The 60,948-nt window shown below is 40.9% G+C and overlaps 2 protein-coding genes and 3 non-coding genes across 8 annotated transcripts; all 5 read right to left on the bottom strand.

Moving 5' to 3' along the window:
• Positions 1 to 1,830: 1,830 nt before the first annotated feature.
• Positions 1,831 to 7,863, bottom strand: RABGGTB (Rab geranylgeranyltransferase subunit beta). 4 transcript variants are annotated; one of them, XM_070405397.1, is made up of 7 exons: positions 7,736 to 7,863; positions 6,834 to 7,031; positions 6,180 to 6,285; positions 5,320 to 5,372; positions 5,125 to 5,235; positions 4,239 to 4,364; positions 1,831 to 2,112 (listed from the first exon to the last, which is right to left on the bottom strand). In XM_070405397.1, the coding sequence occupies exons 2-7, from the start codon at positions 7,020 to 7,022 to the stop codon at positions 1,846 to 1,848; spliced, it is 852 nt and encodes a 283-aa protein (XP_070261498.1). In that variant the 5' UTR covers positions 7,023 to 7,031; positions 7,736 to 7,863; the 3' UTR covers positions 1,831 to 1,845. The 4 variants fall into 4 exon arrangements, 3 of the variants coding, with proteins under 3 accessions (XP_070261498.1, XP_070261499.1, XP_070261500.1); XR_011470249.1 differs by having other exon boundaries at positions 2,022 to 2,112; positions 4,239 to 4,348; XM_070405399.1 differs by having other exon boundaries at positions 2,028 to 2,112; positions 4,192 to 4,364.
• On the bottom strand, positions 6,633 to 6,704 carry LOC139004661 (small nucleolar RNA SNORD45). Its single transcript, XR_011470511.1, has one exon. It is a non-coding gene; the product is annotated as a small nucleolar RNA SNORD45 (small nucleolar RNA).
• On the bottom strand, positions 7,513 to 7,594 carry LOC139004660 (small nucleolar RNA SNORD45). Its single transcript, XR_011470510.1, has one exon. It is a non-coding gene; the product is annotated as a small nucleolar RNA SNORD45 (small nucleolar RNA).
• A 93-nt stretch (positions 7,864 to 7,956) lies between the features above and the next one.
• LOC139004662 (small nucleolar RNA SNORD45) lies at positions 7,957 to 8,035 on the bottom strand. The gene has a single exon (XR_011470512.1). It is a non-coding gene; the product is annotated as a small nucleolar RNA SNORD45 (small nucleolar RNA).
• Positions 8,036 to 21,014: 12,979 nt separating this feature from the next.
• Positions 21,015 to 59,287, bottom strand: ACADM (acyl-CoA dehydrogenase medium chain). The gene is made up of 12 exons (XM_070405396.1): positions 59,179 to 59,287; positions 54,627 to 54,714; positions 53,680 to 53,777; positions 52,057 to 52,126; positions 51,276 to 51,376; positions 50,591 to 50,671; positions 37,944 to 38,074; positions 33,382 to 33,490; positions 29,824 to 29,964; positions 29,195 to 29,290; positions 22,219 to 22,467; positions 21,015 to 21,736 (listed from the first exon to the last, which is right to left on the bottom strand). Exons 1-12 carry the CDS (start codon positions 59,206 to 59,208, stop codon positions 21,665 to 21,667), a joined length of 1,266 nt encoding a protein of 421 aa, XP_070261497.1. The 5' UTR covers positions 59,209 to 59,287; the 3' UTR covers positions 21,015 to 21,664.
• Positions 59,288 to 60,948: the final 1,661 nt, after the last annotated feature.

Here is a 60,948-nt window from a genome sequence, read left to right as displayed (position 1 = left end):
ACTAGTGAATTATCAAATGCTATTGGACACTCAAAAAAATCTAATGTAAGCACCTATATGCAAGATGTTAAAATTGACACTGATCAATGTGTTAAGTGAACCATCATTACTTGTGCCAAGCCAGCTCAGCCAAAGGTTCAAAAGGCTGAGTGAGGGCGGTGAAGGATGAAGAAATGACAGAGAAAAAAGCTGAGTCTAGGTGGATCTTCCTGTGCCTGGCTGAGGCCACAGAGAGATCCAGAGGCAAGCCAGAGATAAACAAGGTAGTGGTCACCATAGTTACAATGTTCTTGTTTCACTTGTTTTGGCAGCACTTGCTACATCTCCCTCAGCCCATTAACTTCCCAGATAAGATCTAGGGAGCTTCATAAGGTCAAGCCTAATTATGCTGAGGATTGTACCCTCTAAGCTGGGACTTGTTTGTGGCTTTGCCAACAGGTCTGTCGAGGCTTAACCCTATAGCTGCGCCCTACAATTGCTCATGTGGAAAACTACTCTTAAAATGACTAGTACACAAGATAATGCAACATGTTTAAAACAGATTTCAACTTCCAAGAAAAACGTTCATAGCATGCTCTCCCTCCTGGGAGCAGGCCTGCCTTTCACCTCCCATCCCTGGCACATCACTTTGACCTTCCTCACTTTTAAGCTCCAGGGACCCTTCCTTTGCATCTATAACTTGTTTCCGAAGTCCATTTCTTCCATAAATTACTTCTACTTCTGTGATCTTACAAATGTTCTTAAAAATACCTTATTTTCACCAAGAATGCAAGACAGGAAATATAGTCTATCTGAAAACACATATACAAAAATATTGTAGTAACTATCTCCTGTTTCCTTACTGGGAGGGGGTGGCGGGGAAGCAAACCCTTTGGTAGTCAGTAGCTGGCATTCTGACATAAAATGTTAAAAATCAGCATAAAGTGTAGCCAAGATATCAATCACATTCTAAGATAGTGAACTGTCATTTACCAAAATTACTCTGTGACCAACTCAGAATAACCATAAACCTATGAAATAACTCCCAAATTTCAAGTTTATTTCACTTTGTGCATCTTTTAATTCATGTGGGGCATATCAATATTTAATCAGTTAACAATTTCATTGACATAGACCAATTTACATGAACTATCATTACATAACATGGAGGGAGCACATGGGAAAATCAAGTCAAATACAAGACTTCATTAACTAGCGTTATTACTCTTAGCGAAATTTAAATACATTGAAGTATAAACAAAATATTGTATTCAGAATGACAGCATTCTATAAGAAAAGCAAAAGCTGAAGATAGGCCTTTATTTTACAATATGTATACTTATATAATTTATTAAAATTATCACAATCACAACTCATATATAAAATATTAACAGTCATTTTTAAGTATGACAAGCACTTCAAAAACAAATTTTAGGATGACAAAATTATACTAAGCAACTTTGCATCAATGAATCTAGCTCACTAGTTCAGGCTGAATATTCATTCTCCTAAGTACTTCTTCAGGCATGCAAAAAACAGGATTAACAGGTTTAATTTGTTCTTCTCCCAAAAGTGACAATCCAGCAATTCCAAATAAAGTATGAAAAGGATCTACCTATAAAAAAATGAGAATTCAGATTATTAGAAAACAAAAACTTCTAAAACCCTGCTTCTGAACGATGGCTATATTGGAGCCCACTGTATTTTCTCTACTTGAACATATGCTTCAAGTTCTCGTAATAAAAATGGCTTCAAATTGTGATGTTAACCATGCACTATTTTGGAAATGTCATGAGAAATTTCTGCAAACTTGTTTTACTATTCTTTGCAGTCTCAAAAATTACAAAAAAAAAAAGCATACTGCTTTCAAAGCAACACTAGGAAATACCATCTATTTCTAAGTCTGGAATAGCTTAGAACCACAAAAGTAATGGAAAACACTGAGATGTAATTGTTACATGAATATGTCAGAAATGTACTTGCCATATCTCCTGGTCTGTCTGCAAATCCTCCAGTTTCTTCATCTTGACAAGCTAAGATGAAACTGCGCAGTTTCTCTCGATCAATCCAATGAAGCCTTCCTATTATCTTTAGGGAAGCCAACACCCACCATGAATAGCATACATCTGGTAACTAAGAGAGAAAAAAGCCACAAAGTTGCCACAATTTTTATTTTCTAGTCCACTTGGGTTGGGATGGGGAGGAATCAAGGACTATACTGACATGCAGTATTTGAAATGCTGAAATTCATTAACATAACTGCTTAGAATTAAAGAAAATCACTGGAAAAGACCAAATACTCCAATTCATCGAAAGGCATGCTATGTGTTTCAGTACTTTGAGGTGGAAAAAAGAGAAAAAAAACCATCTACTTTTATTTCTTCTGCAATGAATGCCTAACTCAGTCCCTTACTCAAATAGCTGGTAGTAAGATGAAATCTATGATGATGGATATTGCATATCCCCTAGAGCATTTTCAACAAGTACTCCCCAGGTAGTGGATAGATCTGCTTAAAAATCACCTGAAGCCTGGCCCCTCAAAATACAATTTAAGAAATTCAAGAGCCCAGCTGGCGTGGTTCAGTGTTTGAGCATATGAACCAGGAGGTCATGGTTTGATTCCAGGTCAGGGCACATGCCCGGGCTATGGGCTCGATACCCAATGGGTCACGTGCAGGATACGGCCAGTCAATGATTCTCTCTCATCATTGATGTTTCTATCTCTATTTTCCTTCCTCTCTGAAATCAATAAAAATATATATATATATATATTTTTTTTAAAGGCGCAGAAGACACCACCTGAGGCTGAATACAATCTTCAATAAGATCCTTGGGTAAATCATTCACATGATGGCCAGAGGAGAAAGGAGGCAAAAGGAGAAAAAAATGGGGGCACCTATAATAGCCAACAATAAAGAAAAACATTGTCCTACATTGTTAAAATGCTGGATCCTGTTAACTGCCACTCCGAATTGTTTAAAGTTGCCCAGGTTTTCCATAGGACCTTAACTAGAAACCACCTGTGGTTATTTCCCTACCCCACTCACCCCCAACTTATTAGAAATATCAAGCAAACAAAAGTGATAAAAGAAGCACTATGCACCTATAATATATTTTTAGGGTTAGGACTCAGCAAACTATAGCTTAAGTCAAATCTAGACTACCACCAAATAGTTTACATGTGTAGTTTTAAAAATGTTTGACAGAAAAATCATATGAAGCACAAAATGTACCCATAATTTTATTGCAACAGAGCCATGTCCATAATCTTACTGTCTATGGAAGCATTTGCTCTTTGGGCAGCAACAAGACCATAAACTACAAAGCTGAAAATATTTACCATCTGGCCCTTAAAGACCCAATTTAGAGCTTAATGTGTGTGATCTAAACAAAACTGAACTTAAGAAAAATTAATTCCCTTCTTCCAAATCCAAGTGTCAAAAATTAAAGGTTTTTCTTTTTTGGGGGGGTGGGGTAGGGGGAGAGATAATAAAAATATTGAATAAAAAGTTTTAGCAATTAAAAAAATATCTCTTTGGCTTGGCAAATCCATTGTCCCTTCACACCGATAAATCAACGTAGAAGAAGTTTCTAGAGTAGATGAGTCTGGCTCCCAGACATACACCATTTAATGCATGAATTATTCCCTGGTATATACCCAGAAATTAAAAGGTTTGAAGAATTAGCTTCATTTCAATGCCTGAGAAATGCAAGGCCTTGAGAAGGATGAGGGAGGAAAGATCCACTCAGAATTCAGATTATGTGTGAACATAAACATATTTTAAAGCTAAAAATATTTGCCATTTTTGTATTCTCCTTTAGACAATTCAAGAATTTACTTCAGGATAGGGAAAACCAAAAGACATAAATTTATAAAACAAGCATCAGAAGGCACCATGCACATCTTTTCTTCAAAAGTGTATTTTAGATACAGAGGAACTTATGCATATTGCTAAGTGAAAGAAGCAATTCTGAAAATACTACATCTATATAATGCCAACTATATGCATTCTGGAAAAAGCAAAACTAAAGTTAGTAAAAAGACCAGTGTTTCCCAGGGATCTGGGGGAGGACAGAGGGGTGAATAGGCAAAGTACAGGGCCTTTTTTTTTTTCATGGTACAACAGAAAAATTATAATGAAAGGAAGATAAAAAGCTAACTATCAATTTACAAGAGCAATATCAAAAAAGTTAAAATAAGACAGCACTCACTAAAGTTATAAAGCTGTTAGAACACAATGTATCTTCTGAAACAATACCTTCTCTGGCCTTCCATTCAGTCCACCTGAAGGTAACTGCCGTTCACAAAGCCACCACCCAAGTAAATCAGAGTTTACTTGGTGCAACTGATTAGTAATAGCCAGGAATCCTGTGCAACAATAGATCTAAAATTACAGACATAAAGTACAGGTGTATAATAATCTGCAATAAGTGATAAAAACTACTCAATTAAAACTCCATTTTATGTCTAAAAATTTCCTGACAATTGAAACATGGAAATATCACATAATTATTTGGAAAAAAAAAACGGAAAAAAAACACCTAAGCGTACTATTACTGGGATCAAATTTTGCAAAGAAATACTATTGTCAAAAGTTCTCTATGACTAAGATACTATTTTATTTCACAACTATTTATATGTATACAATGTTCTCTGGCATAGCAAATATAGGAACAAGCTGCTTTCAGTTATTTAGTTAAAAACTAATGGAGCCCAGGCCAGGTAGCTCAGTTGGTTAGAGCACTGTAATCTGGATACACCCAGGTTTGAGGTTCAATCCCTGGACAGGGCACATAGAAGAATCAACCAATGAATGCAAATCGGTTTCTCTCTCTCCCTTCCTCTTCCATATATATATATATATATATAAATATTTATAAATAAACACTAATGGAAAATCAAAATGTATTTTTGGTGATTATAAACCTACTTATGTTTGACTGGGTCGAAGTGTTTCACCAGCAGGTGAATGTACATAAAGCAAACTATTGTAAAAAAAAATAAAAAGGCCTTCCTTAATCAGCAATTAATCAACTATAATGTAACATCCCACATTATATTACCTTTGGTCAAATTAACTTCACTCATACTTAACAAACACTAAAATTGCTATTAACATATTTTAATCTGCATTAGTGAATTACCTGCCCAGCATGGGACTCAGAACCTGGCCTACAACCAAATCCACCATCAAAGTTCATACACGATAAAACAAATTCAATTGCCTTTTCCACATTAATAGCATCCAGCTTCCCCTATAAACAAACAAAAAACAATGCCTATAAATTCCAGAGTAACCATGTGCACTAATTAATTCCAATACAATAGTCATAACTTACCAATAGAGCCAAAGTTGCCACAGCACAAAAAGAGAATCTTGTATCAATTTCTCCTAAAAATAAACGGAATCAAACCAAAACTTAAGTGTTACTAAACGCTTCAGATCATAACATACACAAGTTATTCTGTACAATTACTATGGTTAAAACTTAAAATTTACTTGTAGGTCTCCAGAAGGAAAGCTAAATCTAAAGTGAAATCATTTTACTTCTATTAAAACTAAGATCTAGAAAAATGCTTTGACAAAATACAGCAAATTATCTAGAGTTGTTTACACAATACCCAGAGAGGGAAGGTAATAATTAACAGAGCCAAAAGGACTAGTTAGTTCCTAATAATAATGAACTTACCCTATTACATATAAGTAGATTTTCACATCCCATGAAGCAGCTGGTCTCTCCGGGCTGCACTGTATTCAGCCCTGAAGTAGAGATTATCTAATTTATCAAGTAAAATACTATTCCCTCCCTCCACTCAAATACTCAGTAAGTTTGTAAAGTTTTTATCATCTTTCCCTTGCCAGTAAGCAGTTTTTTAAGAACTTTACAAACCCACCAAATATTGGGGGGGCAAAATTTCACCTACCTTATCTTTTAGACTGACCCCCTCTGTTCCAGTGCTCCTGTAGGCTGACATAACTAGCTCAGTGCATGCTGGAACTTCCAGCAGACTATTAACTCCAGTTAGACCAGCTGCTTAGTGGGACCTGAAAAGATGAAAAACTTTTTAAAAAACTTCTTTTAAATTAGCAAAGTCTCCAATTAACTGTACTTAAAAATATGCAGCAAAGCTTATTACAATAAACACCATAACATTTTAAGATTGGTATATTTGGTAGAATGAATTAAAATGACATTACCCCAAATATCTCCAGCAAAAGAACCATCTTCTTTCTGTAGACTCTGAACATATTCCACAACTTTATTTACGTCAATAACATTAATACTATCATACAGAGTAAGAATCTGTAACAAAAAAAAGTTAAATAAATACATCTTCAACCCTAATTGATTCTAATGTTCTTCTTCAACTGTCTTTTAAGTCAAGCAAGCATGTCCTTTTGTCTAGGAATATTATAAACTTTTCCCAACATGCAAAGTATCTTCTATGCAATGAAATTATAGGTATTAAAATCCAAACTTCTAAAAGCATTTTTCTACATATAAATTGTAACTTAAAATTTTAACTCTTAAATAGTCTAACTTATGTAGACTTTAAACCCTTATTTGTGGGATCTTCAATATCAAAATTAAAACATTTACCACCACCTTGTGATTTCCAAATATTTACATAACTAAACCTTTTACCATCCAAGGTCTCAGTGTAATTTTAGAATTTGCATCAACTTTGAATTCAGCTAATACATGCCATCACATCATTGACCTTGTTAAATAGACTTCAAAACTTAGGGTAACTTTTTGACATACTCATTTTATTACTTTCCTGGTTTCAAATTTCCCCTCAGGTTAAGAGCATACGCTACCAAGATTGCCAAATTTTAATCAGTACTTACCTGGACAGCACTCAGAGTGTACAAAAGATGAGGATCATGTCCAATACTAGCACTTATTCCACCACACTCGTGTTGACATGACTTAATAAATGCCAGAATTTCTTCTTTATTCATGCGATTTAGTTGTCCCATGAGATCCATTACAGTCAGACCCCAATAGACGCCACTCATTCTCAAGTACTCAGACATACAGTACTCCTAAAATACACAATTACTTTAATGTGTCAGTTTGAATTCATGCTGGGTCAGAAACCAAACATATAAACATTTAATCCTATCAATGATGTTTAAATTTGTGGCTCTCAAATTTGGGGGACAGAAGTTCTACTATCTGAGAAGCGTATGAAAAACTCACTTGTGACTGACCAAATAGGGCTTTAACTCTTCCAGGAGCCAACCAGAAGAGTAAATGAGAAGACCTACTTTTTTTAAGTTCGGGGAGAACATTTCTTTCAGAGTACCTACATCGTATTTAATGACTCCATAATGACATGGTTATGGGAACGTATTACTTAAGTCAAGAATTTATCAATACTAGGTATTTTCCATGGTAATCCAGCTGTTGAGACACTAAAGGGAAAAATATTTACTTTCAGGTGAGCTGCTCACTACTTTATTCAAAGATCGTCCCAGAGAAAAATTATTCTATAATGTTTAAAACTCAAGGTAAAAGTTTTTCAAGGTCTCAGAGTAATTCTAGAGCTAGTGTTATTACACATCAGCTGTAAATTCAGATAATACATGCCAACACATCATTGACCTTGAAAGTATTGTCTCAACTACAAAAAAGTAGAAATTTATTCTGTACTTCAAACCTCTTAGAATGGGCCATAAATACTGACCCACTGACTGCTTATGAAGAATAGTCTTCTTTGAAACTTTCAACATAAAACTATACATACATAATCATCTTTCTTTGAGCCATAGGATGCAATATAATCTGCATGCTTCTCCAGTAAGAGGGTGTCAGGCGCATCTGACTTGATGGTAACATCCTTCTGTGGTGTGCCCTTTCAAAATAAAAGTAGTGATTTCATAAACGTTTACCTTTCAATGTCTGACCCCAGGACACATTCAATACACCTCGTAACTTGAAGCCCTTGTAATGATTCAGGTTATTTTTCAGGTCTCAGAGTAATTCTAGAGCTAAAGTAGTCGTAATCAACTTTAGATTCAGAATACATGCCGGCTCATCATAGACCCAAAAAATGACCTTTATCGATTGCTTATCTTTCCCTTAAAGAGTAAAATAAACACCACGGAGTATCAACGCTCACAAATTCAGGGCAAGTTATGGTTTACATGTGGCAATAAGCAAGCAGATGCGTTAACATACCTAACTAGACAATAACTTGCAATTGTTATTTAATGCAATTTTATTAATCTAGAAACTCGGTTTCAAAGCACTTTCTACGCACCCAAGTTATTCCATTGCTTAAGCAGTCCCTTTAGCCCCAGGCTCTCCAGCTTTCGTCAGTTTCTGAATTTCCAACAAGCCCCCAGGTGATGAGAATGCTGGTCTAATTCTCCCCATTATCTAGAACTTCGTGACTGACATTGAATTGTGTTCATTTTTAAGTAGGTCATGACGATTACTAAAAAGAAGTTAGTGCCCTGACCGGTTTGGCTCCGTGGATAGAGCGTCGGCCTGCGGACTCAAGGGTCCCAGGTTCGATTCCGGTCAAGGGCATGTACCTTGGTTGCGGGCACATCCCCAGTGGGGAGTGTGCAGGAGGCGGCTGATCGATGTTTCTCTCTCATCGATGTTTCTAACTCTCTATCCCTCTCCCTTCCTCTCTGTAAAAAATCAATGATATATTTTTTAAAAGTTAGTAAATTTCTTCCAAATTCCATTTAAAATTTACCACCTTACCAGTCACGATTCTGAAGATTGAGCCACTAAATACATATGTATAGAGAAGGAAAAAAGCAGCGCCTACGTGGTCTGGTTTTGTGGGATTAAAAAATCGGGCCTTTGAATCCCGAGGCCCGCCCGACTGGAGGAAGCCTGCAGAAAATGACAGGCGGCACCGCGCCCGCGAGGTCTGCAGGAAACGCTGAGGAATATTTCAGCCTTTCTGAGCACTCAAGAAACCTCCCAAGGCCATGGCTTAACCTAACCATCCTCCAACACCTGCTAAGCCACACTACAATCACTGAGCGGCTAAATACTACGCTGCGCGGCCTCCTCCCCGACCCAGCGGGACTGCAGCGAAAAGCGCAGCCACACTCACCATGTCTGAGAGCGAAAAGAGAACTGAGCCCGTTGGAGGGTGTAGTTAGTAGGCTCGCGCATGCGCAGAAGCACCCCTCAGGGCCCCTCCGCCGCCCGACATAGTTGACTAAGCTCCTGCCTGTCCCATTGGCTACACTAGGACCCCACCGACTGCTTATAGCTGTCTTTGCTGCCTGTGCTCAAAGGCTTTGCCTCCCCCGCGCCACCACCCCAATACCACCCCCGTTTAATAATCTCATAATCCTATCGTTTGGTCTAAAATAGTTTTAAGTAATACTCTCTCAATTACTTTTTTAAAAAAATAGATTTTATTAATTTTCTTACAGAGAGAAAGGGAGAGGGATAGAGTTAGAAACATTGATCACCTGCCTCCTGCACACTCCCTACTGGGGATATGCCCGCAACCAAGGTACACGCCCTTGACGTGAATCGAACCTGGGACCCTTAGAGTCCGCAGGCTGATGCCCTATCCACTGAACCAAACCGGTCATGGCTCAATTACTTTTTAAAAAAACTCTTTTCCCCCAATTGACCTCTCTCCCACCCACCCACCACCCACCCCCGCTTACCCCCCCTTTAAGAAATCATTTGCTCCTAAGGCTCTTTGAACTCTGAAGATCTGAAATGGCTAGTGCTTAGTAGAGTTCTTGCATGCAGTGAGTGTCCATTGTTTGCGGTGACTATTAATGAAATGTTCCTGTCCCCCTCCAATTTGCCTTGTCCATTCAGAGTCCAGCCCCTCACTTCTTCAGGAAGTGCTAATAGCAGAAGTATTTGTAAATTACTTTAGAAAAAGGAAACATCCCTGCGCCTTTTCAGAACTTTCCACAGAATTCATATTTGTTGTGCTTTCTTAGGTCTACTACTTAAGCATTTTTGAGCACTCATTCAAAAAAATTGGCACGCCCTCCCATGAAAATGCATTGCATTTGTTAGGGGCAGAAATATAATATTGTGGACTAGCTATTAGTTATAAGAAATAAAATGAGAACTATTAATCATGCTCTGTTAACCATGATGGTTTTGTTCTGATTAAAGAAAGCACATTCCAACCTGACTGGGAATTGTATGCCCTGGGACATGGGAGCTAACATTGGCATGCAGTCCATCCTCCTGTCTTGAAAACTGCCTGTCATGGAAAGATTTACAACCTCCTGGCTGAAACAATCTAGTCCTGGAGGAACCTGTTCTTTGAAAACCCCAGCCCCTATTATATGTAATCTAGTCCGAAGGCATCCAGAGGTACCTGCCTTCTATGACCACCTACCTCCCCACACCCCAGTCCACATGACTTGTAACCTGTAATGATCATCCTGTGCCTACTTTCCCATACCTGTAATTTCCACTTTCCCACATAATCTTTGTCCTTCTACTCAATATAAGCAGCTGGCTTATAGTGGGGTGCAGAGCATATTTTTGTGGATGACCTGCAGCTCTCCCATACTGCTGGCATTATTGGAATAAACGCTCATATATGATTCAACCATGTCTCTGCTTAGTCGGCTCAAGTAGTGACAGGCAGCCCGGAGCCCTTGCTTGTCAGATTGCACATTCAGTAGCGATTTGGAGTAGGGTTCTGCACAGTGACATCCATAATTGAGAATGTTGGATCAACGATGATAGCTTTCATTGTTTCTCCCTTTAATTTTGTTGATATTTCCATTTATAGTTTGAGGTTCCATTATTAAATGCATGCAAGTTTATAGTTCTCTATTTCTGGTGATTTCAGCCTTTTGTCATTAAATCAGATGTGGGAGGAATGACCAAGGGAGAGGGGGCAGTGATCAGATCTCTTTGGTAAAGCAATGTTTAAAATAAGAATAATAAAATAAGCATCAGATCCAAAGAGTAAGGTTAAGATTGAGTCAATAATTGCTGAAGGAATGAAAAATAAGCCTAAATTCCTATTTTATAAATTTATTCAAAAATATGTATTGGATGCCAAATATTAATCTAGGTTCTAGGAAACAATGGTGAACAAAATGGAAATATTTTTAGTGTACCAGACTGAAGGGGGCTGTTTGCCTGTGCTCCTCAAAGCCTAAAAAGACCTGTAGAAGAGTTTGCAGCCAAGAAAGTAAAGATGGATTCAGGTGCCATACCTGAAGTCCCAGGTAGCTCATTCTCAAATACCTGGCTTCCTAATGGCTTCTAGAGGATAGGCTATAAAGGGGAACAATTAGTAATAATGGTGACTAAGGGAGTTAGGGTCCTGGTCAGGGTCCTGGTCTCTACTGATTGGTCAGCCCTAGGGTGGTGGTGGGCGGGGGGGGGGGGGGGGGGGGGGGGCGGGTAGTTGATCACTGCATCGGGTCCTGATGTCAACCATGGCATTACTGAGTCTGGTTTCACAAGCATGTGGTCAGTCAGTGGGGTTGTTCTGGAGCTGAAACTCAACTGAGGCCTAGATATTTTCTCTAGTTTGGCCAGTTTCTCTGTGGTCAACAAACCTGAGGCTTTGTTCCTAAGACTACTGGTTGCTGACCAGAACCTCTTTGGCTTAATAATTAAGCAAGGGAAATGGAGGGAGGTGAGTTAGGGTTTTAGGTGAGGCCATTTCAAGTCAAAGGAAAAAAAGGGGGGAGGCAGATTAAAGAAAACAAGGTTTCTGTGTGTGATTACATAGAGAGCATCTGTTCTAGCAATTCTTATAATACATTCAACAATTCTATTTCTAAGTACTTCTCCTACAAATATACTCGCCTGGGTATGAACTTGTGGCAGAATAGTAAGAACCTAGGGAAATTCCTGGGCAAGTGAAATAGAGAAACTGAGACAAGAAAATTAAACAAAGCCAAATAGTTTGGGCAGCTTGCAGCCAACTTGTGAATTTGAAAGACCTTATCTTCTCCTACCAAAAACACTTGAGAGGAAGTGGTTAATATCTCTCCTCCTTAGCTGAAAAATACATAGCTTAAATCACCCTGGAACTGCTAAGGCAGGAGGAGAAAAGGGGGAAGGGAAAAAAAAGGGAATTTATCTCACACTAAACAAAGAAGTCAGCTGCCTTAGAATTTGCCATACAAGAAATCTGGTGTTTGTACAAGCATCCTAAAATAAGCCACAACAATGTAGCCCAGGACTTTGAAACCTAATCTGCTCCCCAAGATATCTGGCAGAGGAACCTTGAAACCTATAGGGAAAAAGGGAATAAAACACCTTGAACCCCCACTGGGCATGTGCTCAGATTAGCTGGGTGGTCCACTTTTGCTATATGCTAAATATCCTATCTAATAAAGAGGTAATATGCAAATTGACCATCACTCCAACACATAAGATGGCCACCCCCATGTGGACACAAGATGGCCAGCAGGGGAGGGCAGTTGTGGGTGATCAGGCCAGCAGGGGAGGGCAGTTGGGAGGAACCAGGCCTGCAGGGGAGGGCAGTTGGGAGGAATCAGGCCTGCAGGGGAGAGCAGTTAGGGGCAACCAGGCTGGCAAGGAAGGGATATTAGGGGTGACTGGGCCAGCAGGGAAGGGCAGTTGGGGGCGACCAGGCTGGCAGGGGAGGACAGTTGGGTGTGACTAGGCCAGCAGGGGAGGACAGTGGGGGTGACCAGACTTACAGAGGAGGGCAGTTGAGGGTGAACAGGTCTGCAGGGGAGGGCAGTTAGGGGCAATTGGGCTGGCAGGGGTGGGCAGTTAGGGGCAACCAGGCTGGCAAGGGAGGGAAGTTAGGGGTGACAGGGCCAGCAGGGATGGGCAGTTGGGGGCAACCAGGCCTGCAGGGGAGGGCTGTTGGGGGTGACCATGCCTGCAGGGAAGGGCAGTTAGGGGCGATCAGGCCTGCAGGTGAGGGCAGTTGGGGGCGACCAGGCCTGCAGGGGAGGGCAATTAGGGGTGACCAGGCCAGCAGGGGAGGGCATTTAGGGGCAATTGGGCTGGCAGGGGAGCAGTTAGGCATTGATCAGGCTGGCAGGGGAAGGGTTAGGGGTGGTCAGGCTGGCAGGCAGAAGCAGTTAGGGGCAATCAGAAAGGCAGGCAGGCGAGTGGTTGGGAGCCAGCAGTCCCAGATTGTGAGAGGGATGTCTGACTGCCCATTTAGGCCTGATCCCACTGGGATTGGGTTTAAACCAGCAGTTGGATATTCCTCAAGGGGTCCCAGATTGGAGAGGGTGCAGGCTGGGCTGAGGGACATGCCCACCCCATGCGTGAATTTTGTGCACCAGGCCTCTATTATTTTTAATAAATTTGCTTGCTTTGCTTCAACACTGCTGTCACTTGTCTGAAAACTTTCTTAGGAAACTGACAAGAACTGAGGAGGGGACAGCTCTCCCTCTCCAACTAAGGGAGCTGTACTATAACAAAGTAACTTATGTGCAAGAATTTTAAGCTGCAGTTTTTGCAATAGCAAAAGATTACAAATATTTTAATTAATCATCAAGGGTTATATAAACTATGGTATATTCATTATGCAGCCATTAAAAAGAATGAGGAAGCTCTGCATACATTGCTTTGGGAAGATCTCCAAAATAAATTAATTGAAAACAAAACCAGAAAGTGCTAAACTACATATAGTTTGCTACTATTTGTGTGGGAAACAAAGGAAAATTTATGTGGATATACTTGCACATGCACAGAATTACTAAAAGTAGTTGCCTACAGAAGGAGAAATGGCTGACTGGGAATAGGATTTAAAGAAGGCTGACCTTTCACTGAATATTCTGGTACTTTTGAAATTTGGTATGTTTTTGCCCCTTCAAAAAGTAAAAATGTACCTCCTGCCAAAGAAAGGTAACTACAAAAAACACACACAATATTGATTAAAAACAAATTCATCTCCACCTTAAGACCTTCATTGACCAATATAACCACATGGGGCTCTTGAAATGTGGCCAATCTGAATTGAGATATGTTTTAAGCATAAAATATACACCCCTATTTCAAAGACTTAGTAGTAAAAATAGTACAAAATATCTCATTAACAATTTAAAAGTATTGATTGTTTAAGTGATATTTTGGATATATTAGGATAAATAAAATATATTCTTAAAATTAACTTCACCCTTTGTTATTTACTTTTTTAATATGTCTGTATGTGAAGAGCTCTAATCTGTTAAGAATTTAATGCCCACTGAGAAGGAGAACAGTTCTTTGAGTTCTGGACCCATAAGTTTACTTTTGGCCAGTGGATGAAGTTGTAGAAATGATAAGTCCTCAATGTGTCTGTATAGCTATAATCTACACTAATAAAAGAGAAACATGCAAATTGGTGTCACTCGGCTATGCCCACCAGCCAATCAGAGCGACTATGCAAATTAACCCAACAAAGATGGCAGTTAATTTGCATACACAGGCACGGAGTGAAGACTGAAGACTGAAGACTGAAGACTGAAGAGGCTTGGCTTCTCTACTGCAGTTGCAGTAGAGAAGCCAAGCCTTGCTGTGGCCACAGCGGAGAAACCTAGCCTCGAGGCTTGGCTTCTCTGCTGTGGCTGGACCAAAGGCCTGGATCCCAGATGCCAGAGGAAAACCGGAGCCGGCAGCCAGGGGAAGGAAGGCCTATTGCGCAAATCTTCGTTCAACGGGCTTCTAGTCTGTCTATAATTACACATCTATAATTACATATCTACTTCTGAACAGTATAAATTAATAAATTTAAGTTTATATACATTGCTTCTTATTTTTATATGCTACTAGAGCCTGGTACACAAAATTCATGTACTCGGGTTGCAGCAGGGAGGGGGGCAGAGTCCCTCAGCCTGGCCTGCACCCTCTTGCAGTCCGGAGCCCTCAGTGGATGTCCGACTGATGGGTTAGGCCCGTTCCACTCAGGGAGTGGGCCTAAGTGTGCAGTCAGACATCCTTAGTGCTGCAGCGGAGGCAGGAGAGGCTCCCGCCACCACCCTGCACTTGCCAGCTATGAGCCCGGCTTCTGGTTGAGCAGTGCTCCTCCTGTGGGAGTGTACTGACCACCAGCGAGCAGCTCCTGCGTTGAATAAGATCAGGCCAAAACTGGCTCTCCGACATGCTCTGAGGGGTCCTGGATTGCGAGAGGGCGCAGGCCAGGTTGATGGACCCCACCAGTGCACGATTGGGGTTGGGGAGGGATGCAGGAGGTTGGCCACCTGGGGAGGGTTTCAGGGTGTGTCTGACCTGTCTCACTCAATCCCGATTGGCTGGACCCCAACAGCAAACTAACCTACCTGTCGAAGTGTCTGCCCCCTGATGGTCAGTGCACATCATAGCGACTGGTCAACCGGTCGACTGTCTGCTCCCTGGCTGATTTGAAAAAACAATTAGGTATAATTTTGATTCATTCACACTGGACAGCTATTGCTGTGTAGGCTGTTGTCATTTTATTATTTGACAAACTAAGGAAAAGAGTTCAGTGCCCCTGACTAAATAGTCAGATATTGCACTTTTTAAAAATTCTTGAGGTGCACCACTGTACTATGGCAGACCAGTTGAAAATTGTTGGTTTACTGATTAACCCCTTCACCAACAATGTAAAAACTTAATTTTTACCTTTGACTAGATAGCAGAGATTTTGTCTTACCAGAATAATTTTTCTGAGCTCTCAACATTGACTTTTTCATATCCTTAATTATTTTTTTAAAAGGAACAAAGTTTCCTCATTTGCTAAATATCTAAAGTCCCTTATAATCATATTACATTCTTCTGTGTTTATTTATTGTCCATTTCATTAAATAGGTAACCAAGTGTTCTTTCTCAGGCACCTTTAATCCTATCTTACTCAAGATATCAGGTCATCTTTGCCATCTCTTTTGATTTTTCCTTCCCATGGTCAAATTTTGAATTTAGACAAATTAAATTTCAGGATATACTTTACACCTAAATGTATCCTTGAAATCTTCTGTGGTCCCCTGTAAAATCACAAAAACTATTCTTTCACTTTATTTTTTTAAAAAAGATAATAAAAACAATTACATGTTTCCCATCTTGGAGATTTGTCAATGTCCTATTTCCCTCAGGGTAAATAATGCTTTAAATTCTTATGAGATAGTTATACACTATGCTGCAACAGATATTTTAATTCACTTCCATTCTGACATTTTTGGATATAGTAATTAACTACAACATTCAGTCTTGATCATTGCAATGAATTGAATGTTTGTGTTCCCCCAAAATTTGTATGTTGAAATCCTAATCTGCAATGTGATATTAGGAAGAGGGGCCTTTGAGATGTAATTAACACATGAGGGTGAAGTCCTTATGAATGGGAGTAGTGCCCTTATAACAGGGATCCCAGTGAGCTCACTCACCTTATTTCTGCACTGTGAGGATACAAGAAGTTAGCAGTATGCAACGCCGGAGAGGGCCGGCACCTTGATCTTGCACTTCCTAGTCTCTAAAACTGTGAGAAATAAATGTTTGTTGTTTGAGCCACTGGTCTGTGGTATGGTTACAGCAGCCTGAACTAGGGCAATCATCTACAGATAGTCTCTGTTTTATGCTGATGCTAGCTAGAAGGCTAGAAGGCTATGCTATAAGCTACAGCCCAAAGTTTATGCATTCAGGGCCAGTCTCAGAGACACATGGAAAGGATCAGGTGTTTTGAACTATTGATAGATAACTTTAACAAAACCTCTTGGGTACAGACTTCCAAGCCGACATAGCTTAGACAAATATCATACTATATCAGTGACTGAGTCAGGGTTTCTAGGACTCTTTGGTCTGAAAGCGGATGGCTTCTTGAAAGCAGTTCACTGACTCAATTGTTCAAGAAGAACAATTACAGAGAACTGAATGAACCAATGAGTGAAATTTAATCATGGCTACTTGTTTGGAATATTCTTCTGCAGTTGTAATGTTCTATTTTTATGGATATGTGAGGAAGCCCTTTTTCATTCTTAGCCTATCTCTAGACTTCTGTTTGATGGGCTCTGCTTTTGTAAACTGGAATTTTAAGATGGTATCTGATTGTCACTGAGTCTCCAGAATTCAGAAGCATCTACTGGGTCTCCTTACATTTCATGGCAATATTCGAAAGGAGTTGGCACTCCTGTTTCCCAGGATATAATTGAAGAGATTGATTGTGTAACCAAGGCCATACCTAATATGTCATATTTGAAAATAAATCTTAATCAGCTATGACTAGCCCACTAATAAATAAGCTGACTTTATATGTAGAATCAATGCCTACAAATTATCCCAGTAAAACAGAAATGGTACCTGGCTTACAGGGTTCCAGTTTTATAGGGAGGGTCCTTCTTGGCAAGCCAGGAACCTCAGTACATTTTGGAGAAGCTGAGGAGAGAAATTCTCCCAAATTCTGAGTCACTACTGGAGAAATCTGGTGGGAGGTTTCTTGGACTTGGTTTCCTAGCCTTTAGATACCAAATTATAGAGGCTTTAAAAGTCCAATTTGAGTACTTTATTAAAACTTTTATTGTTTTTTTTTATGAAAACTTTTAGAAGTTAATCCTGTCTCTGGATTTCCAAAGTTAATACAAGGCCTACATGGTTAATTTACACTCTTACAGTATCTAGGTCAATAGTCAGGCCAAACCGGCCTTGTAGTTATCAAGGGTAATCTTGGCATAGTGTTTATAATCATAGGAAGACACTATCAAGAAACATTGTCAAAGACTTGGAAATGGATAAAAGAAATTACTGAATATACTTTTATTGAAGTGCTAGGTATTGTCTAATGGATCCTCTGGGTATTTTCTGAAGGGGTGTGTAGCTGTGACTGTCTTTCTATTGGCAGGCTGTTTTACAACTCTGTAAAGTTAGAAGTTATATTGTAGAAAATGAAGAATAATGCAAATAAACTATGAACTACTACTGATTTCTGCTCTGTAGAAAAGATGACTCCTTTAGATTTTATTGCCCTATAGGTTATTAGCCAGTCTTATATCTATTAGCAACTTCTTTTAAGCATTTCTAACTGCTTTTATGTCTGTTCTTAGATTCTCCCTTTTACCAGTTCTAACATCTTATTAGTTTCTTCATTGAGTTTAATGAAATGTTTAACGTGTTAAAACAACAAAAGCACTGTTGCCTATAAACTTTAATTGTTAATCTTCAAAGATCTTTTGTACTATTTTTTTGTACTATTTGATAATGGGTAATATACTAAAATTAATGAATGTGATTCTGGGAGCTGTATAAACTGCTATTTTTATTTTATTTTTAATTCAGTGTAGTCTTGGAATAATCTCTTCTCCCTTTATGCAAATTGATGACTCTGGTAGATCCTTAAACATTCATTCAAGTAATTTGGTAAGTATATGGCAATTTTTTATAAAATGATTCCTCTTCCAGGAACCATCAACTCACAGATATATGCAATTAACAATCATGTTTATAGTTTATAATTCTACCTACCCTTCTGGCTTTTATAGCTCTAGACAGCTGATAAGTGGTGGGAAGTCTAATATGTGAATATTAGATCTTATACTATTACTAGAAGCCCGATGCATGAAATTTATACAAGGGGTTCGGCCCTCGCAGCCGCCCACTGGTCGTTACGGAAGGTTGTTCTGGAAGGTCGTTCCACTGTCAGGTCTAATTAGCATATTAGCTCTTTATTATATAGGATGGGATCAAAGAAGCAGAGAAAGCTAGGCTACAGAACAAGACAAAAAAAACACACAACACCACATGACAGCGAGAAGTAGAGTTGTGAGGTAGAAAAATAGTATTTCATGGATTGCTAAAGACTGTTTGGGTTCTAGTGCCTTACTAAAACTGACTCCATCCCTGCCCTTTAGATCCACGAGGCACTTTAATATACAGTTGACCCTTGAACAACTTGGATTAAACAGCACCAGTCTCCTTGTATGTGGATTTTTCCCACCAATAAGTACATAGAGTACTATAAATGTATTTTCTCTTTATTTTTATGATTTTCTTAATAACAGTTTATTTTCTCTAGCATACTCTAAGAATACACATATAATATACAAAATATGTGTTAGTGGACTATGTTCTCAGTTCCCAGTAAGGCATCTGGTAGAAGTAGGCTATTAGTAATTAAGTTTTTTGGGAGTCAAAAGTCATTAGTGATTTTCCACTGCATAGGGCTGGAGGTTGTGGGGGTAATTTCACAGCCCTTGACCCTTGAGTTGTTCGAAGTTCAATTGACTTAAATATAATTGTTCACTTTTTAACTTAAAGTAGCTTAAGTTCATTTGTGTTACTTGTGACTAAAGTCTTAATTGATAGTTATATAATTGCTTAATACTTATTAGCAAGGGTAGTTCAATAAATATTCTCATCATATGGCTCTGAAACATATTTTTATTTAGAAGCCTTTATGCTAGTATTTAGAATTGGTAAATTTTTGGACCTGTGTATTATAAATCCAAATCTGCATTTGGAATATATATATATATTCTATTTAACTTGTAATTTCTATGTAATATCCAATTTGGGGTATTAGGAAGTCTTCAAAACTCTTCAAACTCTAGCTGTGCCATTAAAATACAATTTCAGCCGAAACCGGTTTGGCTCGGTGGATAGAGCATCGGCCTGCGGACTGAAGGGTCCCGGGTTCGATTCCGGTCAAGGGCATGTACCTGGGTTGCGGACACATCCCCAGGAGGGGGTGTGCAGGAGGCAGCTGATCGATGTTCCTCTTTCATCGATGTTTCTAACTCTCTATCCCTCTCCCTTCCTCTCTGTAAAAAAATCAATAAAATATATTTAAAAAAAATACAATTTCATAATTGAGCACAAAAAATTGTCATTTAAATATCTTTTGTAAAAGATTTGATTTTTATAATTTAGTGTGGAATCGGATATGTATTTGGCTTTTCTTCCCACTCCCTGGCTCTGAGTTCCTAAAACCCTTGGAATTTTTTTGATAGGAGTTTGTTATTCATAATGAGGTTCTTTCAAAAGATCACTTGAGTTTATGCAAATAAGGTGACTTAGGGTGTGGGGCCTAGGAAGAACAGGTTACCAGAAAGACTGAGTAATTTGAGGGTAGTGTAATGGACTGCATTGTGGCCCCCGAACCTTCTCCCTTTATGCAAATTGAATCCCTAACCTTTCCCCTTGTGACTGCATTTGGAAATAGACAGGGGGTGATGGGGATGGAGGTGCAGAGAGAATGCAGGTGTCCACTGAGCTCGCTCTCACTATGCCTGCTACCCTCCCCTGGGACGCCAGGGCTTGTGCACCAGGGAAGCCCCTACGCTCAAGTGCTGGGTGTCCACAAGGAGCACACCTCGCACTTGCACAGCTTCTTCCGGGTGAGCCGGGCCACAGCCCCTGGGACCGCAGTGGCCAGTCGGGCTCCCTGTGGGTTCGCACAGGAGCTGGTCTGCGAGGCTGGCTGGGAGAGAGCGTGCTGCCTGCCTGGCTTCTGTGCGGTGCCTCTGGGCGGCCCAAAGGCCCATGTTGTGCCCTGGCTTGCAGCATCTGGCCTCACTCACCGCATCTCTGTGTGGGGATTCGGGTGCCGTGACTCAGGCAGAGGGGGGCGTCTGGGGCCTAGAGGCCCAGGTGCTGCTCAGGGCCCAGAGGTCGCTGGGACCTGCCCTTCCATGCCAGACACCTGTGCATGAACTTCGTGCACCAGGCCTCTAGTAATAATATAATCTCATGAAAAATGGGCAAGTAACTTTATGCAGTTCAAAATCCAAATAAGATTTTTATTCCATCATAGTAAATCAGGTATCCACTATTACATGAAGTAATAAATTTTCTGGAAAGAATAGAGGTACACTGCCCTGGCTGCTGTGGCTCAGTTGGTTGAATTGTTGTCCCATACACTGAAAGGTGGCAGGTTCGATTCCTGGTTAGGGCACATACCCAGGTTGTGAGCATTTGGGAGGCAACTAATGGATGTTTCCCTTTCTCGTTCTCTCTCTCTCTCTTCCCCTCCCCCCTTCCTCCCTCTAAAACCAATGAAAAACATTTTCTCTGGTGAGGTTTAAAAAAAAAATAGACACAGTAATAAGTATTGAACACTTTTATTTAAAAGTTTCTTTTCAGTATGCACATGAATTGAGATTGGAGTCATATAAAAATAATTTAAGGCAAACTTTATTGATTTATTTTAAATAAGGCAAGTGAAAATGTGGGCCCAGAATTAAACAAAATTTTTAAGTAACTTCTGGTTGTTGTATAATGGGAGAATATAAGCATCAAATTTTTTACTATCACTGTATAAAATTGAAAACAAATATTTTCCAAATTCTAGCAAAATGAACTCCTCTAATACAATATCATTAAGTCTACAAAGTCACTGGCAAGTTATTTGGTTGCATCCAAATCCTATAAAACTTTCTCATTGTAAATTTTAGAATACCCTACTTTTATAAACCCACTATTCTGTCATTGGAAAAATATTGAAATTCCAAGGAATTTCTGTTACTCTAATTTAAAAGAAGTCAAAATAACAAAAATAATGCATTTTTCAAGGTTAATATAATTCAAGTACCGTGGTACTGAAGACAACACATAATTTAATGAAACCAAATCTATTTGAGGAAAGGCAAGTCATAAAGTTAAACAAAGGAAAAATTACTATTAGAATCAGTTGCATATGATTAGTGAAGAGTACTTATTTGAAGATTTTCACTGGGAAAAATCTTGAAGCCCTTTCTTTTTCTGTAGCTTAAATACTGGATTATGTTCTATTTATTCAACAATTAGTCATGTTTCTACAGAGACCTTGTTAATTTTTATACCTGCCAATATGTTCACGGGCTATAATAAGCCTTTGAATTTGTGCTGTACCTTCATAAATCTGCAAGAAAAAAAGATATACATGTAGGTGAAATATCTTCGTTACACAAATACTTCAATTTACTTAATATTTTAAAAAGTAGTTTAAGTTCTATTTTAGTACCCAACTACATAAAATCATATATAGGGTCTATAGTGATTCCAAAACCTGATTTTGTGAAAACCATGAAAATATATAATTTTGTAACAATTAGTTAAAATTACTATAAAAAGTGATTTACCAAAACTTTGGAGTTGTCTTAAAAAATCAAATATTAACATTTCAAAAAGTTTGGGAAATCTAACATTTGATGTTGCAACGTATTCTCTCTTAAGGCATGTACTTAAAGGTAATATACTTATTTGTGTTAACTAGTTCAGATTACAAACATCTATGATGTCATTTGTTATTACTAATGGCATAAAATTCCTAAATGATCAAATCTAATGCCATCTACAAACATTATTTTCCTAAAAAATAACAAAAATTATTTATAATCTTACCTGATAGATCTTGGCATCCCTCATTAGTTTTTCTACTGGGTATTCTGTGTTAAATCCATTCCCTCCAAAAATCTGCACAGCATCAGTAGCTAACTGATTTGCGATATCTCCAGCAAATGCCTTTGCAATAGACGCATAATAGGTATTTCGTCGACCAGAATCAACCTCCCACGCGGCTCTCTGGTAACCTAATCTGGCTAGTTCAACTTTCATTGCCATTTCAGCCAGCAAAAATGATACTCCTTGGTGCTAGAATTAAAAAGAAAACGTTTAAGAATATATATTAATTTTTGTTTTCCTCCTGGAATTAAAAAAATTTTTTTTAAACTAAGCTTACTCTTAAAAAGTTACATTCTGCTTCCTCCAATGTTAACATATTATAAAACCATAGTATACTTATCAAGAAGTTAATTTGATAATTTAAACTTCATTGAAATTTGGCCAACTTTCCCACTAATGTCCTGTTATAAAACCACACAATCTATGATTGTGTGGATTAATAGAAACCAAACATTACAAAAAAATAAAAAAAGTCACTGAGCTGTTTAATTTCAATTTACTATATTTAGAGCATATATCTAGTCACACTACAATGTGACAACTTACTTGATATTGGCATGGTAATTAAGTCTTAGAGGAGGCATTGTTAACCAATCTGAATAATTCCTATGTGGAAGAAGTAAAGTCATATCCTCCCTTACTTCTACATGTCTGAATTTTGCCCATTCTTCTAAGCCAGTGATTCTTTAAAGTTTTTATTTTTAATTTTTTGGTTTAGTTTTCACTGTTGTTTTTTTTAATAGTGAAGGAGTGTTTATTAGTGAAACAGTGAGATAAAATCGGCTACTCCACAGACAGAGCAGCAGTTTTCACTCTGGTTTTTTCTTTTAATTTTTAATAGGTTATATATCCACCAGATCAAAATTCAAGTTTTCCTCTCACTTCTATCATCCTTCCCCTTCCCCATTTAATTCCCCTTCCTGGAGGTAACCAGTTAAACAGTTTTGTTTTTTAATCTTTCCAGAGATATTACATATACATATGAAAGCAAATACTTCAATAGTCTCCGTTTTTTACACGTTAATCTACCATGTTGATGGTTCTTCATTTTGCTTTTATTATCAATAAACCTGAGTGCTTTCTATATCAATAAATAAAGAATTTCTTACTCTTTTTTTATAGCTGCAAAGTATTCCACTGTATGGATGATCAACATTTTGGTTGTTTCTATGTTTGGTTATTTCTACACAATGCTGTAATGAATAACCTATACTTATGTCACATTGCACATATGGGAATATCATATGAAATATAGCTGTAGAATAACCATTGCAATATGGGCCCAAAGGCAGGTACTTTTGATATATATTTTACCAAAATGTGGCTCATAAAAGTAATACCAATTTATATTCCCATTGGCAATATATATTAGACCTTATTGTACTATAGCTTTGGCAACCTGGTATAAGATACCCATGCTTCTCTTGAGAGATTTTTTCTTTTCTTTTTTGGTTAATCCTCACCCAAGGATATTTTTCCATTAATTTTTAGAGAGAACAGAAGGGAGAGTGAGAGACAGTGAGAAACATTGATGTGAGAGGGACACATCGATTGGTTGCCTCCTACTACACCTCAACCAAGGCCAGGGAACCTGCAACCAAGGTACATGCCCTTTACCAGAATTAAACCCAGGACCCTTCAGTCCATAGGTTGACGTTGTATCCACCGAGCCAAACCGCCTAGGGCCTCTTGAGAGATTTTGATGAAAAAATCTGGGGTGGTGCCTAGTTTATGTGTTTTAATCAACACTCCCAATGAGTCACATTCAGTTGCTTTTCAGCCCATGTTCTGATAAACTGTTTAAACCCAGCTCAGGTTCCCTGTAATGTGTCTAACCAGTTCACAGTACTCTCTCTCCTTTTGGTTTCTGTAACCCTGTCTGTAGTTCTCGTTTTTGGGAGTTAATCCTATATTTCTCTATATTATTTTTTAATATTTGTTTTATGATATGTATCTTATCTCTAAAGTCAATAAACAAACACACACATGATAGATAATGCTGGGTAGTGATAAGAGCTATGAAAAAAAGCAGAATTAGTATGTACAGAGTGTCTGAGGTGTTATTTTTTACATAGGGTGCTCAGGGTAGTTTCTTTAGTAAAATGAATGACAAAGTAGATATTTGAGGGATAGAATAAAAGTAAGACAACAACAGCAAAAGGCCAGTGTAGCTAATAAAGAACCATTGTAAGGATTTTGGATTTTAATCTGAGTGTGATACGAAGATACTAGAAGAATTTTGAACATAAAATCTATACTAATAAAAGGGTAATATGCTAATTATACTGGGAGACCTTCCAGGAGACCTTCCAGGTGTTCTTCTGGACAAAGCCATGGTGGTGGGGCCGAGGTAGAGGCGGTTAGAGGCCAAGACGGGAGGGCAGTTGTGGGTGATCAGGCTGGTGGGGGGCGGGGCCGTTGGGGGTAAGCAGACCAGCAGAGGGGCCAGTTGGGGGCAAGCAGGCCATCAGTGGGGGTCAGTTGGAGGTGATCAGGACAGCAAGGGGGGCAGTTTGGAGTGAGCAGGCCAGCAGGGGGGCAGTTGGGGGCAAGCAGGCCAGTGGGGAGGGAAGGAGGGGATGAGGCCAGCAGACAGGGCAGTTGGGGGTGATCAGGCTGGCGGCAGGGGGGGGGGGGGGCATTTGGGGGCAAGCAGGCCAGCTACAGGGGGCAGTTGGGGGCGAGCAGGCCGGCAGGCAGAGAGGTTAGGGGAATCAGGCAGGCAGGCAGGCAGGTGAGTGGGTAGGAGCCAGCAGCCCCGGATTGGGAGAGGGATGTCCAACTGCCGGTTTAGGCCCAATCCCTGTAAACCGGCAGTAGGACATCCTTTGAGGGGTCCCAGATTGGAGAGGGTGCAGGCCAGGCTGAGGAACACACCCTCCCCCGTGCATGAATTTCGTGTACCGGGCCACTAGTAGTTAATAAAGAGGGAGGTGTATTTCATTCTCAAATAACCCTTTTCCACCTCTGATATTTTCCTACCAAGAAAGGGAAGTCATTGGGAAAAATTACTGGTAATTAACAATAATAATTAATTCAAGTGAGAGTTATTCTTAACAGACTCTTTCATACTATCCTAGATCACTCAAATTCACCAAAACATAGGGTTCTGACTAGACAAAGGAGCAGGCAATTACTGCCATCCAGTAATCTGTTATCAATTTTCCTAGTTTTACTCATTGGCAAGAAAAAGTACCATCCTCTGTTTGGGGCAGCTTTAGTTACATCAAGTTAAGCAATATAAGAATAAGTAGCAGACATAGCATTCACTTAAGAGAAGTGATAATAACAATAATAATAAACACAGTAGTGAATAGGATTTAAAAAAACCCCACCCATTTTTATTTCTTCTTTTTTGAGATAATAAACCAAAGATATACATAAATGGGCCCCTTAGTATTTATTTTGTTTAGCCTAGAAAAGAGGAGAAGACTAATGGTGGGGAATCCTAGAATTGCAAACATGCTCATCACATTACTAAGAAAAAATAGAGGACATGATAATTTTATTTTATCATTTTGGACTGTGTGGAAGAAATATTCTGGTTGGATGCTTTATAAAGTCAGGTCATAAAATGATGAGCCTTTGTGTTGCATTGAGTCAAAAGGTAGTGGGGTGTCATATACTCCAGCATAAAATACAGCCAATATACCCAGAAAGTAAGAATAAGAACCATTATGGTAGAAATAGAATAACAAATAACTAAGAACTATACAAAAGCTGATTATTTTAGAAGTGAGGGGAAAAAAGGCAGACACATTGTAACACAGTTGTCTTTTAGAAAGTAAGTCCTAATATATTAAATTAATATTTTAATTTTAAATGGAAGAAAATAAAGTAGATTACATGGAATGTTATAGATGAGTCTGGAATATCTACTGGTATAGACAGAAAAACAATGTAGATGGAGCTAAAGTAGGCTGTATCATAGATAAATGAAAAAAAATAAGACTGCAAACTACATAACCTTTTATCTCCCCTCTTTCCCCTATTTATACCACATCAACACCTAATACAAAATTAACATATTTACATTTTTTGGCTTCAGATTTCCATATGAAAACATAGGTATATGGCAATATATCCTTGAATATTTCCCAATATCAGACATGAAATGGCTAATCAATTATTCAAGTGTGGATTCCAAATATGAGGTAACTCTTCTTATTCATAATGCTATAGTCCAAGAACATAGATGCCAGCAGATTGGAGTTGTAAAGAACACATAGATTGGGGGGTAGGGGTGCTTGGCAAATGGGTGACAGGGAATTATGGCATCATACCACTATACATATTGAGATTATAGGCAGCCAGCATTTTGCAGAGTAATTAAGAGGTGATGCAAATCTTCAGGAGAAATCAAATGGTCAAAGACTGTACTTTGAGTAAGTAGTAAGTAAAGACTAAGACTTTTTCTATACTAAATAATGAAGGGCCATGAGGCAAAATATACTGGGGCAGGTAGTAAGAATTTAGAAAACAATCTCCAGAGCCCACAAGAAAGGGAACATACAAGAACATTCCATATTGAATTGAAAAGTTACCAGTAGATACTTGGTGAGGAAGACCCGTAAATGATGACAGATCTCCACTGAATAACATTGTAGTTGTTATCTGTTCAAGAGTAAGATTAACTAATATTCAATAATATTCATTTTATTAAGCTGTATATATGCAGTCTGGCAAGATGAATGAGCTAATGTAAACTCTTTTTATGGCCACAAACATAAAGAAATGGTTGATTTAGGGGGGAAAAAAGAGCTCAAAGGAAAGAAACAAATCTACAGGTACTTCTCAGAAGGAATTTAAATCTTGATTGAGAATAAATGACACAGGGAAGGAAAAAAAATCAGACAGATTTGGGTTCAATGTGAAAATAGCTGGAGTTTTAGTGAACACACAAGAACAGGTGACTTGGATGTAAAATGAAGATGATGAGGGGTGAACATTGAGATTCCTTACACACACAGAAAAAGCACTTAGGAACAGAGCTTCTTTTGACAGGGGGAACTAAAAGTCTCTGCTCATGAGCGCAGGAAGGCCACAAAGCTTATCTCTTGTCTAGGACTCTGACTGGAAGGTTCAAAAACAGTGGAATCAATGTGTACAGCCTCTGTGGATCAGGATTCTCCCAAGTGGAGAAATTATTAATGTAAAAAACTACAACAGCAGCAGCTTTTGAAATGGTGAAATCTCTGAGGTACCTGATAAAAGTACAAAAAAGTACAAAAGTCAATGTCTAGAGGCTATGTCAATGCACTGAAGAAAAAGAATACCTGCAACAGATAAACTTACAAGCAAAAATTAAGAGAGAAAATAATTGGCTGTAACAGAGATAGAAGATGCAACAGACCTAAAGATTACTACCCTAAGAACTTGAGACAACAGAAAAAAAATCTGAAAGTGACTATAAAAAAGTACTTTTATTGAATTAAGGAGATAGAGAAACCAGGACACCATAAAAGAAGGAGTGGAACCCCTAGTTTATTCAAAAAAGAACTGAAGCCCTAACGGGTTGGCTCAGTGGATAGAGTGTCGGCCTGAGGACTAAAGGGTTCCAGGTTCGATTCCAGTCAAGGGCATGTACCTGGGTTGCGGGCATATCCCCAGTAGGGGGTGTGCAGGAGGCAGCTGATCAATGTTTCTCCTATTGATGTTTCTAACTCTCTATTCCTCTCCCTTCCTCTCTGTAAAAAATCAATAAGATATATTAAAAAAAAAAGAACTGAATATATATTCTGTGAATTTAAAGAGTCATTAAAATTCAAGATAGGATTAAGTAGCAGATTAGGGACAGGATCAAAGGACTGGAAAACTGAGAAAATTATCTAGAATACAGCACAGAAAGATAAATGATGAAATTAAGGTTAATGGACATAGAGCAAATCTAATCCAAATTTAATCTGTGGGCCAGTTCACAAACTGTTACTGGTTCATGGCCTAGAAAGTGAGAGTAAACATTTAGAAACTTTTATAACAATATGATGTTGCTACATTCTTATATTTATAAAAATAACGGTCCACAATTGCTTAGAAATGAAAAATAAAAACAAAAACCTAATCTTTCACCACAGATGGTTTGAGAGCCATTGACACATGAGGACTGAAAGAGGGGGTGTTCATTGTACAACCTCAGGAGAGTTACAGAAGGAGAAAATACAGATAATATATCTCTCCAGGACTTGAAGAGATTAAGAGTTAAAAAGTTCCCTGGAAATTCATGGGAGACATGACTCTTTAGTATGGAAATTATTTGATACTAAGAAGACGTGGAATATAACATGGATTAAGAACATGAAATGGAGTCCTGGATCTGTGATACATAAATTGTGATCTTGGACAAATTACTGAATCTCTCTCAGTCTCTGTTTCCCAATCTTAAATGGAGATTTTAAGGGTAGTACTGGGAGAATTAGACAATTTATTTAAAATGTGTAGCACAGTGTCATGTATACAATAGGCACTCAGTAAATACTGGCTATTCTTTTTCTTTTTCTTAATTAGCACAATCTCCTTGCCCTGACCGGTTTGGCTCAGTGGATAGGGCGTCAGCCTGTGGACTCAAGGGTCCCAGGTTCGATTCCGGTCAAGGGCATGTACCTTGGTTGCAGGCACATCCCCAGTGGGGAGTGTGCAGGAGGCACCTGATCAATGTTTCTCTCTCATCGATGTTTCTAACTCTCTATCCCTCTCCCTTTCTCTCTGTAAAAAAAAATCAATAAAATATATTTTTTTAAAAAAATCTGTTCTTGAAACTCATCCTGACAGACCACATTATCTTCTTGCTACAATAGCAGAAATAGTTTGTACTTAAAAGATAATTATCAATAGTTTGTACTTAAAAGACAATTATCAAATATTTAGATGAAAATGACTGTATTTACGTTTGAACAAAGCAAGTTCAATGTTAAATTACCTCGACAAGCAACTTTCCAAAAGTTTTCCTCTCCAGGGCGTACTTGGTAGCTTCATCCAAAGCTCTCTGTGCTAGTCCCACAGCACCAGCAGCTACCTAGGTTTTACAAAGCAGAGATCATGTAGTCTTTAAAACACACAGTATAATGGCTACTTGCCTAAGATTCTACAGTAAGGACTACACAGAGATAAACTAGCTTAAGGCAGTGTGTTGGGGGTGCACTAGGATTTAAATTTATATTATTTGAATTTAAGCTTAACGGAAGGCATTTGTGAGGCAAAGGATCATAGCTAGAGATAAATCATTCCTTCAGTTTAAGAAAGAAAAGCTTCTTAGGGAAATATTCCTAATGAGTAGAGCAAGAGGAAATGAGTACCTATCAACAGGAATGACTGTCTGCACTGCCTCTGTAAAATCTAGCAGCAACTATAGTAATTTTGTAATTGCTAAAATAATTTCTGTAACAGGCAGCAAGAGAGTTGAAGAATTCTAAAAAGAAAACTATCTCTTCACCCTTAATAAGAGAAGCAGATACTAGAAAAGAAATATACATGAAGCATACAATGTTAAACTAAAACTGCTCAGTGTAATAAAAGATCCTATGAAGATGATCAAGTCACATTACTTACTGGAGGTCTGGTTTTATCAAAAGCTCCCATTGCAATTTTGAAACCAGCTCCCTCACCAATTAAAACATTTTCTTTAGGCACTTTTACATCTTCAAAGACAATTCCTCTTGTATCTGAACATCGCTGGCCCATATTTAATTCCTAGTAGGAAAAACAATAAATATTAAAGGAACATTTTTTGAGCTAGCATGAATTTTTGCTTTAATCACTATTTTATGATTTCTGCAACTGTCTTAAACAAGGGTCAACAATCTATGGCCTGCAATGCCTACTCTGTAAAGAAAGCTTTATTGGAATATAAACATACCCATTCATTTACATATTACCTATGGCTACTTTCTTGCTACAATGACAGAATTGAGTAGCTGTAACAGAGACCATATAGCCCTTAAAATCTAAAGTATTTACAATCTGGACCATTACAAAAATAAGTGTCAACCCCTACCTAGTTCAAAACAACGTTTCACAAATTTTGAAACAAACACTAGTCTAGAGTTCTCCATGTATATATCACCTACAAAGACAAATTTCATTATATGTTTGAAAGCTACCTTTTTTTTTTTTTTTTTTTACTGTGAATGTCAGGAAAAGCATTTATCAAACAATCTGATTTGGCACGTTTAATTTTAGCTTAACAGAGTTAGCAAAGTAATATACTGGATAAAAGGTGAATTTCTTTTTTCTCTTAACTGTTTCTTAAAATTAGGTTAATTGAGATAGATTTTACATATAGAAAAATTCACCATGTTTGCATATACATTTCTAGTAGTTCTGACAAATGTCTGTGTAATTACCACCACAGTCAAGATACAGAATATTTCAGCACCCCCAAAAGTTCTCTTGAACAATTTCAAAAAATATATTTTTATTGATTTCAGAGAGGAAAGGATAGATAGAAACATCAATGATGAGTGAGAATCATCGATTGAACTGTGACCTCTTGGTTCATAGGCTTGAAAGGGCGAGGGCTATGCCCTCCATCTTGCCTGTATCCTCCATGTTGGGGCCACGTGCGGCCTTCTTCCCGGAAGCCCAGGCCTCTGCTGGCCACGCCCGGGATTTTAAACTAACCAATGACAATCAAGGGAAGTGCACGCCATAGAACAAGACCCGGCTTGCGCCTGGCCAATCGGCAAAGCACAGTCCTTTCTCCTCCCCTTACTCCAACCCCCCCTATATAACCGGACTCCAGGCGGGGTTCGCTCTCTCAGCCACTTGGTTTGCCGTTGTGTCGGTGAGTCTGGTGGACGGGAGCCGAGCTAGCTTGAAATACAGATTCTTATGCTTTTGCATCGATTGGCTGGCTCCCTGATGTGGTTTCTTGGGAATCTTGAAATCTGGGCATAACAGGCTGATGCTCAATCACTGAGCCACACTGGCTGAGCTTTAGTACCCCCCTTTTTAATCCATTACCTTACTCTATCCAGCTCCAAGCAACCACTGATCTGATTTCTGTCCATACAGTTTTTCCTTTTGTAGAATGTAAGTGGAATAGCAAGGTCAGCCTTCTGTGTCTGACTTTTCACTTTTTATAGTGCTTTTGAGGTTCATTCATGTTGCTGCTGGTCAATAATTCATTTCTTTTACTGCTGAATAATATTCCACTGTATGGATGTACCACATATCCATTATCCATTCATTAGTTGATGGACACCCCCCTCTCTCCACACTTTTTATCAATTATAAATTAAGCTGCTATGAGCATTCACGTTTTCATTTCTCTTAGATAAATAACTAGGAGTGCTGGGCATACAGTAAGTGCATATTTAACTTTATAAGGAACTGCCAAAGTAGCTACATTTCCTCAATTTTTTATCTTGAAAATATTCACATCAACAGAAGAGCTGGAGTAGTATAATGAATACTTATATACTCTTTACCTAGATTCATCAGTTGTCAACATTTTGCCATATTTGCTTTACTTCTGTGTTGAGTGTTTGTACAACTATCAGCACTATTTCAATTATTTGAGAAATTGCAGACATCATAACCCTTCTCCTTACGGGGAAAAAAAAATCTTGTTTTTAATGAGAAGTATGAGCTATGGGAACATAGAGCTGTAAACAAATTCTTTAATTTGCTTGCTTTAATATTAATAGTCTGCTTCCAGGCTTGAAGAAATGGTGACAACAATATATAGTCTGACAGAAAAATAAACCAACATCTCTTTATTTTGTCTTTTTAAGTCAATAAACTCTAGTACCTCAGACCTTCACTCAGCTATAACGAGAAAACTGTTTATGAAAAGTACTTACTCTATCCTGTTTCCAAGAATCAACCCAAATACCAGAATATTTAAAACAAAAAGCTTCCTGGACTCATCTCAAGCCATATAACTTCTAAAACACAAAACATTTTGAAAATCATCAAATTTCACAAATCTGTAAAATGCCCAATATTTCAAAAAAATATTTAAGGAGGTTGAATTATATACAGTATAATCATGTCTCTCTCACTAAAAAGAAAGCTCCCCAAGAGCAGAGAGATATGTCTTTTTTTTTTTTTTTTAAAGCCTCACATGAGGATATGTTTTTATTGCTTTTTAGGGAGAGAGGAAGAGAAGGAAAGAGGGAGAGAGAGAAAAAACAGTCGTTAGTAGCTTCCAGTATGTGTCACAGCCCCACAACCGGGGACTGAACCTGCAACTTAGGTATGTGCTCTGACCAGGAATCGAACCCGCCACCTTTTGGTGTATAGGACGACACTCAAACTAACTGAGCCACACCAGCTAGGGCACCTTTTCTTATCTAAATACATTTCTTCTTGCCTTCCCACATTTAAGGCTCTTTGCTATTTCCACACTTTTCTCAAGGCACAGATTTTTAAAAAATTTATCTTTATTTTTGAAAGTATTACAGATGTCCCCTTTCTCCCTCCTTTTTGACCCCCTTCACCCTGCTCGCTTCCCCTCCCCAGACCTTTCCTGCATATTGTTTGTGTTCATGGGTTATGCATATATGCATGAAAATTCATTGGTTAATCTCTTCCTGCCCTACCCCTTCCCTCTGAAATAAGTCAGTCTGTTACATGTTTCAATGTCTCTGGGTCTTTTTTGTTCATCAGTTTATTTTGTTCACTAGATTCCACATATAAGTGATATCACATACAGAGTTTTATATTAGTGTTGTATGGCATTGGGTAATCAATCTATGTCACATTGTTTTAATCCATAAAATGGGCATAATGCCACTTACCCTACCTGAAAGTTTGCTGTGTGTAAGAAAAAGAGTGGGAAAGACTTTTGAAATATCTAAAACTCCATTATTGGATAGGTCCTATAAATAACATTATTCCTGCTTCATTATCCCTCACAACTGTTATTAGCATTCTCTGCAGACTGGCACCATGAAATACTACTCCTTCAAAGAATTATTCTCACCTTAAAAAATCTCTAGCAATTTATAGGCTATTTCACCTGATAACATCAAAGCACAGATTTATTTTTATTCCAACTTAATAAAAATAAAATGTTTTCATAAAGGGAACTGAAGTGGTAATTTTGAAATTTACGGTTAAAAAAATTTTGAGGCTTTAACCACTGATAAATATACATTTTACCTTTCTTCCAATCTGTATTCCTGGGGTGTCTGCTTCCACAATAAATCCAGTAAAGGCTTTACCAGCAGAAGCCTTAGGATCCGGATCAGAACGAGCCAATAAAAAATACCTAATATAATATACATACATGATAATAAAGAGAATATTAGCAGATAATACATGGTAACTGCTATCTCAGTTAATCTTCCCAACAATCCCAATACTATTAGCCCCCTTGTCCAGATGACGAAATGAAGAATCAGAGAGGTTTAAAAGCTTGTCCAAGTCATACTTATGGTATGGCAAAGGTATTATTTCAAGTCAAGTCAACTTCTCAATTAATATGTTTAACTTCTTTTAGTAGTGTGACTTCAAAGTAAAAACTCCTTGTATCAAGATAATGTAAAAAGTAAGTATGTGCATGTTGGAACTGGCACTTTTTCTTTCCCCAAACTGGTTCAATTCTTTAAGGGACTAGCTATCTGACAAAGGAGGGCAAATAGGACTGCCAATGAAAAGAAATAATATGAAATAGAGACCTCAATGTTCTGACTATTGTCCTCTTTATGCAGCAGTCAAGTTTTTTTTTTAAAGCTGAATTATTATGAATATTTGCTGGGTTTTCCCTTTATCCCAAAAAGATGTTAAAATGAAACACAGGAGAAATGCAAAACATCCAAATATCCATGTAACGCATGTTCTAAATCCCCTTGTATAAGAGAATTTTCTAAAAATTCCTTAAACAAATTTATTTTCTACTTTTAAAACTAATAAACTATCACTCTCTATCATTTTAGTAATAGTGATAAATAAAAAAATAGATTTTAGCTTTATATATTACCTAATTTGTCTTACTACATGAAGAGTTGTACTTGTTCTGGCAGGTGTAGCTTAGTTGGTTGGAGATTCATCCCATAAAGCAAAAGGTGGCAGGTTTGATTTCCGGTCAGGGTACATACCCAGGTTGTGGGTTTGATCTCCACACAGGGCACATGTGGGAGGCAACTGATTAATGTTTCTCTCTCACATCAATGTTTTTTTTTCCTCTCTCTCTCTCTCTCCCCCTCCCCTCCCCCCTTCCTCTCTCTAAGATCAATTTAAAAAATTATAAAAAAAGAATCAACCAATGGATACATAAATAAATGGAACAATAAATCTCTTTCTCTCTCTCAAATCAATCTATAAATTAAAAAATGAGCTGTACTTAATGAGTTCTTAAAATTATGAATACTTCTAATTGCATGGTTAGATCTCACTCAACTTGTTAAAATTTTAAGTTTCTCTACTTTTTAATTACTTGTTGGTATTATGATGACTTACTTAAAGATAATGATATCTGTACTATTAGACACCTCCTTAAAGGGATAGAGATGCTTAAAGTAAAACAAATGGTTTCCTGGTAAGCTCATTCCCAAGAATAATGCTTTACTTGCCGGAGCACACAGATATATTGAATCATATTTTTTTGCAAATGAGGAAAGATAGCCCCTTAGTTCATCATTCCAATCACCAGAAAGTCCTCATTCTAGAAGTCTCTACTTATACACTTGCAGTGATAGGTAAATACATTATTTTCTGTAACAACTTAACACACATGTGACAGCATTGTTGTTGGAAAGCTTATCCTTGCGTTGAGCTGAATTCTACATTTTTCTAACTTTCACCCATTAATTCTAAACTGGTTTCTGAAGAAATGTGCAAGACTGCTCGATCTTTCCATATGACATTGTTTAAAAATTTTCAGAAGTCTTCCAAAATAACCAAACCTAATTCCTTTACTCTTCATAAGACATGTTTTGAAGGCTCCTCCTAATGCAGGACTTATACTTGACTAGAGGCCCGGTGCACAAAAATTTGTGCACTTGCGGGGGGGGGGGGGGGGGGGGGTTACTTAGCCCGGCCTGTGCCCTCTCGCAGTCTGGGACCCCTCAGGAGATAACGACTTGCTGGCTTAGGCCTGCTCCTGGGTGGCAGAGGGCAGGCCCAATCCCTAAGTGCAGCCCCTGGTCGGGCTCAGAGCAGGGCTGATTGGGGAGATGGAGCGCCGCCCCGTCATGCACAGAGCAGGGCGGATTGGGAGGTTGCGATGCCACCCTCAGGCACGCTCAGGGTGGGGCCGATTGGGGGGTTGGGACACCGCCCCGTCACACTCAAGGCAGGGTCGATGGGGAGGTTGCGGCGCCACCCCCTGTCACGCACAGAGCAGGGACCATCAGGGGGGTTGGGGCTCCGTACCCTGTCACGCAGAGCAGGGCCAATCAGGGGGTTGAAGAGCTCCCCCATGTCACGCACAGAGCAGGGCCCATCAGGGGGTTGGGGAGCTCCCCCCGTCACGCATAGAGTAGGGCCGATAGGGGAGTTAGGGCACCGCCCCCTGTCACACACGGAGCAGGGCCGATCAGGGGGTTGGGGTGCCGCCACTGTCACACTCAGGGCAGGGCTGATGGGGAGGTTATGGCTCTACCCCGTCACACACAGAGCAGGGCCCGTGGAGGGGGGGTGTTGGGCGCCGCCCTCTATCACCCACAGAGCAGGGTCGATCAGGGGGTTGGGGCGCAGCCACTGTCACAGTCAGGGCAGGGCCGATGGGGAGGTTATGGCTCTACCCTGTCACACACAGAGCAGGGCCTGTGTGTGGGGGAGGGGGGTTGGGGCGCCGCAACCTGTCACACACAGAGCCGCAGGGCCGATCAGGGGGCTGGGGAGCTCCTCCCTATCAGGCACAGAGCAGGGCTGATCAGGGGGTTGGGGCGCCTTCCCCTGTCACGAACAGAGCAGGGTGGATAGGGAGGTGGTGCCCCCGCCCCCTGTCACACACACAGCCACAGGGTGATCAGGGGGTTTGGGCGCTGCCCCCTGTCACGCTGATCCGGTGCCAGGAGGCCTCGCGGCTCCGCTGGTCCCGGTGCTGGGAGGCATGTTACCCTTTTACTATATAGGATAGAGGCCTGGGGGCCAGCTGGTTTGCCCTGAAGGGTGTCCTGCATCAGGGTGGGGGTCCCCACTGGGGTGCCTGGCCAGCCTGGATGAGGGGATGATGGCTGTTTGCAGCTGGTCATACACCCTTCAGGGTGGGGGTCCCCACTGGGGTTCCTGATCAGTCTGGGTGAGGGGCTGAGGGCTGCTTTCAGGCTGGTGGTTGTTGACTAAAGCTCCCAACCGCTCCTTTTTTTTCTCTTTTTTAAATTTTATTCTGGGCCAGCTTTAGCTCTGGCTCTAGCTCTGAGGCTTCCGCTGCTGAGCGTTCTATAATCGAAACAATGTATAACTCCAGCTCTGAGATCCCGGCCGGCTGAAAGCTGGTTTCTGGGGTTTTGTTTAGCTTCTATATTTGTTAGAATGTTTCAAACTGCCAGCTCAGAGGCTGGCAAGTCAGGCGGGGACCAGGCGGGGAACGTTGGAGTCTGCAGTCACTGGAGCAAGCAAGCCTCGTGTTCGCTTCCAGCTGCCTGGCTGCCGGCCGCCATCTTGGCTGACAGTTAATTTGCATATCACCCTGATTAGCCAATGGGAAGGGTAGCAGTCGTACGCTAATTACCATGTTTCTCTTTTATTAGTGTAGATTCTGAATTTATTCCATTTTGCCAATGCATGTCTTAATATGTGTTGCCCAGAATCGTTATTATCCTGTTGATGCTATTCTTCTATTACATTAGCAAGAAGTTATATTAGCTTCTTAAAGGCAGCTGCATCACAGTGCTGATTCCTACTGAACCTATAGTTACTTTAAAAAAATGTTTTTATTAATTTTAGTGACAGAGAGAGAGAGAGGAAGAGAGAGGGAGAGAGAGAAACATTGATGTGAGAGGGAAACAATCAGAGATACATTGACTGGCTATCTCCCACATGCACCCTGACCAGGGATCAAGCCCGCAACCTGGGCATGTGCCCTGACCTAGAATTGAACCAGTGACCTTTCAGTGCACAGGATGACGCTCAACCAACTGAGCCACACAGGCCAAAGCTATAGTTATTAAATTTTCCTCTCCCCCCCGCCCAAAATAGTACTATCAAATGTTTTCCTTCAACATTTTAGATTTAAACAAGTGATTTTATGATCTTTGTTGAACTTCATGTCATTATTTTTGAACCTATATGTTTAGACCTTTTAGATTTTATTAAAAGTAAAATTCTGTCTTTTCTAAAAGATAACCTGAGTTTTCAGATTGCCAATGCTTATTGCTCGCAATCAAAGAAATGTGCTGTTAATGGTTTTCTTTATTCCTTGGTGTTCGAGGGACAGTTCCAAGGAGGTGCTGGTGTAGGGTATGGTGAGAGGAGATAGTAAGGCAAATAGATGGAGTTCTAGCTTTCCTAATCAGACTCAATCAGAGCAGGTGTTTTTGTTTTATTTTATTTTATTTTTCTAATTAAACTTCTAAGAGTTAATTTGAAGACATAGTTTAGAGCTTAAGAATAGTTTTGAAAATCACTGAACTATTTATAATCTTTTATGGACCTTCCTTAAGTTCTATGAATAAAACGTAATCGTGGTGGTTTCATAATAAAAGAAAGAATAGAGGGAAGAATCTGAATATAAAGTAATTAAGAAGCAATATACAGAGATGTTTTAAATAGCATACCAATTAGCTTTTCCTCCATTGGTTATCCACATCTTCTGACCGTTAATAATATACTCATCTCCTTTCTTTTCTGCTTTGGTCTTTATACCGGCTACATCAGAGCCTGCTCCAGGTTCTGTTACACAGTAGGCCTGAAATATATGGAAACAAGAGAAAAAAACTAAATGCTAATTATTAAATTATGAACATAGAATCAGGAATGTATTTTTTAAGCCAGTATTTTAAATATTTAAAAATATGTAAAAATAAAATGTTCTTGGAGAATCAAATGAACTGCTCAAATGTAAAATTATTTAATATAATTTAAACTTGATGTAAGCTACCAGTAAACCATACTAAAAATTAAAATATTAGATTTCTTCAACCAAGTTAAATTCCATTCCACATGTACTCTCTAATTCAAACATGTAGTAAGTAGTATCTACTATGTACAGGTTATAAACTAGATGGAAAAAAAGCAGATACGAAGGACATCCTGTCTTCAAGATTTTTACAATATAACAGGTAGAGACGAATGCTACATTGGAATCATGTATCTATTAAAGTCATACACAACAGGCTTGAGAAACTAGCTTAGCTTTAGCAAGTCAGTAAAAGCTTCCCAGAGGTGATACTTAAATTAAGTCTCATGAAGGAAAAGGAATTCTTTGCGGGTAGGGAAAAGGAGAAATGTACATTTCAGGCAGAGTGAAAACACATGCAATAATACCAAGATAAGAAGTAGGGTTACTCAGTGTGTGAAATACAAAAGTACCAGAGTTCTATAACATGTAAACTCAGTGCAGATAAGGGAATGTTAGGAAATGAGTCTGGAAAAGTACCTACACAAGACTGAACTTAGGGACTCAAATTAGGAGGCTTTGAAAGAGTACAGGCAAGGAAGAATAGTACAGGTAAGAAAAAAAGCAAGGCATGGAAGAGCAGATGGAGTTGAAAACTGTGTGTGAAATTCACAGACATGACAACTAAATAGGATGCTGAGGAGCTAAAGATGTTCAGATGACTCTCAATATTTTAGTTTAGGCAACTTCCAATAGATAATCTAGAGGAGAAGCAGTGCTAAAGAATGGAAAGAAAATAATTTGTTTGGGATCCATTTTGTTGAAGGTATGTAAGTCTAGCCACGAACAAATGTCTAATAGACAAGTGCATATAGTAGGGAGAAGCTCAGGGGAGAAGTCAGTGCTGAAACCAGAGTTAATAGGGTACTTAATGAATATACCAAAAGTTAACACCAGATGGGAAACTGATTCAGTAATTTAAGTGGAGTAAACTTTAAATAAATCAACAGTGCTAATGCTATAAGCTATATTTATAAAGTATCTGAGGTAAGAGTGATGGAACCACCCTACTCTGCACTCATCAGACCATGCTAGAATACTGTATTTAGCTCCAGAATATAAAGTAATAGTCAGTGATTAGTAAGAAGGTGATGGGACTCATGTTATGTGAATAGATGAAATTTTTTTTGATATAAATAGCTTAGAAAACATGATAGCTATGTTCAAATATCCAAAACACTATATAGCCAAGGGAGAGAATTTTAATTGATAGGAGAAAACTGCAGTGGAATCATTCAACTTTTATTGAACACCCATTATGGTGTGAGGTGGTGAGATTATAAATAGAAATGGTACAGTCCTTTCCTTCAGGACATGAGAATCTAAAAGAGCTTTCTAATGGTTAGAGAGGCTCCCAGATAGAGTTGGTTCAGGATGTTGTGATTCCCAGGCATGAAAACATAAGCTAGATGACCTTTGGACAGGGTGCTATAGAGGGGATTTGGGTGTCACATGGGTTAAGTAGATTACTCTCCTACCTGGAGATTCAAAGACGTTTTCAGCAACCTAACACCACCACCACCACTACCACCAAAAGGAATGACAAATGAAATGTCCGGAAAAGATAATGCTTTAAAGTACCAAAATGTTATTTTAACCACCTCTGAGAATTTTGTTTCCCTGAAATATGCTATTAGACATTTCTGTGCTTAATAATAAGGCAAAGTTTTTAGAGCTTATGAAGTGTATGGGTATGTTTCTATACAAAATGGCTGTTTATTCAGAGATGTTACTTGACTCATTCCTAGTAATTAAAATTAATTTTATAATTCACTTTCAGCAGAAGCCTTCTTTTTTGTTTCCACTGCAACTTGTTGTCTCCTTTATCACACTACATGATATTATATAGAGTACTAGTAACTCGGTGCACAAAATTTGTGCACTAGAGGGGGGGGGGGGGGTCTCTCAGTTATTAAACATTTTACAGCACAACACTGACCACATTGGTGGTGGTGGTGGTCTTGTCAGAATGTGTTATATTATGCAGATGAAAATCTATTTAAACAGATTTGAGGTAGATATTTTCAAAGATGGAAGAATTGTCCTTGTCAACTATTTTAGTTGATTCATATCTTCAGTAATTGTCATCATTGCAAAGTTTTCAGTCCCCATATGGATTGCTGGATATAATAGGTCATGTGCTGTCCCTGTCCTTTGTAGTCTTTGTTACCTTAAGGACTCTAGTTTTCCATTTATATGTTTAAGTACCAACCTTACCGGCTTAAAAATGTAAACTTTTAACACTGCTCTCTCTGTTCTGTATCCTTGCGATGAAAAGTGGAGTTGGGTTGCAGCACAGGAGAGAAATTCAGAAGGGGAATATTGAAGTAATGACTACAGTAGGAGAAGAGGGAACCTGTTTCCCTGGCCACAGGCGCTGGTGCCCTGGACCACAGGGCTGGTAGTTTCTCTGGGTGGCTGCAGCCTGGGACCTCTGGCCGGTAGCTTGTCCATCTCCTGGGCTGCAGCCAGCCCCAGGCACTGGCACCAGGACCAAAGGTGGGCGGCTTCTTCTTCTGGGGGCTTCTTCTTCTGTGCTTCCAGGGAGGGTAGTCAGTTAAGTGTCATGCAAAAATAGGCATCACCAATCGCAGAAGCCAGGTGCAGGGCAGGGAAGCCGCAGCCAGGGAAGCTGGCTGAGGCTGCTTCCCTGCCCATGCACCTGGCTTCTGTGATCGCCCCTGCACCGGACTTCTGTGGTCACCGATCACAGAAGCCGGGTGCGGGGGCAGGGAAGCAGCAGCCGGGGACGATGGTGGCGGCTGCTTCCCTGCCCCTGCATCCAGCTTCTGCAGTCTCCATAGCTGTCTGTGTCCGCTTCCCTGCCCCACCCCCCAGGCTTCTCCGATCACCCGCTGGTGGCAGGCAAAGGTGGCCTCCAGGGCCGACCTTTGCCCTGCTCCCTGGCTCTTGCCTGCGCCTGGGTTTCTGATCACTGTCTTCCATCCTTCCCCTTTCGCCTCCCATCATTGCGAGTATGCAAATTAACTGCCATCTTTGTTGGCGGTTAACCGCCATCTTAGTTGGCAGTTAATTTGCATATCACCCTGATTAGCCAATGGGAAGGTTAGTGAAGTTACGGTTAATTACCATGTTTGTCTATTATTAGATAGGATTATAGTCACTCATGTGTTTCTTCCTTAGCCATATTAGAACTTCTTGAGGGTAGGAATGGTACTTACTCCACTTGGTATCCCTTGTGCCTATTAAGTACTTAATAAAATAATACATATCTTTAGCATTTGTTATTCTAACTAGTTTGACTTACAACTCTAAATGTTGCCATGCAAACTAGAAAATGAAGCAAACATTCTTTTAACCATATTTACTTATGAATTTACTATTTTACATAATCCTATATAATAAAGAAGGAATATGCAAATTGACCACCACTCCACCACAAAGATAGCAGCGCCCACAGAGGAGGGGGGCGGTTTCTGTAACAAAAGATGGCTGCACCCACAGCGGAGGCCGAGTTCCCCTAACGAGCCTTAACGAGCAATCAGCAGGGACCTGAGGCTGCGCCCCCTCCCCCCGCCCCTGTGGGGCTTGATAGGGGACCTCAGGCTGTGCCCCCCACCCTGGCGCCAGGCCGGGAAACCTCAGGCTGTACCCCCCACCTACCTGGAAGGGCTGGATGGGTGACCTCAGGCCATGCCCCCCACCCGGCAGGGCTGGACAGGGGACCTCAAGGTATGCCCCCCAACCCCAGTGCTGGGCCGGGTGACCTCAGGCTGCTCCCTTGCCCCAGGCCGGGGGACCTCAGGCCACACCCTCCTACCTAGCAGGGCTTAACGGGGGACCTGAGGCTGCAGCCCCCCTCCCAGTGGGGCTTGACGGGGGACCTCAGGCCGTGCCCCCCACCCCAGGCCAGGGAACCTGAGGCTATGCCCCCTGCACAGTGGGGCTTGACAAGGGTGGGACTGGCCGGGTCTGGATCTAGCCCAATGCGGGGGGCCGGCTGGGTCTGGGTCTCGCGTGATTTTGAGGTGCACATGGATGGGCGGGGACTTGACTCTGGGTCCCGTGGTGTGCCCCAGACACTGACAGGAGGGAGATTTTCATATACATTTTACTAATTTTCTTTCATCTCTGACACTTCTATTATAGAGAAAGGGCAAATAGCAATATTAAAATATTTCCTCTAATTAATCCCCTTTTAATGTGCACGAATTTCGTGCACCGGGCCACTAGTTCTATGTATAAGTTAATATATTCTGGGTAAGAATCTAAGGGTGTACTAGATTAAGTTCTTGTAAGAGCCAAGTATTATTCATTATTGTATTCCTAGTCCACCTGGTATACAGTGTTGAAATATTTGAATGAATGAGTATAGCAGTATAACTATTAGAGAATAGAACACGTGAAATTCGTACACTGGGAGGGGGGGTCTCTCAGCCCAGTCTGCGCCCTCTTGCAGTCCGGGATCACTAGCTCCTTACTGCCCGCCTGCTCACTGCTCCTTACCACTCGGCTCCCTGTTCCTTAGTGCTGTCGCAGAGGCGGGAGAGGCTCCCGCCACTGCCACTGCACTTGCCAGCCATGAGCCTGGCTTCTGGCTGAGTGGCACTCCCCCTGTGGGAGCGCACTGACAACCGGGGGCAGCTCCTGCGTTGAGTGTCTGCCCCCTGGTGGTCAGTGCGCATCATAGCGACTGGTCGTTCCACCATTCAGTCAATTTGCATATTAGGGTTTTATTATATAGGATAATACTCCCACCTTATATAGCTTGCAAAGCAATTTTGTATTTATTCTCTATTAAAATGTTTTATTTTGCCTTACATTTTAATGGGACTTGAGGTAGCTTATATAATGCATGTTTTTGTTTTTTAAATCAGGGTGAAGAGAAAATAAAGATAAAACCAGAAAGAAAAGTAATACACTACAATACATGCTTTGAGGTTCAGATAATTACTAATGGTGGGCTATAAAATTGGCTCTATGTGTCTCACTTACCAAAACAAAAAAAAATACTAGTTATAAGTATAACTTATAAGTTAGAAATGTGAAATGCTCATAAGATCAAGTTTAGCATATAGCAGGTAACTCAATCTACACTAATAAAAGAGAAACATGGTAATTGGCGTACGACCGCTACCCTTTTCATTGGCTAATCAGTGAGTATATGCAAATTAACTGTCAGCCAAGATGGCGGCCGGCAGCCAGGCAGCTGGAAGCGAACATAAGGCTTGCTTCAGTGACTATGGACTCCAACGTTCCCCGCCTCACTTTCCGGCCTCTCAGTTGCAACTCTAAGCAACTGTGTACTATGTTGCAAATAAGAAGCTAAACAAAAGCCCAGAAACCGGCTTTCAGTCAGCCAGGCTTTAGCAACATTGTATCGATGTTTTCAGCGGCGAGGCCTCAGAGCTAAAGCTGGCCCAGAATAAAAAAAAAAAAAAGAAAACAAGGAGCGGTTGGAAGCTTCAGTCACTTGCTTCCGGAAAACAGCCCTCAGCCCCTCAGCCAGACTGGCCAGGCACCCCAGTGGGGACCCCCACCCTGATCCAGGACACCCTTCAGGGCAAACCAGCCGGCTCCCACCCGTGCACCAGGCCTCTATCCTATATAGTAAAAGGGTAATATGCCTCCCGGCACCGGGATCAGCGGAGCAACGAGGCCTCCCGGCACTGGGTTCAGCGTGACAGAGGGCAGCGCCCAAAACCCCTGATCTGCCTGTGGCTCTGTGTGTGACAGGGGGCGGGGCCACAACCTCCCTATCTGCCCTGCTCTGTGCCTGATAGGGGGGAGCTCCCCAATTCCCTGATTGCCCTGCGGCTCTGTGTTTGACAGGGTGCAGTGCACCAACTCCCTGATCGGCCCTGCTCTGTGTGTGACAGGGTGCGGTGCCCCAACCCCCCTCCCCCACGGGCCCTGCTCTGTGTGTGACAGGGTAGAGCCATAACCTCTCCATCGGCCCTGCCCCGAGTGTGACAGTGGCGGCGCCCCAACCCCCTGATCAGCCCTGCTCTCTGGGTGATAGAGGGTGGCGCCCCAACCCCCCTCCACGGGCCTTGCTCGGTGTGTGACAGGGTAGAGCCATAACCTCCCCATTGGCCCTGCCCTGAGTGTGACAGGGTGCAGCGCCCCAACCCCCTGATCCGCCCTGCTCTGTGTGTGACAAGGGGCGGTTCCCCAGCTCCCCTATCAGCCCTACTGTGTGAGTGACAGGGGGGAGCTCCTCAACCCCCTGATCGGCCCTGCTCTGTGAGTGACAGGGGGCAGCGCCCCAACCCCCATGATGGGCCCTGCTCTGTGCGTGACGGGGTAGAGCCATAACCTCCCCATTGGCCCTGCCCTGTGTGTGACAGGGGGCGGTGCCCCAACTCCCCTATCGGCCCTATTCTGTGAGTGACAGCTGGGAGCTCCTCAACCCCCTGATCAGCCCTGCTCTGTGCGTGACAGGGTACGGAGCCCCAACACCCCTGATGGGCCCTGCTCTGTGCATGACAGGGGGCAGCACCCCAACCCCCTGATGGGCCCTGCTCTGTGCGTGACGGGGTGGCGCCGCAACCTCCCCATCGACCCTGTCTTGAGTGTGACAGGGGGTGGTGCCCCAATCCCCCAATTGGCCCTACCCTGAGCGTGACTGAGGGTGGCATTGCAACCTTCTGATCTGCCCTGCTCTGTACATGATGGGGCGGCATTGCAACCTTCTGATCTGCCCTGCTCTGTGCATGATGGGGCGGCGCCCCAACTCCCCATTCGGCCCTGCTCTGAGCCTGACCAGGGGCTGCACTTAGGAATTGGGCCTGCCCTCTGCCACCCGGGAGCAGGCCTAAGCCAGCAGGTCGTTATCTCCTGAGGGGTCCCAGACTTCGAGAGGGCACAGGCCGGGCTGGGGGACCCCCTCCCCCCCCCCCCCCCCCCCCCGCCCCGAGTGCACAAATTTTTGTGCACCAGGCCTCTAGTATTAAATAAATGAATGAGTGAATGGATAACAGTTAAAGATAAACTATGTTTCCCCTGGTCATTAGGTATGAAAGAAATTTCTCTAATATACTGTTGTGAAAGGGATGCTCTGTGAAGATCTAAAATAATAAAAGGGTAATATGCTAATTAGACTGGATGTCTTCTGGACGTCATTCCGTACATCCTTCTTGATGAAGCCGGGGCCGGAGAGAAGCCAGCCGGGTCTTGGGTGTCTGTGGGTAGCCCAGGGGAAGCCAGCCCGGGACCCAGGTGCCTGCCGGAGGCTGGAGGAGGGAAGCCTGGGTCCCAGGTGCCGGAGGGAAGCTGGTGCCGGCAGTCGGGGGAAGGAAAGCCTACTCTTGCATGAGTTTTCCTGCATCGGGCCTCTAGTATTATTATAAAACCATAAGCATTTTGTTTTTCTTTACTATCTCTTTGAGATATTATACTCCCTATTTTCAGAACAGACTGTAAGCTGAAGTCACTGTATAAGATCCCATTACTATAATATGGCTGAGCCAAGAATTGAAGCCAGGTCTTGGGATTCCAAGTTCAGTGCTGTTTCAGTTATATGACAGTTACTTCCTAGCTTCATTAGAAATGCATGATTTTATGACAAGAGTTTCCTTCACCACTGTTAGGCTTTTTAATGAGACTTCTGGTTCTAACACCATGTTTGGACAAATGAATTTATTGAATGCCTTGCCCATAACAAGCTTGTTGTAATAGCCTCATACTTGTTTCTAATTGCTTAAATATGCATATATTTTAGATATATGCTGTTTAAAAGATTTAATCCAATCTTTAAAAAAGATATATGGTTTTAATTAATTACTTTAATATTTTATATATAATATATATAAAATAATATAATCAGTTTTTATTTTTGGAATTTTTTTGCAATAGATAGTATTAAAAATAATTATGGTGTCCTCTTTTATCTCTATACTCACTTTCTCAGAAAGAATGTATCTGACCACATGATTAGATAAGAGATTAAGTCTTATGAATATGTAAGAACAATACAACTGTGCTGTAAAGTTAAATCCCAAAACATACCAATTTTTTCTGTATCAATTTTTAAAATGACATTATTTTTTTAAAAGCAAAAATCTAAGGAATTTAAATATTCACCAAAGTAATAGTGAAATAATGTATAGTATATCGATAGGCATATTATACAGAAATAAATATCATAGTATTTAAAAAGGAATAGAGTATAAGAAAATATTCATGATATATAAAGGATATAACTGCACAAATAATATGACCTCAATTGTTAAAAACACATTACTATGTATTAAAAATTTGATAGACACAGCAAAAGAAACCATCAACAAAACAACAAGAAAACCCACTGCATGGGAGAACATATTTGCTAATGTTATCACCGATAAGGGTTTAATCTCCAACATTTATAGGGAACTCATACAACTTAACAAAAGGAAGATAAACAATCCAATCAAAAAATGGGCAAAGGACCTAAACAGACACTTTTCAAAAGAGGACATTCAGAAAGCCAAGAGACATATGAACACATGCTCAAAGTCACTAATCATCCGAGAGATGCAAATCAAAACAACAATGAGGTATCATCCCACACCTGTCAGAATGGCTATCATCAACAAATCAACAAATGATAAATGCTGGAGAGGATGCAGAGAAAAGGGAACACTCGTGCACTGCTGGTGGGAATGCAGAGTGGTGCAGCCACTATGGAAGACAGTATGGAGTTTCCTCAAAAAACTCAAAATGGAACTCCCATTTGACCCAGTGATCCCACTTTTAGGAATATATCCCAAGAAAACAGAAACACCAATCAGAAAGGACATATGCACCCCTATGTTCATAGGAGCACAATTCACCATAGCTAAGATCTGGAAACAGCCTAAGTGCCCATCAGTAGATGAATGGATTAGAAAACTGTGGTACATCTACATGATGGAATACTATGTTGCTGTAAAAAAGAAGGAACTCTTACCATTTGCAACAGCATGGATGGAACTGGAGAGCATTATGCTAAGTGAAATAAGCCAGTCAATGAAGGAAAAATACCACATGATCTCACTCATTCATGGATAATAAAGACCATTACAAACAGATGAACAAAAATAGATACAGAGGCAGAGCAGCATCAAACAGACTGTCAAACTACAGCGGGAAGGGGGAAAGTTGGGGGGGTGGTAAGAGATCAACCGAAGGACTTGTATGCATGCATATAAGCATAACCAATGGAAACAAGACACTGGGGGGTAGAGGAGGCCAGGGGAATGTCAAGGGGGGGGGGGGAGGAAAGGAGACATATGTAATACTCTTTATAATACTTTAAGCAATAAAACAAAATTAAAAAAAATTTGATAGAGAATATAGTAAAACAGTCATAACAGTTAAGTTCATCTCTAAGGGATTATAGATGTTTTTTGTTCTTCATACCTTTCTAAATCTTCTATACTCTTTTTATAATTAAAACTAGAGGCCCGCTGCACGAATTCATGCATGGGTGGGGTCCCTTGGCCTGGCCAGTGATCGAGGCCTATCGGTGGGGCTGGCCAGCTGAGGGGAGGTGATGCGGGAGGTTGGCCAGTGGGGGGAGGGGCTGTGGGAGGTTGGTTGTGCTCCCACTGTGATGAGCGTCTGCCCCCTGGTGGTCAGTGTACATCCCAGTGACTGGTTGACTGGTTGTTCCAGTTTTTCCGTTGTAATGGTTGCTTAGGCTTTAATACATATATAGATAGTTAAAAATATTTTTTAAAAGTTTAAATAGAACACATTATCCTATATAATAAAAGGTTAATATGCAAATCAACCGAATGGCAGAATGACTGGTCGCTATGATGCGCACTGACCACCAGGAGGCAGACACTTAATGCAGGAGCTGCCCCCTGGTGGTCAGTGTGCTTCCACGGGAGGAGCACCACTTAGCCAGAAGCCAGGCTCATGGCTGGCGAGTGCAGAGGTGCTGGCAGGAGCCTCTCCCACCTCCGAAGCAGCAATAAGGCAGTTGGACATCCCCTGAGGGCTCCTGGACTGTGAGAGGGCGCAGGCCAGGCTGAGGGACCCCCTGAGTGCAGGAATTTCGTGCACCGGGCCTCTAATATGTAGTATAATTTTATAAATATTTATTAGAAGTTAAACAATTAACTGAATCTCAGTGTAAATTAACCAAAACTTAAAATTAATATAAAATAGTAATATATAATTAACATAATTATAAATTACTATTTTCATTTTACCCTTGGCTTTGTATTTTGAGTAGATCTATTGCTATTATAATGCACTAGAAGGTATGAAATGTACATTAAACATTTATTAATTCATAAGTTAGAGTAGCTTAGGAACTATAGTGAATTTATTTTTACATATACTGAAGATATTAATATCTAATAAAACTGCCAAAAAATGCTTTATATACTTGAACTACTTTTAAAGATTCTAATATTCTAGAAATACCTATTTATATCTAATAAGATTAATTACAAATATTCTTATCAGTGCAATAAGACAGGTTCTCCTAAGCATCAATATTGTATAACTTTTAGCCATTTTCTAATAGTCTATATTTTACAGAATAAGACCCTAGATATTTCACACAATTCTTAGATAATACTAAGAATTAGCCTTTTAATAAACCCTCATTTGTTGAAAAAAATTAGCAATTAACTGGGGAATATGCATAATGTCTATAATAAGCAGTTTGCCCCAAATACAGGTGCCTTAATAAAAAACATGTATTTTCAAATATTACATTCTACTCTTTCAGATTAATTCTCACAATTAGCTCAAGTCTAGCAACAATTTATTATATTTCAGTATCACATCACAACCTAGATTAAAATTTGACTAATAATAAAAAAGTAAAAATCCTTCAGTTAGAACACTTTCATAATAGAACCTCAGTATGTGTGTGTATATATGTATAAAAAGAGATTTTAAAAAATATCCAATTTAAACATTGTTGAGTAGCTCTCAGGGAAACTATACTAATAAAAGGGTAATATGCTAATTAGACTGGACATCTTCCAGACAACCTTCTGAATGTCTTTCCTGACAAAGCCGGCCAGGGCAGTCGCCCGCCCATGGTCCCAGGTGCCAGTGGCTGCGGCTGCAGCCCGGGAGAAGGAGAAGATGCCTGCCCACGGTCCCGGGCACCAGCAGCTGTGGCTGCGGCCCGGGAGAAGGAGAAGCCACCCGCACCTGTTCCTGGGCACCAGCAGCTGCGGCTAGCTCAGGTGAAGCTGGCCTGAGTCCCAGGTGCCTGCGGCTGGCCAGAGGAAGGGAATCCTGGGTCCTGGGTACAGGCCCGAGGTAGAGGTGGTTAGGGCGATCAGGCAGGCAGACAGGCGAGCGGTTAGGAGCCAGCAGTCCAAGATTGCGAAAGGCATGTCCGACTGCCAGTTTAGGCCCAATCTATGGGATCAGGCCTAAACTGGCAGTCGGACACCCCATGAGAGGTCCTGGATTGGAGAGGGTGCAGGCCAGGCTGAGGGACTGCCCCCACCCTCGGCCATGCACAAATTTCGTGCACCGGGCCTCTAGTCCTATTTAATAAAAGCCTAATATGCTAAGTGTCCAGTCGTCTGGTGGGCCATTCAACCAATCACAGCATAATATGCTAATGATATGCTATGGCTGCTCAACTACTCGCTATGACATGCACTGACCACCAGGGAGCAGAAGCTCTGACTGGTAGGTTAGCTTGCTGCTGGGGTCCGGCCCATCGGAACTGAGCGAGACGGGCTGGACATGCCCTGGAAACCTCCCGCAGTCCTTCCCTGGCTGGCCGACCTCCCACATCCCTCCCCAGCCCCGATCGTGCACTGGTGAGTCCCTTGGTGTGCCCTCTCGCAATCCGGGACCCTTTGGGGGATGTTGGAGAGCCAGTTTTGGCCCGATCCCGCAGGCCACGCTGAGGGACCCACTGGTGCATGAATTTGTGCACCAGGCCTCTAGCTAATCTATAAATATTATTTCCAAGTTACTCATTCAACAAATAATTATATCTTTTCATTCACATTAATTAGTTCAAAAGACTACTAGTTCAAACACTACTGTCATACATTCAATCTGAACTTGTGATACAGACACTCAGTTCATGAACTGCAGAGTGCTCCATTGAGTAGATATTTCTCTAGTGGAAATAAGCTAGGGGATTATTATGACACTTTTCTGACACTTAAGATATTATCATAAGTAGGTATCTTCCACCTGGAAATAACCAAGATTAATTATTATGACACTTTCTTGGCATCCCAGAAATAACATCATACCTAAATATGTTGGTAATTTCTGTCTTAATGTGCTATAGCCCAAAGTATACATATAGATTAAAAAGGAGAAACAGCACCCTGTTCCCTTCTTTAAAAGTGACATCCAGCAGCAGCTGTACATACTCACACACATTAATGGCTCTTCAGTCATCCTCCCCAAATACTTCTTTTGTTGTTGCTCATTTCCAGCAATAATAACAGGCATTTGCTATCAAAGAAAAGTGACATTAAAGAAATAAGATATTTTTATTGCGTATGTAAATTCAGAGATATTACCAATTAAAATAAAGAACTATTTTCCCCCAATGGGTAAGTATAAAGAACTGGCTTTTATTCTGCCTTCTAGTTGGAAAGCTAAAATAAGAAAATAACTCTGTTAATCTAAGTATTTTTATAAAATTAAGTTATATAGGGCTTGATATATAATATACAAAGAATTAAATTTAGGATAAATAATGTGGTATATATAATCAGGCCTCCTAAAAATTGCTCACTAAATTGTAGCATTGAGAGCAGTGGCAGCAAGCCATCAAGATCCTTCTCCTGAATGCTGGATTTTGGCCTTGCCCTTACCTAAGAATTGCCACTGAAACAGCAGCCAAAGTGTATAGTTTCCCCACAGGGATAGTTAGGACTCTAAGTACTGGAGACAAGGTCAGAATGGTAAGTTTTTGGAATCGGAAATACAGGCTTCACTGAAGAATGCTGTGTACCTTTGAAAAGAAAACTGTGCTCTACCAACTCACCTAACCTAGTAGTACTGTCTCATTAACAACAGCTCAGTTACACAATTAATTTTGTAAGTAACTTACCCCCAAAGAATTTGCTTCAATAGCAGTCTGAACTCCTGTACATCCATAAGCCAATTCTTCAGTAATTAAACAGGAATCAAAAGTCCCAAGTCCAAGACCTCCTACAGTATCAAAATATTTTAAAAGCCCATTATAATACGTAGTACATCTCAGCTGAAATTAAGGTGAATTATTACTTCCAATATGACCTAATCAGAAATAATTAAAATAGTTCATTTAATGGTTTTAAAAGCATATTTGCAAATATAGTATCTATAACCCAAGAAACTAAAAATGTGCTAAGGCTAGCACAGTAACAAATTATAGTTCTCTAAAGTAAGTTTTAAAAATTTAAAAAAAAAAATTCTCTTGCTATTTGTAATCTGGACTTGTCTTCATGTTTCAACTTCTATAAAAACTTGATTCCACTCTGCTGAAACTTTGATCCTTTAAATCTGAGGAAAGGAATGAAAACCTCACAGAAAAAAACAAAAACCTCTTAATAAAATGTAAACTCAAAGGTAGAATTAAAATGCAACAAATTGACCAATTCTGGAGGAAAAATTTACTAACGTTTAGGATCAAGTTAAGGTTGGAACCTGTTATAAAGAAGGAATAATGCCTCTCTAAGTGTTGAGTACAAGGCTTCTAGAAGCAGGCAGTACTGAAGTCTGATCAGGGAGACATGGGTAGAAAGTCAACATTTAATGGTAGTAAATATTTAAAGGAATGACTGAGCAGAGTTTCAAAATTTTTCTTGCTTATATGCATTCTAGAATTTAAAAATGTGAAGAAAGCTTACCACAACTTTCTGGAATGTGTGTATTCATTAACCCAAGTTCCCAGGCTCTTTTAATAAGGGGAACAGGATACTGAAAGAAAAGGAAAAAGATGAAAGAAAATAGCTATGTACATTTAAGAATCTAGATAACTTGATTATATAGTCTTGTAAAAAATGTAAAAGATTTTTCTCTCCTCAAAATGCATAGAGGCTTCTGGTCAACATGGCAGAGCAGGCAAATGTGGTATTTGCACCCTCCTACAATCACATCAAAATTACAGCTAAACTACAGAAAACCATAATTCAGAACCACCTGAAATTTAGCAGAATGGAATCCTACAACTAGGGATTTACTAAAGAAGCCACATCAAGATTGGTAGGAGAGGCAGAGATGGAAAATGGGCTGGTTTCACACCCATGGGTGGCAGACAAAAATTGGAAGGGGTATCTCAGCCATGAAGGTGCCCCCAGAGGAGTGAGGGGGTCCCAGCCCCATACCAGGCTACCCAGCCCACGGTTCCAGTGCCAGGAACAGAAGTCTCCATAACTTCTCGTTGTAAAAACCAGCAGGGATTGTGCTGAGGGAGACGGAGGGTTGCTGGAGTCCCAGGTAGTACCTATTAAAGGGCCAGCACACAGACTTACTAGGACTCACTCACTCTGAGCTCCAGCACTTGGGTAGCATCTCAAAAGGCACCAGGGACACACAGGGAGGAACTGAATTGTCTTACACAAGGGCAAGAGCTGGAGGGGCAGCTTTCTCCCAGACAGAAGTGCTGGCAGAGTCCATTGTTCCTTTTTTGAGCCCTTCCCCGCACAGCACCGAGAGGGAGGTGCCATGTCTGAGTCTCCATTAACCTGGCTATCATATCACAGTTCATCCCACACTGGTGATACCCCGAGACTTCATCGCATCCTACTTTCTGGCCTACCCAAGCTGTTTCCAGTGGCTTTTCCATACAAGTGGCCTGTTTCAGTTCATGATTCAAACTTTCCTAAAGTCTCTCAAACAAACTGCATCTGCCCTCTGCAAGCCCTATTCCTTTTGCTAGGTGCCTAAGGATGGGCACTAACGGCAGATGGCCTTGGATCAGGCCTGGTTCGCAGCTTGGCCTCATTGGGGGCCCTCCAAGCCCAGCACAAGTAGCAGCCATCTGCAGATCACTCTGTTGCTCATGCTGGGTGGAACATGGGGTGGGGGTGGGGGTGGCTGGCCTTAGCCTACACTTCCTGGGAAGCCCAGAGCCAGCTTATCTTGTGGACAGCTTCAGACCACATCAAAGCACCAGCCAACTACCTCCATAAGTGACACACTCAAGGGGTGGCCTCAGTGGGCACCAGAGCCCCGCTGAAATAAGTCCTGCTCTGTGGGATGGGGTCCTACACAGCTGATCCTCCATTGAGGTCACAACCAGTCCTTGCAGCCAATCGGACTGGGGGTAAATCCTTTCCACTGACATGCCAATAGCAATCAAAGCTCAGCTACAACAGAGGGTGGAGGGCCACCTGCAGTGCCCAGGTCAGGTGAACAGGGAGACTGTGACACTGTATCCAATAGGATACCTACTACATTAGGCCACTCTGCCATGCTGGGGAGATGCAGAGCTCTACCCAATATACAGAAACAAACACAGAGATACTTACCTCGCCAGTTCTATCATATTCTGCAGCAACTGGGATTATTTCCTCCCTGGCAAATTTACGAGCAGTAGCTTGAAATTCTTTCTGCTGTTCAGTGAACTCTAAGGGAAAGTTATTTAGAAAACATTAAAATAGAACGAGTTGAGGTAAAAAAGCCCTATGGAATTAGTATGTAGAAATTTATGCATATAATGAAGATTTTTAACCCTTGATTAAGCAGAAAGTCAAAAGATCACAAAGGAACTTTGTAACTAATCAAGATTTCATTGTGCAATATAAAGAAATCTAAGCCAAAGGAGATAGGTAATATTTCTAGCTTTTACAAATATTTCCTGAGAACAAGTGAACTGAGAAAATGGGTCTTTTAACTAGAGGAAAGGAAATAATTTGAAACAAGCAGTACTTTAGGAGGCAAAGGATGCTTAAGATAGGGATTTTTATTTCAAATGCTTTGCCCAGGATCTTCATTTTATTTATTTATTTATTTAGTAAATATTTCAAAAATTGATTTTATAGAGAGAGGGAGAGAAACATCGACACGTGAGACATTGATAGACTGCCTCTTGCATCACCCCCCACCCCAACCCCCGCCAACAGGTGGTCAAAATCTGCAACCTGGGCATGTGCCCTGAACCGGAATCGAAACTGCCACCCTTTGGTGTAGGGGATGACGCTGTTATTTATTTTGTGCTACATCCTTAGAAAGAAGAGCAGGAAAATACGTATGCTGCTAACAGCTCTATGGGTAGGGTAATTATGCTAAAGAAAAAACGAGGTCAGCAAGAACGGGTGTGACTAACTGTGGACAATCAGTGGATGGTGATTGATTCTGTTCATTGACAGACATTACTAAGATTTTTAAATCAACATTTCAGACAAATATATACATAGAGAGCAGCATATACATAATAATTTAAGTTCAAAGTCAAAAGACAGAACAAAACATATACCAAAACTAAATCCAAATCCTTGTTCACGTTTTAGAGCAGCTTTTGTATGTTGTGATCTCCAGTCAAAGCGAGAAAGACTTCTCAGGGCCTGTAAAGAACAATTTTATTAAAATAAATTTGATAAATTAAACATTAATCAAATAAGAGAGTACTGACAATTACGAGTACAACAACTTGTTTGATCTCACTCAAGAGCAGAGTGCCTTTAACTATAATTTGATTTCTATAGTAAATAAGCCAATTATCAGATATTTGAACACATATCAAAAAGGAATTTTTTTTAAAGCAATGAAAATAGATCTATTCAGTAGTATTTACATTGCTAAAGTGGGAGTATTTCCAAGGCAAATAATAGTCAGGGGTAGCAGCTAACTTAGAACCACTAGTCTGGAAATCTCACCTACAAGCTGTAGGACACTTGTGATTGAGGAGCAGAAGTGTTGGCAACAATAGGATGGTATTGTACTGTGTGCAAAAGTTGCCCAGTACACTAATTAATTAATTAATTAATTTATTCCTTACCTGAGGATATTTTTTCCATTGATTTTTAAGAGGGTGTGAAAGGGAGGGATGAGGGAGACGGGAGGGAGGAGAAAGAGAAGGAGAGGGAGGGAGGAAAGGGGGAGAGAGAGAAAGAGAGAGAGAGAGAGAGAGAGATGACAGAGACACATGGACTGGCTGCCTCCCAGGTGGGGAGTGAACCCACAACCAAGGTAAGTGCCCTTGACTGGGAATCAAACCCCCACCGACGCTCTAACCACTGAGCAACCATCCAGGGCCAGTCCATCAACTTTGACACTGTCCCTGTGAGCCTCCCACAAATGCCTCTGGGAATCTTCCGCCTGAAGGATATTTTTTCTAAGATATCTCACTCTATTTCACAAACCAAAATAGCCTAAAATCATGTTCTTTATCTTCTGCTGTTTAAGTATTCTCAGAATGTTCTAAGGCAGGGGTAGCCACCAATTTTGTAAATTACATTTTATTGGAACACAGCCACACCATATTGTTAATTGCTGCTTCCACACCAAAGTTGTGTAGTTGCCACAGGGACTATATGATCCACAAAGCCTGTAGGATGCGGCTATAGCGTTAAACCTCCGACTGACCTGTTGGCAAAGCCACAAACAAGTCCCAACTTAGAGGACACACTCCTCTTAGCATAATTAGGCTTGACCTTATGAAGCTCCCTAGATCTTATCTGGGAAGCTAATGGGCTGAGGGAGATGTAGCAAGTGCTGCCAAAACAAGTGAAACTCACAAGAACACTGTAACTATGGTGACCACTACCTTGTTTACCTCTGACTATAAAATAAAGGCTCAGCTTGCCTCTGGATCTCTCTGTGTGACCTCAGGCACGCACAGGAAGATCCACCTAGAACCAGCTTATTCTCTTTGTCTGTCATTTCTTTAATCCTTCGCTGCCCTCACTCAGGCTTTCAAACCCTTGGCTGAGCTGGCTCCGCACAAAAGCCAAAGCTTACTACCTGTTCCTTTACTTTTTTTAAGCTTGCCAGTTCTGTTCTAGACTATTAATATACTACTTGTCTTAACACACAGGGTGAGGCAAAGGTAGGTTTACAGTTGTCCATATGAAAAATAATTCGATAAAAATAATAAGAATAAACTGTTTCGAGTACTCACAACTGTAAACCTAGTTTTGTCCCACCCTCTATATGTATATTTCTTCAAAGATATAGTAAAGATATAATCACATCTATACTTACTGTTCCATTTTAAACTCATTGACAGTTTTTAAAAAAAGTAATCACTTGAATCTGTTAAAATTATCAAATTGAAAACCACTTAACTCCTGAGTAAATGTTTGAGGATGGCCAAAAGTACACAATTTATATTTCAAAGAATTTTGATGGAACTATCCCTAGGCAATTCTAGTAAGTTAGGCAAAGAAAAAAAGAGACAAACTGAATAATATACTAAAAGATCAAGAACTTACGTTGTTCAAAATCTATAAAAAGAAACTGTCCACTATGTAGATTACAACTTTAACTTACAAAGAGAATCACCTACATTTAAAGTGACAATACAGATCGTCAAGTATCTTAATTTAAACAGCCCTTTCAAAATTACATACTTTATACTACAATTTTGAAAAATTACATAAAGTATGAAAATTCACATTTCTTTGTAATTTTGCTTAATTTTATTTTCGAAGTGAAACACGGTTTCTCTGGTCCTCATTATCCAGTGGTAACAGACCAAACCTATTCTCATTTACAACCACATGCCTCATGTTAATTCACTGATTGTCCAGGTCAGGCCTAAGAATAAGGCACTATATTGATTCCTATTTTGCACTTGAAGAAACTTAGGCTCAGGAAGGTCAAGTAAAATTGGCCAAAGTCACTCTGCTATTAGCTGGTAGAACCAAGATTCTAACTCTAACATTTACTAAGAGCCCATGCCATTGACCGCCTTGCTATACCACTCTTTCAGTTTCAAGTCTCCTAATTGGTTATTAGGTTCTATAAAGAAGAATAACATCCCACAAAAATCAACCCCCAAAACGTGACTCTTCTAAATATGTGTGAAAGGGCGAGGGCTAAGCCCTCCATCTTGCCCCAGGGTAAGGGCTACGCCCTCCATCTTACCTTGGCCACGTGCTTGGCAAGGAGCTTCTTCCCGGAAGTCTAAGACTCTGCTAGCCACACCCAGGAACAAGACACCGACTTGCACCTGGCCAGCACCTGGCCAATCGGCAGAGCACTGTCCTTTCTCCTCCCCTTACTCCAACCCCCTATAAAACCCGTCTCCATAGAGAGTTTTCTCTCTCTCTGCTTCCTGTCGCTGCGTCGGCAGGGTGGGGGAGCCGAGCTAGCTCGAATACAGACTCCTATGCTTTTGCATCGGACTGGCTGGCTCCCTGATGTGGTTTCTTGGGGATCCTGAAATCTGGGCATAACAATGTGCTCAGATACCACTATACAAAAATTAGACCTCACAAAAAAAAAAATGTATAGTGGCTTTCTGAGAAACTTTAAATAGGGTATATTAGATTGAAAATAATTTACAAAAAATATGATTTAAAAAAAATACATTTTATATAAAACAAAGTACAAAGGTAGTTGCAGCCAGGGAACAATGCCCATTGACCTGTAAATTATATAATTTAATGTTAATCATTTAGTGATGTGTTTTAATAGATACCAGATATAGGAACAGTATATTATTTGGACTTAGAACTGCTAAACTCAAGTTGAGTTTGAGTTTGACATTCCACAAAATTTTTGAGACCTTGGATCGGTTACAAACTTCTTGTCACTTCTTTTCAAACCTGGAAAATGGAGTTTGAAAAGGAATCACCATTTGTTGAGATGATTAAAATGGGATGATGTCTTGGAAGCATAGTGCCATATGGTTTTAGTACATTGGGTTCTCTGCCCCGAGCAATAGAATTCCAAATCTCTAAAAGAGAGCAACTTTAATCAAGCGTCAACTCTGCAATAATGGCACAACTAAAATTAAACACTTCTGTATATTTCTTAGGGATATAAGAGCCTTAGCATTACAGGAATGTCAAAAAAGGGATACAGGGGCTGAAATTTTCTGGATGGATTTTTTTTCCCCCTATATCCTTCCTTAGAGAGACTGAGAAATCTGTCTTTTTTTTTCTGGTGTCAGAGCTAAAAATCATTTTTAAAAATCCCCCTATTTGTGCCTTCAGAAGTGATGAACTTACACAGCAATGACAAATAAGGAGGCACAATCCATTAGGATTATTCTAAATTCTAACACTGTTACTTTGGTCAGGAACATAACTTTCTTAAATCAGCCATAAGTGACCTTTTAATGGCAGTCTTGTGTGAATATATCAATAATATTTAGGATAGCAAAATGCATCTAGTGACAGTTGAGAATCTGTGCAACACAACACTGGAATATACAAACTTCAAGAAGAATTCTGCAGTAGGTTTTCTCTTTTTACTTTTTTTAAACGAATGAAACATGTTCCTCCTCATTGCAAACCCCAAAGCGCATTAAACATATTAAGTATCCACTTCCCGTTCCCCGTGACTTTGCAGGCCTTCGAGATAAAATTATCTGAATTCTGCATTTTCTCGTCTACATCAATTGCAGAATGAGATTCCCTTCGCGGGCTGGGGACAGGGAGCTGCGAGATGGAAGAGATACGAAGCCAGTTCAGCACAAACAGGCCCGCCCAAGGCAGACAGGTCCACTTCGGCCAATGGCGGGGTGCCCGGGGAAAACAGGTGAAGGGTTCAAGAGCAGAGACAGAAAAAGGACATTCTAAATGGTGGACGCCATTGCATACCGGGCAGCTGCCGAGAGGACGGGGAGGGTCAAAACCTGGGACGTATTCAGTCCCATCGTGAGAGCAGGGGTGAGCCTGACTGCAGGGAAGGGGGAAAGGGGGATCCAGGGTCCGGATCCCGGCCCGGGATGGGCTCCTTCCTCACCGCGGCTTCCGACCCCCCTCCCTCCCCTCCCCTGTCTCCCGCTGGTGCCCACCCCCCAACCACCCCAATCACCCCGCCTCCGCAGCCCCATCCGGCCCTGCTCTCCCTCTCACCCCGCCGCTGCGCCTCAACATCGCTGCCATGGCGACTCGCTGAACTACTGCTCGGTCCTTCACACCGCGCGATCGGCCGAGACTAAATCGGGCTCCGGGGTCGCCAGTGACGGGGGCCCGGATGCCCCGCCCTCCCGAGACCGACGGAGGGCGGGGCCCGAGGGGGGGCGGGGCCCGAGGGGCGGGGCAGCCAAAGACGGCGGCGCGGAGGGCCAAGGATGGAGGGACTGCGCGGGCGGCTCGGCGGGGCTCGCTCCCTGGGTGTCCTCGCGACTTTGGGAGGGTGTCTGACGCCCCGCTGGTCCGCGGGCTGGTCCCCGAAAGGGCTTCGCTGCCATCGGGTCCTCTGAGTTCAGACAACGCGCCCTCCTGGGGGAAACCGAGGCTGACGGCGGCGTGGAGAGGGAGCCCGGAAGGCGGCTTGGCCGTGGGACGCTGGGGCGGGGGGGTCAGCGAGCACGCGACGTGCGAAGGGCGGGGGGAGAGGGAGGGAGGGGGAGGGGATAGGGGGCTGGGCGCGGGGCAGGGCGGGAATGTGGGTGAAAGGTCACGGTCGTCGCCGGAGGCTTGGGGCAAAGGTCACCCTGGGCTTCACCCTGGGCTTCATTCACCCTTGTTCTCCCTGGGAAAAGCCGTCAAACCCAACTCGTTTCTGCTTTAAGGATTCAAGATTCATTTTACTCTCAAATGCCGGACCTAAAGCGAAAGGATGTTCTGTGCGCCTCGGTCACGTAAACGAGCAGGGGCATTTCATCACGTAGGTACATCCGACCTTTTGGAGTATTGCCCGGGCTATTTATTCCTGCCCACGTGTGCAGAGGCGGAGAGCGTCCTTGCAAGTGAGGTTGCCACAGGAGCCTGTCTAAATCCAGTTGGCTCAGCGAGTGACTGTGGAAAGAGAGTGTCTCCGGAAGAATTCTGCTTCCAGTCACCCCCTCTTCCAGTTAGACCCCGGGGTTCTGTGATGTTACAAAGCGCAGGGATGTGCAGAGTTGTCCAGGTTTGGGGAGCTCTGTGAAGGCGCGCTCCATGGGTGACCTTGCGGCTTGGGAGGGGTGTGATGCCCCGCTGGGGGCTGCCTTGGTCCGAGGGGTGGTCCCCATGAAAGCCAGGAGTGTCAGTGTTTCCCACAATCCCTAGGACTTTCCATTTTTCTTGCTCCCTTCCTAGTACAGGCCCTCATCACTCACACCTATGTCTTGTTACTAATTTAACAATATTGTTGCCTGCCAAAGGCTTGCCATAATCTCATTCTAATTTAGCGGTTTGATTTCTATATCTGGTTATTGTACTCGCCACGCAAGAACCTTATATTTTGTCTTCTGGGGACATATTTATTCAGACCAGGTACAACGCAGAATCTTAATTAAGTGCTATATTCATAGTAAAAGTAACGGGAATTCGGAAAAGAGAACTCAGTTTGTCCTGCAATCAGCAAGAAAGCCTTCAAGAGGTAGATAAAACACAAAATGGACTGTTAAAGATTGGTAAGGTTTGGCTATGCATGCATTTTTCCTCCAAATTTCTTATTCCGAACATTTTAAACAGAAAAGCTGAACAAAAGTACAGAATCACCCATATGCCCATCACTTGGATTTAAAAATTGTTTGTCATATTTGTTTTACTTATAAGTTTGTGTGTGTGTGTGTATATATATATATATATATATATATATATATATATATATACACACACATACTAGAGGCCCGGTGCACAAAAATTTGTGCACTCGGGGGTGGGGAGGGGGGCCCCCTCAGCCCGGCCTGTGCC

The sequence above is a fragment of the Myotis yumanensis genome, unplaced genomic scaffold (genome assembly GCF_028538775.1).
Source record: "Myotis yumanensis isolate MYYU_CA2020_CCGP unplaced genomic scaffold, mMyoYum1.0.hap1 SCAF_2, whole genome shotgun sequence".
Classification (NCBI taxonomy): domain Eukaryota; kingdom Metazoa; phylum Chordata; class Mammalia; order Chiroptera; family Vespertilionidae; genus Myotis; species Myotis yumanensis.
Note: the sequence above shows the minus strand (reverse complement) of the source record. Positions and strands in the feature narration are given on the sequence as shown.

Excerpts from the sequence above, each read along its gene's own strand:
- RABGGTB (XM_070405397.1), bottom strand. The coding sequence starts at position 7,022 with ATGTCTGAGTACTTGAGAATGAGTGGCGTCTATTGGGGTCTGACTGTA. Across the intron at positions 5,373-6,179 it reads TTTTGCTGGAGATATTTGGG|GAGAAATTGATACAAGATTC; the intron begins GTAATGTCATTT and ends GTTTATTTTTAG. Across the intron at positions 4,365-5,124 it reads CTGAGTCCCATGCTGGGCAG|ATCTATTGTTGCACAGGATT; the intron begins GTAATTCACTAA and ends CTGTAATTTTAG.
- ACADM (XM_070405396.1), bottom strand. The coding sequence starts at position 59,208 with ATGGCAGCGATGTTGAGGCGCAGCGGCGGG. Across the intron at positions 51,377-52,056 it reads ACACATTCCAGAAAGTTGTG|GAGGTCTTGGACTTGGGACT; the intron begins GTAAGCTTTCTT and ends TTGATACTGTAG. Across the intron at positions 38,075-50,590 it reads CTGAAGAGCCATTAATGTGT|GCCTACTGTGTAACAGAACC; the intron begins GTGAGTATGTAC and ends CATATATTTCAG.